The 72,089-nt window shown below is 39.2% G+C and overlaps 2 protein-coding genes across 2 annotated transcripts; both read left to right on the plus strand.

Annotated features, from left to right (window-relative positions):
• Positions 1-9,460: 9,460 nt before the first annotated feature.
• On the plus strand, positions 9,461-38,701 carry LOC309799472 (calcium-activated chloride channel regulator 4-like; the record flags this gene model as incomplete). The annotated part of the gene is made up of 14 exons (XM_082612675.1): positions 9,461-9,668; positions 12,365-12,505; positions 12,646-12,793; positions 16,413-16,521; positions 21,858-22,035; positions 22,385-22,603; positions 24,663-24,890; positions 28,194-28,371; positions 29,641-29,747; positions 32,272-32,487; positions 33,073-33,340; positions 36,548-36,718; positions 37,663-37,899; positions 38,265-38,701. The coding sequence occupies exons 1-14, from the start codon at positions 9,510-9,512 to the stop codon at positions 38,699-38,701; spliced, it is 2,796 nt and encodes a 931-aa protein (XP_082468801.1). The 5' UTR covers positions 9,461-9,509.
• Positions 17,916-20,940, plus strand: LOC309799473 (F-box-like/WD repeat-containing protein TBL1XR1). The gene has a single exon (XM_082612676.1). The coding sequence runs from the start codon at positions 18,377-18,379 to the stop codon at positions 19,919-19,921; it is 1,545 nt and encodes a 514-aa protein (XP_082468802.1). The 5' UTR covers positions 17,916-18,376; the 3' UTR covers positions 19,922-20,940.
• Positions 38,702-72,089: the final 33,388 nt, after the last annotated feature.

Below are 72,089 nucleotides of genomic sequence, written 5' to 3' on the forward strand. Positions count from 1 at the left end.
CTCAGTGTTGGTGAGCAGGAAGCCATGAGAAGAGGTCACACTGGGCAAAAATCAGATGTTCTGGTTGGAGTTTTGTCACTAAGTCACTTACCTTCCTAGGACATGTATTGTCATCCATAATATCAGTGGTTGAATTAGATGGTGTCTCAGGTACCTTCCAGCACTAAAATTCCATTATGAGGATATTCAAAACCTCAACCCCTAAATTCTGAAATTTGAAGGATCTCCTGTGTAGGAAACCGTGTTATTATTCAAAGCATACAGAAGTTCAGAGAAGGGAAATGACAGGAGGGATTGGTCAGGGAAACCTTCACAGGAAGCAGAATTTGAGCTAGATATTGAATAATTCGAAAAATGAATGTGGTCAAGGATATCATAATAGAAAGTAAAAGTAATTTTTCACAAAATATGAGTAGACCTTATTGATTAGAGGGAAAGATTTATTCTAGGCAGTACTGGAAGATAAAATGGAAACTATTGATATAAATTGACCAGATTGTGATGCATTCTAAATAGCAAGTGAAGGATCGTGCCAACCTGAAGGTAATGATACTCTCTTGAAGAATTAGAGAAGGGAAAGATGGCATTGTACATGAGATAATTTGGTGATGTGCAAGAGGAATTGGAGCTGGAAAATCTGGTGGCTAAGAATTCTGTAAGAAGGCTGCCAAACTGCTTATTATGAGATGAAAAATTTTGAAAATTGAGGGCTTTATACTATATGGTTAGCACTGTAAAGAGATTAGTTGAACAGGGCATAGTTCCTCTCACAGTGAGAGAAAATGAAATCATCTCTGACTGTCCATCCCCACGTGGAGAACCTGTAGCAAGGCAGACTTCCTTTTGTTTATGTAAGACTACACAGCTCTTTATAACCATAAATATCTCTCTTTAACAGGTTTAAATGTACAAGTTTGGGAGCAGGAGCAGGAGAGAGCTAATATACTACTTTGTAGAATAGAGAAAAAGTATTTGGAGTTCCAGGAATTTATAATCCTGAAAGGAATGAGTGAGAGAAGCGGAGAGTGAGGGAAGAAAGGGGAAAGCTAGTCACTAAGTAGGAGGAAGGGCCAATGAGAACCCCTTAATGGCGGGATGTTCCAAGAACATATAAAAATATGTGATTTTATATTGTTTCCTATTTAATTAATGTTTGGGGCTTTAAAATCACACACACACACACACGCACATGCAAAAACCCAGCCATTTCATTTTCAGAGGTTGGAACTAATTTGGAAACAGATAGGAGTCAGACAGATAATCAAAATATTGGCTAGATCAGTGGTGAAACTGGACTAAGAAATATGACTTGACCTGAAGCCACAGCTGCGATTTCTAATACTAATCTCCAAGTCTGAACTCAGAAGGATATATCCTCCACTATCCCCAAAACACTGTCTGCAAAGCAGATACTTACCTAACTAGGTACAGAGGGAACCACAACCTCACATAAATTGGGCACTAGTAGTGGGGAAAGAGAGACTGGTTTCCAGATATGGCTCTAGAGGGCAGGAAAGGATTCTGACCAATGTGTGCTTAGCACAAGGAACCTAGAACAGAATACACACACTGTGGAAAGGGAGATCCAAAAAAGGAGGAAGAAACAGTATCAAAGGAGGAATTCCAACCTATTTATACCCTAAGTTCTGTGTTAATAGTGGATAACTCATATTAATAGAAATACAATTTTGGGAGCTTCCGGGTAAGATGGCGGAAGAGTAAGACGCGGAGATCACCTTCCTCCCCACGGATACACCAGAAATACAGCTACACGTGGAACAACTCCTACAGAACACCTACTGAACGCTGGCAGAAGACCCCAGACCTCCCAAAAGGCAAGAAACTCCCCACATACCTGGGTAGGGCAAAGTGGAGAGATCCCCACACAGAGGATCGGTGCCGAGCGGCACTCACCAGCCCGAGAGGCTTGTCTGCTCGCCCACCTGGGCGGGCGGCACTGGAAGCTGAGGCTCGGGCTTCGGTCAGAGCGCAGGGAGAGGACTGGGGCTGGCAGCGAGAACTCAGCCTTAAGGGGGCTAATGTGCCACAGCTAGCCGGCAGGGAGTCTGGGAAAACTCTGGAGCTGCTGAAGAGGCAAGAGACTTTTTCCTCCCTCTTGGTTTCCTGGTGCGCGAGGAGAGGGGATTAAGAGCGCTGCTTGGAGGGGCTCCACAGACGGGCGCGAGTCGCGACAGAAGGCGCGGAGCCCAGTGACGGGTGTGGGACGCTGGGGCTGCTGCTGCCACCGCCAAGAAGCCTGTGTGCGAGCACAGGTCACTGTCCACACCGCCCTTCCGGGAGCCCGTGCAGCCCGCCACTGCCGGGGTCCCGGGATCCAGGGGCGGCTTCCCTAGGAGAACGCACGGCGCGCCTCGGGCTGGTGCAACGTCACACCAACATCTGCCACTGCAGGCTCGCCCCGCACTCCGTGCCCCTCCCTCCCGCCCGGCCTGGGTGAGCCAGAGTCCCCGAAGAGGCTGTTCCTTTAACCCTGTCGTGTCTGAGCGAAGAACAGACGCCCTCCGGCGACCTACATGCAGAGGCGGGGCCAAATCCAAAGCTGAGACCCAGGAGCTGTGAGAACAAAGAAGAGAAAGGGAAACCTCTCCCAGCAGCCTCAGAAGCAGTGGATTAAAGCTCCACAATCAACTTGATGTACCCTGCATCTGTGGAATACATGAATAGACAACAAATCATCCCAAATTGAGGAGCCAGGAGTCAGTGCTGGGCCTCTGAGGTGGGAGAGCCAACTTCAGGACACTGGTCCACAAGAGACCTCCCAGCTCCACATAATATCAAACGGCGAAAATCTTCCAGAGGTCTCCATCTCAACACCAGAACCCAGCTTCAGTCAACGACCAGCAAGCTACAGTGCTGGACACCCTATGCCAAACAACTAGCAAGACAGGAACACAACGCCACCCATTAGCAGAGAGGTGGCCTAAAATCAAAAAAGTCCGCAGACACCCCAAAACACACCTACAGACGTGGACCTGCACACCAGAAAGACAAGGTCCAGCCTCATCCACCAGAACACAGGCACTAGTCCCCTCCACCAGGAAGCCTACACAACCCACTAAACCAACCTTAGCCCCTGGGGACAGACATCAAAAACAACGCGAACTACGAACCTGCAGCCTGCAAAAAGGAGACCCCAAACACAGTAAGATAAGCAAAATGAGAAGACAGAAAAACACACAGCAGGAGAAGGAGCAAGATAAAAACCCACCAGACCTAACAAATGAAGAGGTAATAGGCAGTCTACCTGAAAAAGAATTCAGAATAATGATGGTAAAGATGATCCAAGATTCTATTTCCCAGATCCAAAATCTTGGAAATAGAATAGACAAAATGCAAGAAACAGTTAACAAGGACCTAGAAGAACTAAAGATGAATCAAGCATCGATTAAAAACACAATAAATGAAATAAAAAATACTCTAGATGGGATCAATAGCAGAATAACTGAGGCAGAAGAACGGATAAGTGAGGTGGAAGATAAAATAGTGGAAATAACTGCTGCAGAGCAAAATAAAGAAAAAAGAATGAAAAGAACAGAGGACATTCTCAGAGACCTCTGGGACAACATTAAACGCACCAACATTCGAATTATAGGGGTTCCAGAAGAAGAAGAGAAAAAGAAAGGGACTGAGAAAATATTTGAAGAGATTATAGTTGAAAACTTCCCCAATATGGGAAAGGAAATAGTTAATCAAGTCCAGGAGGCACAGAGAGTCCCATACAGGATAAATCCAAGGAGAAATATGCCAAGACACATATTAATCAAACTGTCAAAAATTAAACACAAAGAAATCATATTACAAGCAGCAAGGCAAAAACAACAAATAACACACAAGGGAATCCCCATCAGGATAACAGCTGATGTCTCAGCAGAAACTCTACAAGCCAGAAGGGAGTGGCAGGACATAATTAAAGTGATGAAGGAGAAAAACCTGCAACCAAGATTACTCGACCCAGCAAGGATCTCATTCAGATTTGATGGAGAAATTAAAATGTTTACAGAGAAGCAAAAGCTGAGAGAGTTCAGCACCACCAAGCCAGCTTTACAACAAATGCTAAAGGAACTTCTCTAGGCAAGAAACACAACAGAAGTAAAAGACCTACAATAACGAACCCAAAACAATTAAGAAAATGGGAATAGGAACATACATATCGATAATTACCTTAAATGTAAATGGACTAAATGCTCCCACCAAACGACACAGATTGGCTGAATGGATACAAAAACAAGACCCATATATATGCTGTCTACAAGAGACCCACTTCAGACCTAGAGACACACACAGAATGAAAGTAAGGGGATGGAAAAAGATATTCCATGCAAATGGAAATCAAAAGAAAGCTGGAGTAGCAATTCTCATATCAGACAAAATAGACTTTAAAATAAAGACTACGAGAAGAGACAAAGAAGGACACTACATAATGATCAAGGGATCGATCCAAAAAGAAGATATAACAATTGTAAATATTTATGCACCCAACATAGGAGCACCTCAATACATAAGGCAAATACTAACAGCTATAAAAGGAGAAATCAACAGTAACACAATCATAGTAGGGGACTTTAACACCCCACTGTCACCAATGGACAGATCATCCAAAATGAAAATAAATAAGGAAACACAAGCTTTAAATGATACATTAAACAAGATGGACTTAATTGATATTTATAGGACATTCCATCCAAAAACAACAGAATACACATTTTTCTCAAGTGCTCATGGAACATTCTCCAGGATAGATCATATCTTGGGTCACAAGTTAAGCCTTGGTAAATTTAAGAAAATTGAAATTGTATCAAGTATCTTTTCCGACCACAATGCTATGAGACTAGATATCAATTACAGGAAAAGAGCTGTAAAAAATACAAACACATGGAGGCTAAACAATACACTACTTAACAATGAAGTGATCACTGAAAAAATCAAAGAGGAAATTAAAAAATACTTAGAAAAAAATGACAATGGAGACACGACGACCCAAAACCTGTGGGATGCAGCAACAGCAGTTCTAAGAGGGAAGTTTAGAGCAATACAATCCCACCTTAAGAAACAGGAAACTTCTCGAATAAACAACCTAAACTTGCACCTAAAGCAATTAGAGAAAGAAGAACAAAAACATCCCAAAGTTAGCAGAAGGAAAGAAATCATAAAAATCAGATCAGAAAGAAATGAAGGAAACGATAGCAAAGATCAATAAAACTAAAAGCTGGTTCTTTGAGAAGATAAACAAAATTGATAAACCATTAGCCAGACTCATCAAGAAAAAAAGGGAGAAGACTCAAATCAATAGAATTAGAAATGAAAAAGGAGAAGTAACAACTGACACTGTAGAAATACAAAAGATCATGAGAGATTACTAGAAGCAACTCTATGTCAATAAAATGGACAACCTGGAAGAAATGGACAAATTCTTAGAAAAGCACAACCTGCCAAGACTGAATCAGGAAGAAATAGAAAATATGAACAGACCAATCACAAGCACTGAAATTGAAACTGTGATAAAAAATCTTCCAACAAACAAAAGCCCAGGACCAGATGGCTTCACAGGCGAATTCTATCAAGCATTTAGAGAAGAGCTAATACCTATCCTTCTCAAACTCTTCCAAAATATAGCAGAGGGAGGAACACTCCCAAACTCATTCTACGAGGCCACCATCACCTTGATACCAAAACCAGACAAGGATGTCACAAAGAAAGAAAACTACAGGCCAATATCACTGATGAACATAGATGCAAAAATCCTCAACAAAATACTAGCAAACCGAATCCAACAGCACATTAAAAGGATCATACACCATGATCAAGTGGGGTTTATTCCAGGAATGCAAGGATTCTTCAATATACGCAAATCAATCAATGTGATACACCATATTAAAAAATTGAAGGAGAAAAACCATATGATCATCTCAATAGATGCAGAGAAAGCTTTCGACAAAATTCAACACCCATTTATGATAAAAACCCTGCAGAAAGTAGGCATAGAGGGAACTTTCCTCAACATAATAAAGGCCATATATGACAAACCCACAGCCAGCATCGTCCTCAATGGTGAAAAACTGAAACCATTTCCACTAAGATCAGGAACAAGACAAGGTTGCCCACTCTCAACACTCTTATTCAACATAGTTTTGGTAGTTTTAGCCACAGCAATCAGAGAAGAAAAGGAAATAAAAGGAATCCAAATCGGAAAAGAAGAAGTGAAGCTGTCACTGTTTGCAGATGACATGATACTATACATAGAGAATCCTAAAGATGCTACCAGAAAACTACTAGAGTTAATCAATGAATTTGGTAAAGTTGCAGGATACAAAATTAATGCACAGAAATCTCTGGCATTCCTATACACTAATGATGAAAAACCTGAAAGTGAAATCAAGGAAACACTCCCATTTACCACTGCAACAAAAAGAATAAAATATCTAGGAATAAACCTACCTAAAGAGACAAAAGACCTGTATGCAGAAAATTATAAGACACTGATGATAGAAATTAAAGATGATACAAATAGATGGAGAGATGTACCATGTTCTTGGATTGGAAGAATCAACATTGTGAAAATGACTCTACTACCCAAAGCAATCTACAGATTCAATGCAATCCCTATCAAACTACCACTGGCATTTTTCACAGAACTAGAGCAAAAAATTTCACAATTTGTATGGAAACACAAAAGACCCCGAATAGCCAAAGCAATCTTGAGAACGAAAAACAGAGCTGGAGGAATCAGGCTCCCTGACTTCAGACTATACTACAAAGCTACAGTAATCAAGCCAGTATGGTACTGGCACAAAAACAGAAAGATAGATCAATGGAACAGGATAGAAAGCCCAGAGATAAACCCACGGACATATGGTCACCTTATCTTTGATAAAGGAGGCAGGAATGTACAGTGGAGAAAGGACAGTCTCTTCAATAAGTGGTGCTGGGAAAACTGGATAGGGACATGTAAAAGTATGAGATTAGATCACTCCCTAACACCATACACAAAAATAAGCTCAAAATGGATTAAAGACCTAAATGTAAGGCCAGACACTATCAACCTCTTAGAGGAAAACATAGGCAGAACACTCTATGACATAAATCACAGCAAGATCCTTTTTGACCCACCTCCTAGAGAAATGGAAATAAAGACAAAAATAAACACATGGGACCTAATGAAACTTCAAAGCTTTTGCACAGCAAAGGAAACCATAAACAAGACCAAAAAAGACAACCCTCAGAATGGGAGAAAATATTTGCAAATGAAGCAACTGACAAAGGATTAATCTCCAAAATTTATAAGCAGCTCATGCAGCTCAATAACAAAAAAAACAACCCAATCCAAAAATGGGCAGAAGACCTAAATAGACATTTCTCCACAGAAGATACACAGACTGCCAACAAACACATGAAAGGATGCTCAACATCTTTACTCATTAGAGAAATGCAAATCAAAACTACAATGAGATATCATCTCACACCAGTCAGAATGGCCATCATCAAAAAATCTAGAAACAATAAATGCTGGAGAGGGTGTGGAAAAAAGGGAACACTCTTGCACTGCTGGTGGGAATGTGAATTGGTACAGCCACTATGGAGAACGGTATGGAGGTTCCTTAAAAAACTACAAGTAAAACTACCATATGACCCAGCAATCCCACTACTGGGCATATACCCTGAGAAAACCATAATTCAAAAAGAGACATGTACCAAAATGTTCATAGCAGCCCTATTTACAATAGCCCGGAGATGGAAACAACCTAAGTGTCCATCATCGGATGAATGGGTAAAGAAGATGTGGCACATATATACAATGGAATATTACTCAGCCATAAAAAGAAATGAAATTGAGCTATTTGTAATGAGGTGGATGGACCTAGAGTCTGTCATACAGAGTGAAGTAAGTCAGAAAGAGAAAGACAAATACTGTATGCTGACACATATATATGGAATTTAAGAAAAAAAAATGTCATGAAGAACATAGGGGTAAAACAGGAATAAAGACACAGACCTACTAGAGAATGGACTTGAGGATATGGGGAGGGGGAAGGGTAAGCTGTGACAAAGTGAAAGAGCAGCATGGACATATATACACTACCAAACGTAAGGTAGATAGCTAGTGGGAAGCAGCCGCATAGCACAGGGAGATCAGCTCGGTACTTTGTGACCGCCTGGAGGGGTGGGATAGGGAGGGTGGGAGGGAGACGCAAAAGGGAGGGGATATGGGAACATATGTATATGTATAACTGATTAGATTTGTTATAAAGCAAAAAATAAATAAATTAAAAAAAAAAGAAATACAATTTTGCCTTCAGGACATTACATAAGGGTAAGTAACTCAGCTTTACAACTCAGAAAGAAGTTCTTTTCATTTATTTTTTAATGAAGATATTACAAATATCATTCCTTCCAGGAAATCAAAAGTGAAATCACAGACTATATGCCTGCCTCAATAATAACAATCCAAATCCTCTTCTCTTAAGGAAAAAACCTGGCTGTTACTGTCTTACCATGTGATTGACCCATGATTTAAAAGTCCCATGACAGGAGACCTCTGTGTCACCATGGTAATCAGAAGTCTGACTCTCCCTGGGGAATTCAGCATTGTTCACCTGAATTCCCAGAGTAAGAATATTGGGTTCAAATACTGACTCTGCCATTTACTGGCTATGTAATCTTGGCGAGTTACTGAAAATGTGTGCCTCAGTTTCCCCAAGTATAAAATGAAGATAATATTCGTACTTATGTTACAGAGTTGCAGTGAGGATTAAGTGAGAGAATCTCTGCCCTGGTAAGTACCGAATAAATATTAACTATTAATATGATTCACTCTGCCTCAATAATAACCAACACATACCATTTTTTTTATATACCTGATTAAAAACAAATTCTATTCATTCTTTACTGGACAGGATTTTTGAAGATTTATTCTAATAACTTTACCGAATCTGCCTTAATTTATCAGTCTTAAAAATATTTAATTTAGGTTTCAAAGCTGTCTTACCTAATTTGGCATTATTTACATTTAGTAATCTTACATTCTCTTCCATTATTTATACTGTTAGTAAATAATAATTAAATCACTCTGTAAAACTGAATAACAAAATTAGCAGTATTGTTTCTATTAATATCATTATGAAATTTTATTTATTTTCACATTGAACTCTTCAGAAAATACAAAATATATGTCTATACAGAGGAAATTAGCTAGAATTAGAAAGTATGGAAAATATATCCACAAAGGAATATGTGCAATGTATTTTATTAAAAGATCTGAACTCTTTTATGATTCAGATCATTTTTACAATAATATACAATAAAACGATTGTGTAAACTGAAGCCAAATATTTTCCCACATATGTAACACTGACCTTTAAACAGTTAATGTCCCATAATCAGCCAATGTCGACAGTGTTTAGGAGTATATATATATAGAGAGAGAGAGAGATTAAAGGTGAAAGAAAAGCTTCTTGAACAAGACTGGGGCCGGGAACAACTCAAGAGGAACAATGGGGTCATTCAGAAGTTTTGTCTTCCTCTTGGCCCTGTACCTGCTGCAGGAGTCCAATACTTCCCTTGTTCGGCTGGATAACAGTGGCTACGAGGGCATTATCATTGCTATAGAGCCTGCTGTGCCAGAAGATGAAACACTAATTGAACAGATAAAGGTAAGAAAGAAATGGGATTTCTATTGTTTGAATTGATGAGAAAAAAATATATAGTAGTTAATAATTGCAATGGAAACTTCTCAGCACTCTAGGAAGTTTAAAAGAAGCATGGTGAAGTAAAAAACAATGTTGCAATGGGCAGTGGAAATTGAAGGTTCTAGACAGCATTCTACCCTGTCTCACCATAAGACCAAAGACAAGGCATGGGGTCTCCCTGATCCTCAGTTTCTTAATCTGTAAATTAGCAACTGGACTTATCTGTTCTTTTTTTTGGATGAAGGTTTACTTTTATTTTAGATATACTATAATGTTTTCTGAATATTTAGCATATTTCCAGGCCTACATGCAACTCATTAATGTCTCTCAAACACAGTTTGCAGGGTGGTCCTCAGCACACAGCTTCACTGCAGTACATCTTTACTGCTTAAATTCAGCCTCAGAAAATGTCTGGAGTACAGGGAATGTTTATAGTCCCCGTGCCATTTATTTTGACAAACACAATCTCTTTTCACACTGCAGGAGGGAAAGAAAAAGAATCTTTGTTTTAAGTCCATTGCTATCAAATGTTACAAACCGAAAAGGGGAAATTATCTCCCATCCTTCTGGTGAGAAGCAGCAGCAGGGTGAACTGAACTGGGAAGACAATCGCTTGGACTTGTCTGTTCTTTAAACAGTTATTTATTGAATACTTGCTTCTGGCATGCCAGGAGAGAGAGCAGTGAAATTTTTTAAAGCTCCCGATCTCCTGCAGTATATATTCTTTTCAGATGATATAGACAATAAAAACATGTCAGCGTAGAGCAGGCCAACGGTAGTAAGTTGCTATGCAGTAAAATAAATCAGCAAAGGGGGATAGGCAGTGTTGGTGGGACTGAGGTAGGGAGAGAATGTGGGTTACTGTTTCATGCAGGGTGGTCAGGGAAGTTCTCACTGTTGATGTGACATCTGGGCAGAGGCCTGGAAGAGCCAGCTGAAAACCTGGGGGAGGGAACAGCAGGTGCAGTGGCTTGGAGGTGACAGCATGTCTGATGTGACCAAGGAAACAACTGTGAATGAGCAGGAAGAAGGGTGGGGGAGAGCTGAAGGTGGAGATGTAGCAGGGCCCAGACCATCGGAAAGATTTAGGCTTTTACTCTGAGTGAAATCAGAATCCGTAGAAGAGGAGAGGCATGTTCTCTTGTGCTTGTTCTGGAGTCACTCTGTCAGCAGTTTGAGGAAACACTGTAGAGGGCTTTACTTTGTCCCTTCAACCTGTATAAGCTCTGTTGAAGCATAGGGGTACAGAGGGACACTGGGTCGGGAGCTGTTGCAAGTGAGAAGTGCTGCTGACTTGGAACAGGGATATTGTGGTAGAGATCATTACTGTGGTGTGATTCTGGACAAATTCTAAGAGTGTCATAGAGAAATTTGTTGATAGGTGTGTGGAGTAGAGGAGGGTTGGAGGGAAAGTAGGAGTCATGAAAAAAACTTCAGGAGTTTTGGCCTGAACACTTGGAAAAATATAATTATCATCAATTGAGAAGTAACCTCCAGCCTATTTTGGGAGCTCTCTAAAACCCTTTTCCTAACAAGAGCCAGTCATCCGGGTCTCAGTTCTCTGCACTCTGGCTTCTGGATGATCCCTGCCCTGAGCCTCATCAGTTTAATGATCTCTTCAATACACTAAGAGCACACTAGACCATCTTCCAGAGAACAGGAAAGAATGTCCTGAAATTCCTGAATAAGAATAACTGTATTGTGGTCTTATGTTAGGTCAGGAAGAATTGAGAGGAGGATCTACTTTGACATAAACAATACTGTAGACTGTGGTGTTGTCAGCAACATGAAGAGGTTGACATCGTCATCCAGCACCCAGTATTCCTCAGTTATTCAGTGGATTTGATCATGCAGAATAGATTACCAATGAACCTTTCATCCAGCTGTTTCCTCCACTAGATAATAAGGAGGAACAATTTCTCTCATTAATCATAACATTTTGGGGTTCGGGATACTAAACAATATAAGGTGATATTATTTTCAGCTTGATGGCAGAGCAAGAAGCTCTGCCTATGATCAAAAAGCTCTGCCTCTCCTATGAATTTTTCCACTACTCCACTCGCTGTGCTCCCAACCCAGCTGCCTCTGCTGGGAGGTGGGAATATAGTGAAAATCTCTTCTATGGGCCATCGCCATAAACTGTTTTCCTCAGCTTGCATCAGGTAAGGCTGTTCCCTACTAGGAATTATAATAGTAATGATATCAGTGAGTTTTATGACTGCCTATGTGTGCTTTATAACATATTTCATGTTTGTGGCAACCTTAAAGATAGGTTGTAATAGTATATTAAGGAGACAAGGAGACTGAGATTCAAAGCAGTCATATAAACCAGCCAAGGTCTAAGCCAGAGTATTAAGCTAGTATTGGAACCAAGTCTAGATGCTTCCTTTATCATATTAAACAATTCCTTGTAATGCCAAACGTAAGTATTTGACTTTTGATGTAGGATTATAGAAGACTGAAAGCTGTTAAATGTGCAGAATTAAGCCACAGTTTTGGATTGACAGGTGACAGATTTCAAATTTTGAATAAGAAACCCTACTCACCAGTGAGTTGCTCTTTGTATTAGGGACTAAAAGTGAGAATTGCCTGTGTTGAACACCTGTTCATTTAGTCTACTCTCCCTTGGCCATCCTCACTTCTCTTTTTTCCTATAATAGGTCATGGTGACTGCTGCATCTACTTATCTGTTTGAAGCCACAGAAAAAAGATTTTTTTTCAGAAACGTATCAATATTAATTCCAGAGAATTGGAAGAACATCACTCAGCACAAGAGGCCAAAGCATGAAAGTTACAAACATGTAAGAGTCAAAAAGTGTCTCTCAAAAATATTTTCTCTGCTGCTTGTCAATTTTGACCTAAATTAATCATTTCAGAGTTTTTCACACAAATGTTATCATTCCTATTCTGATGTTTTAAACACCTTTTTAAACATTTTCAGGTTGATGTTTTAGTCTCACCACCTACCCTCCCAGGTAGAGATGAGCCATATACCAAGCAGTTCACTGCCTGTGAAGAAAAAGGAGAATACATTCACTTCACCCCTGACTTTGTACTTGGAAAAAAACAAAATGAATTTGGACCATCAGGTAGGAATTTTGGTTAAAACAAATATTTTGCCATGATTCCAACATGTAGCTTTATATCCATGTTCAGTGTACAAGCCTTGGAGCCAGAGTCCCTAGGGTCAAATTCTGACTCCCCTACAGCTATGGGTGACCATGGACAAGCGACCCAGCCTCTCTGTGCTTATTTCCTAAAAAATGGTGAATAGAGGAGCTCCTACCTTATAGAAATGTTGGGAATATTCAACTAGATCATCCTTTTCATTGTACTCAGTATGGTCTCTACAGAAATTTGAACATGGGATGGCCATAGTAAATGTTTTGCTTTAGGAACACTTTTTAGATTTTAATTTTTCTGTTCTCCACTGCTGGATATTAATCAATCACATGCCACCTCCATGGAAGCAGATGCGTGGCAAGGTGAAAAGGGCCAAGATGACAGTTCCTGGCCAAGAGAAAACGCTCTTAGGCTGTTAGTTGCTGATACTATTATTCAATCCATTCTTTGAATCAGATGAACTTGTCTATAAGTGATCATTTTTACCTATGAAAATGGCAATTTCATCTGGTTCAATCTAAGAGTTAAGATCATTGTTTCAAATGAACTAAAGCACGATATTTTTCAGACGGAAATGAAAATTATTGTCAAAGGAGAGTCCAACTCATACATCATTAATCAAGAAAGCCTTCCTGAGTCTGCACACCCCAGAACCACTTCTTCCTCTTCCATGTCCCCTTCAGTGAACATTCATTAAGTCTCTTATCTCTGTAAAACAATCAGCTAGACATGGTCCTCAACATTGCCTGGACCCAATACTAAAAGCTCCATCGTCCTATCCCATCCCAATCTTACCTCTCCCCCATACGTTGGTCTGACCATGCTTGTTGTACTTGGCACCTCTAACCCTTTGTGCCCTTCTAGATATACTTTCTTTTCTACATGACATATCCAGCAAAGTCAGTCATGTCAGCTACAAGTATAAATAGCACAACTCCCTCACCATTCTTATCCTTATGTTTTATTCAACTTGCCAATTCTCTGTACTGAATTTCCAGTCTTTTTTTTTTACTCTTGTTAATATGTTTCCAAGATTGTGAAAGAAAATTATAAACCTAACTGGTATCTTTTAAGAAAAACACGTTTTCCAAGCTCAGTGAAGTCCTCAAATCTACTCAACAATGATTGGACTTGCCTTCTCTCCTCTCCCTTTCTCATTCCTGATAGCAGCTGTTCTAAACTTCTACCACTTTTCTTAAGATCACTAGCCAGTGTATTCCACCTCATAAGTTAACGGATGCCTTGATTGAGAAAATAGAGGTCCCTCCCTTCTTCCTCTCTACTTCCAAACTCATGTCCACCTTCATTTCCCTCCACTTCCACCTGTCTTAGAAGGGGAAGATTTTCTTCAGTTTCTAAAGCCAATGCCCCTACCAGAGTTCTTATTCTTTTCCCATACCCCTCACCTCAGCTCTTATCCCATAACTCACAGTTTCCCCCCTTCCTTCTTAGACAGGTGTTTCTGCCATAATGTGATACATGTGTTTGTGGGAAAATTCACATTCTGCAAAACAATGCCTTAAAAGCAACAAGGCTTTTGGGGGAAATAAGATTAAGAAGAAACTCCTCAAAATCTATGGAATTTGTAATAAAAATGATAACAAAAACAATAGGTCCCTGGAAAGATCTTTTGGACCATCCAAACAGCAGTTCAGTGTGGCTGCAAGCTGCCTCCACAGCAGATATTAAAAGTATACACACACACACACACACACACACACACACACACACAGAAATGCTGTTGGAAGTGAGAAAAGGGCTAGTAGGAACTGAGACAATGATTGAGATAGGAATGGAATTCTAAGTCAGAGGTGTTGCTTTTTTAATAAAAATTATATATAATTAAGATGTACAACATGATGATTTGCTATACATGTACATAGTGAAATTATTACTACAGTTGAGCTAATTAACACATCATCTCCTCATATAGTTACCTTTTTGTATGTGTGATCAGAGCACCTGAATTCTCTTCTTTCAGCAAACTGAGGAGGGCATGGGAGCCAGGCAACCAGTCATGAGCTGAAAAGAAAGCCAGTCTGAGAGTGGACTCTTCTAAAAAAAAGGAACCGCAGGTGCAGGCAGATTTAAATTTTCTTAAAATTCACCAAATTCCTATCACTGTAGCTGATAGGAGAGCTTTTTCTTCCCACACTGAAGGATGTATATAATTCATGTTCACTCACCTGGCCCCACTTGCCTAGGAACCTAAAAATAGTGTTTTTAAACTTTAATGTGCAGAGCAATAATTTAGAGATCCTGTTAGTAAGCAGATTCTGAGTCAATAGGTCTAGAGTAGACGCAAGATTCTGTGTTTCTTGTCAGCTCCCATGTGATACTGACACTGCTAGTGCAAGGAACACATTTTGAGTAGCAAGGACTTAAAGAAGAAACGTGACTTCATCATTATACTGACACTGTCCTCCAATTTTCAGATTTCACGAGGTAATCTGAGTTGGAGAAACACACATTGTAGTGGACCAGACTGTACTTCCAACTTCTACTTCTCCATACCTATTTCCGCTGAAGTTTTTCCTAACATTGCTAAAACAAAAAAATGTACTTATTTTTTCATCCTGCATTTCAAGGATGAAATTATTTATTCTTCTATTCACCCTGAAATTCTTAGGGAAGAAAAATTTTAATTGTGACCCCCTCTCTCTAACCTTATCCTAGTCAAGGATTATATCTTACTCATATGTATATTTCCTAGAATCTAGTATAGTGCTGAATATATATAATTAAAAATAATTGTTTTCATTTCATTAATGCTTATATGTGCTAAGTACTATAAATTAATCACCTCATTTAGACACCCGCCCAAATTATATTTTGTCGATAGCAGTGTTTTTCAATCTTTTTCTTTCTTTATCAATCCCCTATGGAGCATATATAGACATTTTTAAACTAATTGTACCTTCATGAAATTTTAGTACCACAGATGTGTTATACATATGTTTATGTTGTTGGTAGGAGTGAGTTTTGTAGAGCCAAAAATGACTGTAATATCTAAAACTTTTTGCCCCCCAAGAACCAAAACTCAAAGTTCAATCTGTTCTGCCCATGGCATACACATAATAAATGTTTCGTTGACTTAACAAATGTGGAATAAAAAATAATATGCTAAAAACTATATAATTAATAAAATGAAATGTAATTCAGTATGCTTTTTGTTTTGTTTTGTTTTCGTTTTTGTTTTTTTTTGTTTTGTTTTGTTTTCGTTTTTTTTTTTTTTTTTTTTTTTTGCGGTATGCAGGCCTCTCACTGTTGTGGCCTCTCCCGTTGTGGAGCACAGGCTCCGGACGCGCAGGCTCAGCAGCCATGGCTCACGGGCCCAGCTGCTCCGCGGCATGTGGGATCTTCCCGGACCGGGGCATGAACCCGTGTCCCCTGCATCAGCAGGCGGACACTCAACCACTGCGCCACCAGGGAAGCCCCAGTATGCTTTTTTATAAACAAAAAAATAAATGTTAGCAGTTATTTAAAGCCTAAACATTCTGGATATTTAAATTTTTTCTTAAAATATGTAAGGGATGGATTATGTCACTTGAAATATAATCATGTATTTGAAATATTTTCCAACAGGTAGACTGTTTGTCCATGAGTGGGCCCATCTCCGCTGGGGAGTGTTTGATGAGTACAATGATGATGAGCCTTTCTACAGCGCTAAGTCAAAGAAAATTGAAGCAACGAGGTATGACTATTTAAACTGTCTTAAATTACTGCAGACAGTAACTTCTCATTTTCCTTAGACTGATTTCTTTCAAAAGCCTTTCTTTCATTTTTGTCCCAATGCAGGTAACAGATGCTATATCACGAAACAGTGCTTTTTGGTTTTTTAAGAAAATGTATCTCAAAGAAGCTGGTTGTCCATTTATTTATTTATTCATTTAAAAATCTTATTTATTTGGTTGTGCTGAGTCTTAGTTGCGGCAGGCGGGCTCCTTAGCTGCATCTTGCTGGCTCCTTATTTGTGGCATGCAAACTCTTAGGTGCGGCATGCATGTGGGATCTAGTTACCTGACAAGGGTTGGAACCCAGGGCCCCTGCATTAGGAGCACTGAGTGTTAACCATTGTGCCACCAGGGAAGCCTGAAGCTGGTTGTTCATTTAAAATACACATAACTTCAAGAGCATTTGGTAGTCAAGTTGACATATTTTTATACCTCTCTACCATAGCTGCCAGAACTCATTTTTGCTGAAGTTAGTGCTCTCTGTAAAGGGTTGTACTATGTGCTAGGAGGTCAAAATTATTTACCCTACAAAAGAATGAAAAAAATAAGTAGTGGTAAATGCAGCTGAGTAGGAAATCAACCAGCTTCAGAGAGCCAAACAGGAATTTCCTGGGATTTATAACATTCATGTTAAAATACAAATCTAACATCACAGTTAATAATAGACAATCCTCTTGATTCTGAGATCAAGAGAGCAGAATGGGTGAGGTAATCAATGTAAAATTGGGCATCAGCAGCTTAATCAATCTTAGATGCCCTGCTGGGGGTGGGGACTTGTCAAAAATGTACAAATTTCAATGAAGGTCCTTCCTCAGCACCATAGCACCAAGTTTTAGGATGAGTATTTTAAAGACTATTGCATGATTACATTTGTTTATATCATATTCCCCTAAATGTCTAAGTCTATGCATAATATTCATCATGGTTGTTAACATAGATAACACCATTATGTTTGCTGAGTTTTGGGGCAATAGAGGCACAGACATATTTAGAAGACTCCTTAAATTACTAAATAAGATCTAGTCTTTGCTTCTTTAATTTGAACTGGAATATACTGAAAAGATGAGCTACATTCACATTCCAGCATATTTGTTACAATCACTACCACTTATGGCAAATTCCATGCAATAAAACATATGTCTAAAATCCCTCTACTATTCTTTACTGTCCTTGGCAGTATCCCAGTCTTTCCTTCTAGTCACATTTCACTTTGGATAAAAATATTCCTTGGGCTGCGCGGCCGCCGCCGCCGCCGCGGGCCTCGCGAGCTCATTTGTGCCTGGCTGGTCCCCATTCCTCTCTCCCCAGTGTTGAGTGTCTGAGCCGTTGGCTGCTCCGAACCGTTTGGCTCTTTCCCTTAGTACAGCTTTTACCTTCTGCCTCAATTCCTCTCCCCGCTCGCGCCCTTCCCCCGCGCGCCGCCTCCCCCCGCCGCCGGCCGCGTGCGCCCCCGCCCCTCCCCCCGCGGCGGGAGCACCTCCGCTCGCCACCTGGGGACCCGCGCCGCGCTCCCCGCCCCCGCCCGCCCGGCGCCCATCCCCCGCGCCCTCCGCTCGCCGGGGTTATAATTGCCTCTCACCCCCCGGAGGGGTTATTTTGGGGGTGGTTGGAGGTGGCGGCGGCGGCGAGGAGGGGAATTTCCTTGTGTCTCCATTCCCGGGAGGGGGGAGCGGCGTCGGAGGCCACGGTTTCCAGCATCAGCAACAGCAATTTGTGATTGGCAGTACCAGACATTCAGTTGTACATCCCCACATCAATGCACTGCCAATGGGTTATATCCTGTGTTGTGACCTCATGGTTTAAGTGGGAATAAAGATGAGTATAAGCAGTGATGAGGTCAACTTCTTGTTATATAGATACTTGCAAGAGTCAGGATTTTCTCATTCAGCGTTCACCTTTGGTATAGAAAGCCATATCAGTCAGTCTAACATAAATGGTGCCCTCGTCCCGCCTGCTGCATTGATTTCTATCATCCAGAAAGGTCTACAGTATGTAGAAGCAGAAGTTAGTATTAATGAGGATGGTACCTTGTTTGATGGTCGACCAATAGAGTCTCTGTCACTGATAGATGCCGTAATGCCTGATGTAGTACAAACAAGACAACAAGCTTACAGAGATAAACTTGCACAGCAACAAGCAGCAGCTGCTGCAGCTGCCGCAGCTGCAACAAACCAACAAGGATCTGCAAAAAATGGAGAAAACACGGCAAATGGGGAGGAGAATGGAGCACATACTATAGCAAATAATCATACTGATATGATGGAAGTGGATGGGGATGTTGAAATCCCTCCTAATAAAGCAGTTGTGTTACGGGGCCATGAATCTGAAGTTTTCATCTGTGCCTGGAACCCCGTTAGTGATCTCTTGGCATCAGGGTCTGGAGACTCAACAGCAAGAATATGGAATCTTAGTGAAAATAGCACGAGTGGCTCCACACAGCTAGTACTTAGACATTGTATACGAGAAGGAGGGCAAGATGTCCCAAGCAACAAGGATGTGACATCTCTAGATTGGAATAGTGAAGGTACACTTCTAGCAACTGGTTCCTATGATGGGTTTGCCAGAATATGGACTAAAGATGGTAACCTTGCTAGCACCTTGGGGCAGCATAAAGGCCCTATATTTGCATTAAAATGGAATAAGAAAGGAAATTTCATCCTAAGTGCTGGAGTAGACAAGACTACAATTATTTGGGATGCACATACTGGTGAAGCCAAACAACAATTTCCTTTTCATTCAGCGCCAGCATTGGATGTTGATTGGCAGAGTAACAACACCTTTGCTTCTTGTAGTACAGATATGTGCATTCATGTCTGTAAGTTAGGACAAGACAGACCTATTAAAACATTCCAGGGACACACGAATGAAGTAAATGCTATCAAATGGGACCCAACTGGCAATCTCCTGGCATCCTGTTCTGATGACATGACTTTAAAGATATGGAGTATGAAACAAGACAACTGTGTCCATGATTTGCAAGCACATAATAAAGAAATTTATACTATCAAGTGGAGTCCAACAGGGCCAGGGACAAATAATCCAAATGCCAACCTCATGTTAGCAAGTGCATCCTTTGATTCTACTGTTAGATTATGGGATGTAGACCGAGGAATTTGCATCCATACTCTGACAAAACACCAAGAGCCTGTGTACAGTGTAGCTTTCAGTCCTGATGGCAGGTATCTGGCGAGTGGTTCTTTTGACAAATGTGTGCACATCTGGAACACACAGACAGGTGCTCTAGTTCACAGCTATAGGGGAACAGGTGGAATTTTTGAAGTTTGTTGGAATGCAGCAGGAGACAAGGTTGGAGCCAGTGCATCAGATGGTTCAGTTTGTGTATTAGACCTTCGGAAATAGCGCTACTAGTTGGAAGCCATGGACCGACTATGAATGTGTATATAGCCAAAATGACTGTCCCTGACCCAAGTACTGCTATAGTCCCACTTGAACCATGGCCAGTCCACTACAGCCAAATCTAAGAGAAATATATACATATAGTGTATATAAACAAAATTGCACCCTGAAGATGACAGAATTTTGTCACAGCTTGTGAATTCTGTTCACCAAGTGCTGGAATCTAATCTGCTGTGCCCCTAAAATAGCATTTAGAAGTTTTGGATATGAAAAACAGAAGAGAGAAAAAAATAAGCGTTATAAAAGCAGCCCATACATGTACGAGTTTTTGGATACTAATGACAGCCTTGTTTCTCCCCTTTGAATCAGCAGACACCATGGATTATATTCTTTTTTCCCTTCAGTAGTTTAGCAGTTTGTATGTACAGAGAAAACGGACTTACAAAAACTTGCAGCAGTAGTTTGTTCTTGCTTTTAAACTTTGTTTTTGGTTTAGTTTATGGATGCATGAAGTAAGGGAGTGAATCAGTTTCTTGTTTATATTTTTTTCACCTTTTAAACAAAAAATTCTTAAAAATATTTTACTGCATTCTTTTGAAGAGATAGATGTTTGGTACATTTATGGCTCCCAGAGCATATATTCGATTGGTGCATGTTGTAGAAGGGGGAATTGGAAATTAAATGGAACTATATGACTTTGGTCATGTCAATCTGTAAGACACATCAGTAAAAGGGTATTATGCTCTGTTTTTTTGTTTTTGCTTTTGCTTTGTTTTTTTGTTGTGAGGGGTTTTTTGTTTTGTTTTCTCCTTGGTTTTTTTGTTTTGTTTTTTGGTGATGTGGCTTAAATGCAATAGTTTCTTTTTTGGGACATATTTCTGCCAATTAAAGACTAGAAGGGCACAAACATTTTTTTAATACCATAGAGAAGATGCATAAAAAAAAATCTTCTGATGTCTTGTAGCCATAACTAAATTATGGTTAAAATGTGCACTATTGTGAAAAGGAGCAAAGTAGGTTTGAGTTTTTGTTGTTGTTTGTTTATTTGTTTCTTTTGCTTTGTTTTTTAAGAGATTAAAATGTTTCTGGATAAGGAAAAAAAAATATTCCTTGAATAATCAAAATACTTGTAGCTATGCAACATTTCATTCTCTTGAAGATAATTTCTTTGAACAAGAAATATACAAACAGGGCTTCCCTGGTGGCGCAGTGGTTGAGAATCTGCCTGCTAATGCAGGGGACACAGGTTCGAGCCCTGGTCTGGGAGGATCCCACATGCCGCGGAGCAACTAGGCCCATGAGCCACGACTACTGAGCCTGCGCGTCTGGAGCCTGTGCTCCGCAAAAAGAGGCCGCGATAGTAAGAGGCCCGCACACCGCGATGAAGAGTGGCCCCCGCTTGCCACAACTAGAGAAAGCCCTTGCACAGAAATGAAGACGCAACACAGCAAAAATAAACAAATTAATTAATAAAAACTCCTACCCCCAACATCTTCTTTAAAAAAAAAAAAAAGAAATATACAAACGGTCTTAGGCTAAAGTGGTACCAAGAGTAAATGATTTCATAAGATGCCTTTTCCAGATGCCTGCAGTGCATTTACCATCACAAGGCTACCAGGAGAGATGTTTGGAAAAGGGGAGCCTACAGCCACTAGTATAAGCAGGACAGCAGGAGATTTAATTCCAGAAGAGAACTCACCCTTTGCATAGACTGGAGATCCTACTTAAATTTCCCTCAAAAATTTCTTGAAAAACAGATAAGTGCTCTGGTAGGAACCCTGAAACTTTGCTGTCAAAATAGGATGTATGTGGTATTCAAATAAGAATAAAAAGCTTGATAAAGATCATTATTGAAAACCTTGATAAGAAGACCACTTAAGGTTTTATAAAAATTTTAATGATTAGGTTGCCTCAGAGACTAACTGTCACACAATTTCAGGTGTTCCACAGGCATTACTGGTATAAACAGAGTGTATAAATGTCAAGGAAACAGCTGTGTAACGAATAGATGCAAAACTGTTTCCAAGACAAAACTGTATCAAAAAGATTGTCAGTTCTTCCCTGATAAATATCAAACTGAAAAGACATCCATAATGTTTATGCAAGGTATTGATTCTGTAAGTATACCAATCATTACTTCAGACTGTATATTTATAATCAGAGGACTTGTTACCATGTTTATAAAATATCTGTTCAGGGATTAGATATATTATTATAGAGTTCTTTGAACATTGGCTGGCACATAGTAAGTACTCATCTAGTGTCACCTACTATTATTATTATTATTGAAAATCTGCCTTACTATTATATGTTTCCTCCCTGAATCATATTTCATTCAATAAACAACATTTTTAGAGAAGAGGTTTTTAATACTTTTCAGATTTGTAGTTGAGTTTTTAAATGCATCATATAAAAAATATAAATGCATCATATATAAAATTTCTTTTCATTTTGTTAACCTTTTAGGTCACTGAATTCTGTAAGAAAAAAAACCATAACCATGAAGCTCCAAGCCTACAAAACAAAAAGTGCAATTTCAGAAGCACATGGGAGGTAATCAGCAATTCTGAGGATTTTAGAAAAACAGAGGTTATGGTGGCACCACCCCCTTCGCCTGTCTTCTCATTGCTAAAGATCAGTGAAAGAACTGTGTGCTTAGTCCTTGATAAGTCTGGAAGCATGGCGGTAAGTTCATTAACCCATTTTTCCTGGTTGTAGGGACAGGGCAGTGACTGAACGCTTAAGAACACTCTGATTGCTACCTGCACCTGGATTCTTCTAAACTGCACGGTTGGCATAAGTACCATCACTTCCTGTGATCTTGACCTCAAGAGGGGCAATGAACATTATAATGAAAGAAGGATGGCAATAGAGTTAGAAGGACCTAATCCAAGAATCTCTGTTTTTTTCCAGAAAATGGAGAGTTTATGGAGGAGGACTTTTAGGTCCTTTAGTAAAGCTTTTGTTAGAAGATCAGAACTAGAGACTGAAATATGTAAAAGTTTCCTAACCTTGCTCCCTCTATCTATTGTAAATACTTGACAGGCATGAGGAGAGAGTGAAAGATCAATCAGGAGAATTCTTAACATGGCTTTATCTTATTTGTATCACCTATATGAATGACCCCCTTATGCTCAAAGACACAGACAAAAAGCATCACCATAAAGAAGATAGGACCAGATTCAGCCATTCATTCCTTCTACCCTCATTAAGTGAATGGTACTAGGCATTGTACTAGGCTTTAGGATTAGAGATCCATATCCCTGAACAGTTCATAGTTGAAGAGACAAAATTCTCTCTCTTCTGCATAATGAGTTAACTCATACTTACCTTATCCTTCAAAATATGATGTAGGTACCCACTTTGTCCAGGACATGGGCTGGTCTTCCAGGCTGGGCTAAGGGTCCTTCAGCAGATCTTCCACAATGACCTGTACAAACCTCTTTTACTATATATTATATTGAAATTACACATTTCTCTCCTACTATACTGTGCACTCCTCTAGGACTTGAAACCATGTTCTCTAGGAACCAGCTCCCCTAGGACTTGAAGCAGTCTTATTCATCTTTATATCCCTTTTGTCTAAAATAAGGTTTATCACATGTAGGCACTCAATAAATAATTGTTGAAATCAATGGACTACAAATGAGCAGATGTAATGTGATAAGGTACCCAGCAGGATGGCACATTTGAGGCAGAACAGAGCATGCTGAAGATCAGGAATAATGTATTCAACAAATGGGGGCTGGGTGGTAGTGGAAAGGGCAGAGGATGATACAGCTGGGTGAAATAATCCACAATAGCACAGGGTTTCCAAAAGAGCATCAGAGTGGTAGATACCAGCACACAGAACTGTTCTAGGAAGTGTCGCTGGGGAGAGATGAGGTTCTTAATTGGAAGAAGATGAGCAACCTCCCCTAGACAGGGTGCAGGCAGAGCCACGTTTAAAGGTAAAGCAAAGTGGTAGAGAAAACCTGCTAAGATGGGGATGTAGAAAAAGTTCTTCACCATGATTTGGTTCCGGGGAGTTCAGAGGGAAATTTGGGCATGTGTTAGGAAGAAGTACCACAGGTCAATTGGTATTGAGGGACTGAAAAAAGACAAACGCGTGGAATGGTATATATCCTGGGTATTCACCTAGGAAATAAGGATATGAGTCCTAATGGGTTACCAAAGAACCAATTCCAGTTAATCTCTAGTGGAAATGTGGTGAGGAGAGGTTAGGAGCAGAAGAGGAAATGGGTGGGGAGGGAACGGGGTCTCTCAGAATTTAGAATAAGTTTCATCTTTTGGGTAGTCTGGTGGCCAGTGGATGGAGAGATTTCAGTTTCTAGCTGGAGTTCATGATAGTCTGGTTTGAAACTGTGGGACCTGGGGAGTAGTTTCATCTTGAGACAACTGGAACAGAGGATCCCAGGAGTAATTAAGCAGTCTCTAAGATGTCATCACCCCCCCAGTTCCAGCCCAGCACCCACCCTACTCTACACCTCTAATTTAGGTTCTTAGAAGCCAAGAATCAGCTCTGGTTAAAAGTCTGGGTTCCTTACTATACTATACATATGTATTACATAATAAAACTGTATTTTTAAATTTTATCAACTGAAAAAATTGTTTTCTTTAATAACGTCAACTACTATTGACATAAAATCTTTAAAAACAAATTCTATTCACTCATTTTATGTGATCTGCTATTATTTTCCAGTCAAAAATTACTTGGTTTTTTTTCCTAACCTTTTTTATTCAGGGTTTTAATCGCCTAAATCGAATGAATCAAGCAGCAAAACATTTCCTGCTGCAGACTGTTGAAAATGGATCCTGGGTGGGGATGGTGCACTTTGATAGTAATGCCTACATCAAAAGTAATCTAATCCAAATAATAAGCAGCAATGAAAGAAGAAAGCTCTTGGAGAGTTTACCTACTGTTGCTAGTGGAGGAACTTCCATCTGCAGTGGAATTAAATCAGGATTTCAGGTGAAAATTGTACTTCAAATATAGTTTGTTTATTATTAGGACATTTTTATGTTAAGTGCTGCTTCACATATTTGCTCCCTAATTTTAACATAACTAATTCTAAGAAGCAGAGAACTAATCACATAGAAAAAATCACTTGTCCACATTTTAATGGATCAGTAAATCAATAAGTAATGGGTAAATAAATGACTATTAAAATTCCACTGGAGTATAAGCCCAATGAGGTCAGAGACTTTGTCTTATTACCATGCAGTAGTCAATGCTCAATTAATGTTAATTAAATAAATAAGAGTTCTTGAGCAGCAAGAGTCATCAAATTTTAAGGCAAAGAAGCAAGTCAGATGGTATGATTCCACTTCAGGCCAATCTTCATTTTAGTTTCTGTGACATTCAGTTAGGGAAACTAACGTTTATCTGTCAAAGTTCCAGATGTAGCAGGAACTGTTAGTCATATTTAGGGTAAGGAATACTGGTCAGAACATGAGTTTTGACATCAGAGTACTGGCTCTGCTACTTACAAGCCATGTGATCTAGGCAAAGTTTTCTGTCTCTTTGGATTCTCAATGCCTTATCTATAAAATATAGGAAAATAAGAATGCCTATCTCATAGGATTATTATGAGCAAAATGATACATGTTCATACTTAGAACAATATTTATTATATTACATAGTGAACATATAATTCACAATAATTATTATTATGAATCTTATTTTATACAAATGGTCATCTTGAACTCACAATTAATATCATTTGTGTCATTTTCCTGCTTAGAAATCCTGTCCCCTCACAGTCTATAAAATTAAGTCTGAATTTCTCAGTCTGATGTTATTTAAAAGCTTCTCAGCCTCTGATAAACCTGCCCTCTCCTCTCTTGCCAGTTTTTTCTCAGTTCTCCCTTCCCAATGCTCTATGCTCCAACCAACTTACTGTACGCATTGTTCTCCAAGCCCACTATGTACTAACAGCCTCCATATATTTGCCCATGTAACTCCTCTGCCTAAAATGCTTCTTTTCCATCTTTGCAAGTTAAAATTGTACCAATTCTTCAAAATCCTTGCTCCTTTATGTAGCTTTTCCTGCTACTCCCAACTCTATTGAATATCCCTCTTTTATAAATAGAATAGCATTTTAGCATAGCTTTCTAACATGAAGTCTGGGTTCAAACTCCAATAATCACTTATCAGCTTTCTGACCCTAAGCCTGACTCTTCACCTCACGAGCCTTCAATTACCTCATCAATAGGGTAATGAAAGCTAGCACGTAGGGTTGTTCATGTTTAATTTATTCAACACATTGTAGGGAGCAGGGAGTAAACATAACATATTTTAATTAATTCAACACATATTTATTTATGTAAGAAGCAAATCTTGCATGTTAATTCAGTGGGGAACAGATAATATATAGATAAATCAATCAATTAATTTTTTTTAAATAATTGAAGGTTGTGGAGATAGTGTTGTGAAGGGACCAAACAAAGGTAACGTGATTAAGTAACAGGGAAAAGAGGGGCACAGCCTACTTTAGGTAGAGAGGCCACTGAGGTGCTTTCTGAAGGGTGATGTTTAAGCTAAAAATTTGGAGGATGAGAAGGAGCCAGTGGTTCAGGCGGAAAGAAAAGGGCAAAGTCCCTTGGGAAAGAGGTGAAAAAAACTAAATTATTCTAAGAAATGATAGAAGCTATTGGCACTGGAATTTGGCAAATGAAGGGGTATGAAGTATGATTGCCAGGTAGACAATGGTTAGATCCTTCAAACACTCAAAAAATATAAGAGGTTTGTATTTTAAACACAACAGAAGGCTTTCAAGTATCAGAGACTGATAATTAATTCATGTTTTAGGAAGATGACTCTGGTTGCCCGATTTAAAATAAAATGTAGGGAGTAAGAGTGGTAGCAGGGTAGTAATCTAGGGACAGGTTGGGAGTTTTGAGTTGGATTAAATTACACAATGTGTAAAACACATTTAACACTTAGCAAATTTCAGTAAATGGTAGCACTATAATATTGTTTCTCTTTACTGAATATATTAGTTGTGTATTTGTCACTCTTCTCTATATTTCCTCAGCCTATCACCCAAATCTCAATAAATATCTTTAAATTTAATTCTTTCTATGAATGCAAAAACCATGTAGTTCCTGCTGAATCCCCAGGAACCAGTACAGTGAATAACACATTGCAAGTGTTCAGTGAATAAACTAATACAAGAAAGGGAGATGTGAAGGACAGAGAACTATGCTTAATGTCTGAATCTTCATTTGATCTTGAATGTGTAGGGGGAATGTGGTGGGGATGCTGTATAAATGCTATAATGTATCAACGCATTTCCTATATTTTAGTTTGGTTCCTGCACATCACACCATATTTCACATATATTATAAAATGTATATAATAGTCATTCTTTGCCTCAAAACATGCAAAATTTGAAATGAGACTGGTCAATTTGTCCCCTGCATTATTAAGAATTTCTACATTCTAACCCCTCCTTTGTAAATCTACACACACCTCCACTGCAAGTTCATGAAAGCCACTGATAACCTGTCATTTTTTCCCTCTTGGACTGGACTCAATTTCTCAAAATGGTGTGTCAAGAAGCCATTACCAATAAAGCTGTCAAAGATGAAATACGGTTGCTATCCTGGGATAAATTCTCTTTATCCTTTCTTACAGGTGTCTAGATTCAAAACTCTCAGTTGGTCCAAGCCACAAATAGAACACAATCTCAATAAGTCATGTATTCTCTTACACCAATATGCTTAGTTTTGTGCTTGTGACTATGAGAGGTAAAATCAAAATTATATAACAAGATCTCTAACTTTGACCTGCTTAGAACTTTCCATATCTTTTCTTTATAAGCATACTGAGGGTTCCCTAATTTGGAGTCATTAACTTTTTAAAGAATGTTGAGGTAAACTCAATGCATCTAGCTGCATATACAACAGACTTTATACACTGAAGGCCTGTCAGAGGACACGCTGGTCAAATAAAACAAAATATTTAATGCCACATTCTGCCATTATATTTTTGGTGTCTAGTTCACCTGAGTTCCCCAGACTGAGATGTCACAGTCATTTAACCCAAGTAGGATTTTCCACACCCCTGCTCCCACACAAACTTCATCTGAACAAACATTCCCTACAGCAGGTGGACAAAAAATAAAAAGTCATGTTTAAGTTCCCCTAGCAGTTGTTGACTGCAGATCCTATGATTTTAAAAAAGAAGCTATCTCCTCTTTTCTGCACACTTTATTTTCTATGTCCATTTGATCTAGAAACACCTGTAATAATGCTCTGATTATATTTGTAGGTAATTAGAAACGCTTACCCCCAACTAGATGGATCTGAAATAGTGCTGCTGACTGATGGGGAGGATAGCTCTTCAAACACTTGTATTGATGAAGTGAAACAAAGTGGGGCCATAATTCATTTTATTGCTCTGGGACTAAATGCCGATCAAGCAGTCATAGAGATGAGCAATGTAACAGGTAAAATATGACATACATTCTAGTCCTTTAATAACAATGCATAAAGGTAGAGGCTGACAATTCGCCAACTTCTTTTAAGCTCCTACTATGCAGGTGCTGTGCTAGGAGCCTGGGACCAGAGTTAAACCAGACCTGATCTCAAGGTGTTCACAGTCATGCTGGCTGGAGGGACAAATAAAACTAGTAATCAGATAGCATAATCGGATAACATTCTTCCATAATAGGAGACATACATAGGAGTCAAGCACTATGTGAGCAGAGGGAGCCATTGATTCTCCCAGGGTTGAACAGAGTCAGGGAAAGAAGGCATGAGAGACAAGGTGACATTGGAGCTGGACATTTATCAAGTTGTTTGCTTTCTCTGGAAGAAAAAGTGATGAGAGGGAAAAAAAATCATGTTGGGATGACAGTGCAAGCCACATTGAGGGACAGTGGGAAATACATGAGAGCAGAGTCTAGACTGGAGGTTAAGGAATGGCTCAGGCTGTATAAATATAATAACAAGGTTTCTGATTAAATATACAATAGCTATTATCTTAGATACAGAGACATGTAATGAAAATGGACTACATGTTTTCAGTGTCTTCTTAAACATAGTAGAGAAAACAATTTATAACATTATGAATATCAATTATTGCATTGAATTGACCTCTAATGTTACCAAACATATACTTGCTCTTTAATGCTTAATTGTACAAACTCCCATCATTTCAAAGGACTTTTAAGGCCATTGTAAAATATTTCTGTCCCAAGTATTCCCCCCAAAGTAGTGCCTTTTTTGGACTTGTCTCTATTGTTTACCTTTTTTTTACCTCCTCATTGCCAACTATTGTCAGAATATCTCAATATGAAAGCTCTTTAACTTTTCTAATTTTCTGATTCTGATCCACTCTGGCTGGAAAACTTGAAAGCTTACATTGTTAGAACTGTATCTTAAATGATAATTAAAGTGAATAATTCTCCTAAAAGGTTATGTGAACTCTGTGAGCTTTAGTACATGAAATTGTAACATTTTTCATATTCTTTGATTATTTCATGCATTCAAGCCAGGAAGATTTCTATAAGTGGGGTTTAAAGGTAGCTTACCTCCCAGTTATGACATTTTTAAGTTAACATTTCAGAGTTAAGCATTACACCTATCTGATTTTGGTCTATTTTAACAATACAAACTGAAACTATGGCTTTGTTTACCCGATATCTAATTAATCACTAAAATGTGAAAATATTTATTTTCTGGAAAGCAGCTGAGTTAATGTATTTACACCTTAGGAGGAAAACATTTTTATGCTTCAGATGAAGCCCAGAACAATGGCCTCATTGATGCTTTCACGGCCCTTGCATCAGGAAACACCGATGCCTCCCAGCAGTCTCTTCAGGTCAGAGTTCCCAGTCCTTGGGTTTTTATGTCTGCATTTAGCCATAACCAAGAAAAATAATTTGGTTGTTATAAGTTTTGAGTTCTATATCTTTCTCAAATAAAATTTTAATTAAAAAATCAATCTGCAATGGAAATTATCCTTTAGATATGACCAAATTAAGTATTGAAGTATTGAAATAGCCAGTGTATTTTTTTCCTTTTCTCATGGGGTTTGGTTAAGGCATAACATCAAAACCTAATGCTGTTAAATTTTCCACCAAAAATAGACTTTGTCTAATAGTATAACATCCATTTTTCTATGAATGCATTAAAAAACCTCATGCTTCCAAGATTTACCCAACCTTCACTGCTATGAAATATATTTAATTTAGATAAATGAACTCTAGAATGTGGTTTGGAAATGGAAGGATTATATCTTGGAAATAAATTTATCAGGAGAAAGAGAATGAATAATCAGAGCATATCTACAAGTCTAGGGCTTCTCTTACCTCTTAAAGCACTTTTTCACTGTCTTTTTATGTTATTCACCTCTCTTCTCTTTGTTTGCCTCAACTCCGTTTCTCTTCTGTGTTTCAATAACACCACAATTTTCTGTTACTTACATTTAAAAACTTGGAGTAAACTGATTCTTCTTTGTTCATGCCCCATGAAAAATGTTAACAGAGCCTGTTTCCTTCAAAATATAATTTACAAAATTCTGTTTCTCTCCACATCCATTCCCACTAAGTCTACATCATGTCACTTTATGCCAAGTCATCCATCTACCATCTTCCAATTCAGCTCATTGCCTACTTTAAAACTTGACATATTCATCTAAACCTATTTTCCTCTACTCTCCAACAATGAGGAGGACAGAAGTATAGGATGTAAGGTTAGGATAATATTGCAGATTGGTTTGGAGATCTGGTTTGCAGTTCAGCCTGAACCCAAATTAAAAACAGGTCTGATGTCTAGCTTGGCAGTGTACAAAGAATAAACTGAAGGAGAATAAAGCTCATTTCTGAGGGTTTCAGTTTTGTTGACAGAGAATGATGACACAATTGTCTAAAATTGACAAATAAGGTGAGAGAACTAATTTTGAGGATATCATTTTATGCTTGTTCTGTGTGGATGATGGTATATCAGAGTGGAATATACCAAAAGAACTTTAAAATATAAGAGCAGAAATTGGGAAATCAGCTGCAAATGAGACATTTGAGTGCAGGAGGTGCTCAAAGTTTTGGGGATGGACTTTTTATACAGTATGAAAGGGGGAGGAGTAAAGTTTTGTTCCCCTCACTTGAAATGCCTATAGGTTCTTAAATAGAGAAATAACAAAAAGAAAACAAATTTTTGAAAGGTTAATCTGGATTGACATACATGATGGGTAAATCTTGGGAGAAAATAGTGACAAGGTAGAGGTATGCTATCTGAGTGGATGGAAACTTGGATTTGGATGGTGGAGCTGGAATACAGAGAAAAGGTTGCATCACTCTCTTTAGTTATTTTGCCATAATACTACTATGTAGGCAAGGCCTTATAACTTTCCTAGACTTTCCTGATGGGGAGGCTTAAAAAGTTATTTACATTCAAATTTAACTCAATAATATTTTGTCCACTCAAAGACATGTCCATTTAACATAGGACTAAGATATTTGTCATGGCCATCGTGTTTCAATGGTAGAATTCATATCCTTCTATCAGCGTTGGTGTGAAGGTATCTGTGGTTTAGGACTGTGATGGAGTAGAAGTGAGCTTTCCCATCATTCCTGAAATGACACATCTGAAGGAAGTACCTTCTTGGTCGGTGGATAAAGTTGGCTCTCCTTGACTGAGAGTTGTCCACAAAGACTTGAAAAACTTTCCTTTAAGCCCCTCTTAGAGAAAGGTCCTTTCACTTCTTCTCTCCTCAGGATTTCATCCTTCATAGACATCAGTTTGCCCTCTTTCCACTCTTGTTGGGCATGATTACTGTCCAATGTTAATACTCTATAGTGTGTGAAAAATTATTTTAAGATTTCACATCAGAAAAATATCCGTTTGTCTCATTATTTGCTAGTTCTGATTTTCTCTCTTGAACTCCACCAATTATTGTGTCTCCTCTACTCAAACACTCTAGCCACCAGCATTATTTTATTTTACGTTATCAAGAAAATGGTAAACTGAGGGTAACACACACACACACACACACACACACAGCTAATCTTCTCAGAGGTAGGTGTACCCTTTAATGCTAAATCCTAGGGTGGGTGTTTGCCAAGACAACTGGGAAAATAATAACAGGGCCATATCTCCAACTGTAAGCCCCATTCTCCTGCTCTAATGCTTTTATTATACCCTGTGCTGTCCTCAGTCCCTATATTTCCACACTTTCTGACTGACAACAGTCACATCCCAATCAGCTTTCAGAGAGATCACAAGCCTAAGGTGGTATGCCATATTTAAGTTTGTTCTCAGGGCAGAAATTTTAAAATATGTAAAAAAGAAAAAAACATAAAATTACTCTCTTCTCCAGTCATTAATTTTTTGATATATTTAAACAGCTTGAAAGTAAGGGATTAAAACTCAACAGTAATGGCTGGATGAACGGCACTGTAATAATTGATAGCACTGTGGGAAAGGACACATTCTTTCTCATCACATGGAACCAACAGCTTCCCGTTATTTCTCTCTTGGATCCCACTGGAAAATCAGTGGGAAATTTCACAGTGGATTCAGCTTCCAAAATGGCCTATCTCAGTATTCCAGGAACTACAAAGGTAAACAATTAACTTTTGGACTTCCTCGCAAATTTATTTTAAGCTGAAAATACATTGTTTAATATCATAAATATGGGTGCCAATACTTGTATAATTTCAAAATTAAGATAAAATAGAATGTGCTTTCTATGCCTACCTGTATGGTCCTGAAATTTTGGTGATAGGAAAAAGAAAGAACTTACGCATTAGGAGGAAGGAAGAGAAGGGAAAAAATTAGGTAGGCTAAGAATAACTTTGAGGAGGCAATGTAGTAAGAGTCTGTGCAGCTTGCTGTGTAGATAACTACAGAGCCATTTCTTAGTACTGCCAGATCATAGAATCCGTGGACTTTGAGATCAAAGGATAAGGTCAAGGCAAACTTTCCAAAGCTTATTTTTACTGAGATTTCATAAATTTTGGACACCAGGCATTACAATAGTCGGGATGTCCTATCCAAACTGTCTCAACTCTCATCATTTTACCCTCAAAACTCTCAAAACCCTGTTCATTCTGCAACACACTTATACAATTTATTTAAGAGTTAGATAATGGAAACAGAAAATAACATGCTCTTGGACACTTACTCCATTTCCATTGAATTTTTAGGTGGGTGTTTGGACTTACAGTCTTCAAGCAAAAGCAAACCCAGAGACACTAACTATAACAGTACATTCTCGAGCAGCAAATTCTTCTGTGTCTCCAATCACGTTGAATGCTAAAATGAATAAAGACACAAACAGCTTCCCCAGCCCAATGATTGTTTATGCAGAAATTCTACAAGGGTATATACCCATTCTTGGAGCCAATGTGACTGCTTTCATTGAATCGAGTACTGGGAAAACAGAAGCTTTGGAACTTTTGGATAATGGTGCAGGTAATTCACAGGTTTCTCTGAACACGCCTATATTTTCATAACTCAGGATATGTTATGTCCCTGCGGCAGTGTGGGGCAGAGGGATAGGCAGCAGAAGAATTGATGCAGATTTTGGATGAACAGCTAGACCAGCATGAAATTCTATCCAGGTAACATCTACAAAGTGATTTGCAAGTGTCTTACACATGGTAAACACTCAATGAATTTTATTTACTGTCATTATTGTTTGTCATCTAGACAACCAATGTTCACCAACAGATAGGAAAGTCTCATTGGAGAGATTGAGGACTGAATCAAGAATTCTTAATAAGTGTTTCTTAGGGGCATATAATCAAGAAAGGCTGGTGAGAGACAGTGAAACTCAAGCAGTAGTATGAAATTAAGTAGAATTTGGGCCCTTGGCAGGGAGAGGGTGACAAGCAAGAGTAATTCCCAACAGCTAGATAAAAGTTCACATATACTCTTGGGAACTGAGGCACAAGGGAAGGCAGATCTGCCATAATAGAGGAGGGAACATCACTGGAGCATCATCAGATACCAGATCTGACTGGGAGAAAACAAAATAGAGTGTTGGTCATGCTCTATCTCCTTGGTCTATGTGGGTGAGTGGTACTTAAAGACCTTTTTCCCAGACTCTGAATTATTCTGGGAACTGAAACTTCTTTTGACAGGTCATTTAGTAAAGAAATTACTGCATCAGTAAACTTCTAAATTGTCAGAATTTTCTATCAACTTCTTTTCAGTGTAATTAAATCAGTCAATTTGTAATCCTACCATCAACTAGAGTTGGCCATGTGAAAAATCTAGAAGGCAAAGTTGTTCCTTGGTTCACCTCAGTGTCTTCATCTAATATGACAATATTTTCCTAAACTGTCTGGTGACTCTTTCCTTTTCCCCAACCCCTTCCATGCTACATTAAAACTCGTGTACCTTGTTTCATTTCTCAGATGAAACCCAATGACTACTTAACTAATTTGGGACACCTTTACCTAAGAAGGTATTGGTGATTAACAATGACTTAGAGCAGGGGTTCTCAAACTTCAGCATGAAAGGGAATCACCTGAAGGGATTGTTAAAACAGAATATGAATGTTGGAGCCTTCCCTAGGAGTATTTGCACTCCTAATATGATCCAGAGAAATGCAGATGCTGTTGATCCAAGGACCTCATTTTAAGAACCTCTCTCCTAGAGTCATAACCTCCCTGAGAAATGTGTTTGTAATTTAACAAATAACTCTAGTACCGGTGATATGAAGAAATATCCTAATGATACAGTATTCCTGAGCTCCCCCAAATGTTTATTCTAATAATAGATGGGTTTTCCACTGTTAGACCAGAAAGTTAATGGATCATAGTGTAAGAGGTAAGGATTAAAAATAAAAAGGAGAGCCTAGAGATAAACCCACGCACATATGGTCACCTTATCTTTGACAAAGGAGGCAAGAATATACAATGGAGAAAGGACAGCCTCTTCAATAAGTGGTGCTAGGAAAACTGGACAGCTACATGATAAAGAATGAAATTAGAATACTTCCTAACACCATATACAAAAATAAACTCAAAATGGATTAAAGACCTAAGTGTAAGGTCAGACACTATAAAATTCTTAGAGGAAAGATGCTGGTTGGAAGACCTAAATAGACATTTCTCCAAAGAAGATATACAGATTGCCAACAAACACATGAAAGTATACTCAACATCACTAACCGTTAGAGAAATGCAAATCAAAACCACAATGAGGTATCACCTCACACTGGTCAGAATGGCCATCAAAAAATCTACAAACAGGGCTTCCCTGGTGGCGCAGTGGTTGAGAGTCCACCTGCCGATGCGGGGGACGTGGGTTCGTGCCCCGGTCCAGGAGGATCCCACGTGCCATGGGGCGGCTGGGCTCGTGGGCCGTGGCCGCTGGGCCCGCACGTCCGGAGCCTGTGCTCCGCAACGGGAGAGGCCACAGCAGTGAGAGGCCCGCGTACCACAAAAAAAAAAAAAAAAAAAAAAATCCTACAAACAATAAATGCTGGAGAGAATGTGGAGAAAAAAGAACCCTCTTGCACTGTTGGTGGGAATGTAAATTGATACAACCACTATGGAGAACAGTATGGGGGTTCCTTAAAAAACTAAAAATAGAACTACCACATGACCCAGCAATCCCACTACTGGGCATATACCCTGAGAAAACCATAATTCAAAAAGAGTCATGCACCAAAAGTTCATTGCAGCACTATTTACAATAGCCAGGACATGGAAGCAACCTAAGTGTCCATCAACAGATGAATGGATAAAGAAGATGTGGCACATATATACAATGGAATATTACTCAGCCATAAAAAGAAACGAAATTGAGTTATTTGTAGTGAGGCGGATGGACCTAGAGTCTGTCATACAGAGTGAAGTAAGTCAGAAAGAGAAAAACAAATACCGTATGCTAACACACATATATGGAATCTAAAGGGAAAAAAATGGTTCTGAAAAACCTAGGGGCAGGAGAGGAATAAAGATGCAGATGTAGAGAATGGACTTGAGGGCACAGGCAGGGGGAAGGGTAAGCTGGGATGAAGTGAGAGAGTAGCATGGACATATATACACTACCAAATGTAAAATAGATAGCTAGTGGGAAGCAGTCGCATAGCACAGGGCGATCAACTCGGTGCTTTGTGACCACCTAGAGGGGTGGGATAGGGAGGGTGGGAGGGAGGCACAAGAGGGAAGGGATATGGGGTATACATATGCATATAGCGGATTCACTTTTTTATATAGCGGAAACTAACACAACATTGTAAAGCAATTATACTCCAATAAAGATGTAAAAAAAATCTTTTAAAATTAATAAATTAGCTAAGGAAATCTTGACATAAAAAAATAAAATAAAAATAAAAAGGAGTGTTTGAAGATAAGTCAAAATAGGTAATTTGTAGGTGACTGGAGTGATAATTAAATCTTATGCAAAGACAATTTTTCTTTAGTGGGGATCCTTGTGTGTATACACACACACACACACACACACACACAAAGTAACACAAGGATATCAATTCAACATGATACTAGTTGGCAGAGCAAAATGAAAATATTCCCCAAGGGGTCAATCACAGAATAGGGAGTCCAATCAAGGCAATATGCTTATAAAGGCCATATGCTTGGTTTAGAAAATGCATAAATTTCTCTTTTTCTTTACAATAGTAATTTATTCCTTCACTTCTATAATAAGGTGCTGATTCTTTTAAGAATGATGGAGTCTTCTCCAGATATTTTACAACTTATAAAGAAAATGGCAGATATAGCTTGAAAGTACGGGCTCATGGAGGAGAAAATGCTGTCGTGAGAAACTTACGGCATCCACTGAATAGAGCTGCATATATACCAGGCTGGGTAGTGGATGGTGAGTACCTCATAATATTATTCAAGCCATCACTGAAACCCAGTGACGGCTTGAATAATTGTGAGTGGATATGATTAAGGCTGCAAATATTTTACAACTTCAGAGTATAGCTTTTCCCATTTCTGGAATGAAGCTCTCAGTCATACCACAGTGTGCCTCCAAATTAACGTAACGTTTGGTACAGTGTCTGGCATCTTGATAAATGTCACCCATTATTATATTAGTTTGGAGCATCTTACCTATATCAACAAAAATACGCCATATTTTCAGTTCAGGATGAAGCAAACAGGCTAATAGGTTATGTACCTAAGTACAAACTAGTGGTAGAATTTATCCTTCCGATTACATATGCTGTTAAAAGATATGTGAGTAAACATTTATTTGGAAAGTTTTTACTGAGTCAAAAGGAAAAATGTGTAGAGGAAGGTGATGATAAGGATTAAAAATGCATTTTTGTTAGCTTTCCTTTGTTTTGTCGCTTGTGACTTTTAGAGGCTTTCTGTTGGCAATTGGAATATAACCCGAAGTATTATTCCCTAACACTTGTAACAGGGAGGAAGTAAGGAACCTGGCACAAGTGGTTGGGAGGGAACCAGTAGTAATTTCCCCAGGTTTATTCCCATCTTGAAGATAATTTGAGAAATAAAGCATTTCCTTTTTTTTTAAGGCATATGTTGAATTATATAACAATATTCCCATTCAGTGCAGACTTAATGCCAAAGCCATTTATTTATCCAGTTCTACCCTACAATAGTCTGGTCAGTATACTAATAAAAGAATTCTTCCACAAATTGCATGCTTATGACTTTGTCACCAAAATTAGTAAAATGTAACTGTGTATATGGGAAAAAAATGGAAAGATGTGGGATAGGAAATACAATTTGTTGAGTTCTGAAAATATTAGTGCAGATTTGCCCATTAAATACCAGGAATTTTTAATGCAGGGAACATTAAAGGGAATCCACCAAGACCTGAAAGTGATGAGAACACTCGGACAAACTTGGAGAGTTTCACCAGAACAGCATCTGGAGGTGCATTTGTGGTTACAAATGTTCCAAATCTTCCCTCCTTGACTGACGTCTTCCCACCAAGTCAAATCACAGACCTTGAGGCCACATCAGATGAGGATGAGATCAGTCTAACATGGACAGCACCAGGAGATGATTTTGATGTTGGAAAAGGTAAGGACGAAGTGTCATGCAGTGTTGATTAAGTTAAAGTTGCTAGTTGCAAAAGCAAGGGTGTAAGGTTGTGTGAGAGGAAAACAATTTATAATTAATAGCTCAGCAAAGTATTAATTTTATAATCTCATGTTTTGAATCATCAAATGTGACACATTTTAACCTGCTATCACTTTTCATAAAGAAGGTAGCATTTGGAAGAGTTTAAAAATCAGAATTCAGCTTTTATGGAAAAATAAATAAGGCTCTGGATCTGAGTATAAGCTTGGCATGACTAAATGACATCTTTGAGGAGAATTAATAAAAAGAAATTTAATATGGTATGCTCTAGTTTCTAAACTATATGTAACTTTTTTTTTTCTTAGTTCGAAAGTATATCATAAGAATAAGCGGAAGTATCCTGGATCTAAGGGATAATTTTGATAATGCTCTGCACGTAAACACTACTGATCTGTTACCAAGTGAGGCCAACTCCAAGGAAACCTTTACATTCAAACCAGGAAATATCTCAGAAGAAAATGCAACCCACATATTCATTGCCATTCAAAGTGTGGATAAAAGCAATTTGACATCAAAGGTATCTAACATTGCACAAGCAGCTTTGTTTGTTCCTCAAGATTACATACCTGATGAAATTCATCCAGATCCTAATCCTGATAAAAATCCCAAGTCCGGACTCAGCATTGCTATTTTGGTGGTGTTAGTGGTTGGCGCTGTGATAATTGTCAGTCTGATTATATGTATCACCATTTGTGTCTTAAGCAGGAAAAGAAACTCTAGCAGACCTAGAACAGGGTTTTAAAAAACATCAATGACAAAAGTAAAGGATGTTTCTCAATTTTTAAATTTATCATGTGTGATCATGAACTCATACAAATAATTTTAAGAGTTTTAGAAGGGATAGTTTGACTACATATAAACATGAAGAGGTGTCTGAAAAATTGTGAATCAGTATTAAATTAAATAATTTTATTTATTCATTGTTTTATCACAAAAGGTGATAAAGATCCTTTTTCATATTCATACCTGGTTGTATATTATCTGAGACAAAAAAGTTCTCTATAAAAATTCAAATTTCATCAAGAAGTTAAAACTGTCTATTGGAGTGGTCAAAATGCAAGTGTAAGAGGCAAATAAACAACATTTGAGAAAAATGAATTTGCTCTCAGTATTTTTCGGTATAAATTGATTTTATTGTATTCACTGAAGGTCTTCAATTATATACTACTATATACAATATAAATAAGGACATGTTTACTGCACTTCATTGATACGGAAGATATTATTAAAGAAGGTAAGGAAGAGGAAATAAGTGGGAAACACCTGATAAATGGGAATGTTGGTTTTACTCTCATAGCATTCATTGGAAAATGATCTGTGTAGTAGGGCATTTGGGGACTGTGCTACTGAGGCAGAAGGTTATTAGCACAATTAGTTCCTCTAGTGGGCTGGCACCTACTCAGGCATTGTTAAAAGCTATGCACGTACAGGTGAACATGGAGAAAGTGTAAGAAAGGGTAAGTGTAGGACAATAGGCCTTTTACTGGGAGGGGAATAAAAGCCTGAAATTCTATGATAGTGACAGAAATAACGGCCAGACTTTCCCTGTGTCCTTCCCACCCACCAATCCCATAACTCTGGAGGTAAAGCCTGCTAGTCTGGTTAGTACTGTCCCTGATGCTCTGGTGCAATAGATTTGCTCAAATGGGTCTCAGTTGAAGGCTCTCCCCTTCCAGGTCGGGCCTTGGTTTAGACTTATTTCCAGGACTGCATCAAATAGCTAATTGTGAATTAGTAAGAATCAGAAAAATAACTGAATGATTACCATTGTTGTAGTCTGAATAAGCTATAAAATTTATAGGACTCAGTAAAAAATGAAAATGAGGAGCCCCTGTTCAAAAGTTAATGAGGATTTCAAGATGGCAACAGCAAAGCATTAAACTAAGTACAGGGACCTTCTAAGCATGAAGCACCATGCAAATGTGCTTTTGCATGCCCACAAAGCTAGCCCTGGCTATAGTCCAGGATAAACTAGTGAGAACACCTGCAGTATAAAGGCTCTGCATGGGATTTCCAGTACAGTCCTATAGCATCATTCATGATCTAATAGTTGACCTAGTTATCAAACTTTGGGGCCATCACCTCTGGCAGGGAATCTAGCTACAGGAAAAAAAATCTAAGCTATCCCAGTAAAGGAAGAGAGGCAGCCCTAAGTGGGGAAGAACAGCCCCTTATCAACCCCCGAGATTCAAATGACTGCAGGATTCCTGAAGGGAAAATAAACCCCACACCAAGCTGATCTCCCTATGCTATGCAGCTGCTTCCCACTAGCTATCTATTTTACATTTGGTAGTGTGTATATGTCAATGCCACTCTCTCACTTCGTCCCAGCTTACCCTTCCCCCTCCTTGTGTCCACAAATCCATTCTCTATGTCGGTGTCTTTATTCCTGCCCTGCCCCTAGATTCAGCAGTGACCATCTAGAGGGGTGGGATAGGGAGGGTGGAAGGGAGACACAAGAGGGAGGGGATATGGGGATATATGTATACATACAGCTGATTCACTTTGTTATACAGCAGAAACTAACACAACATTATAAAGCAATTATACTCCAATAAAGTTGTTAAAAATAAATAAATAAAATAAAAACTTGCTAAAAAAAAAAAAAATCCACACCAGCAGTCATTCAACTAGTTGCTGCCTCTAGAGGTGGGCAGTTGGCAGTGTCCCGAACTAAACATCTGCCTGCAGGGGTCTATCCAAGCTTTAGGACTGAGGGGTGGTATACATTTACAATCTCAGCTGCTCAGCCAGGACTGAGGGTACCATTTTCCCATGCTCTTACTCATGCTCCTTGGTGGTGGCTGGTGTTGCAGGTCAGAGTGACCTAATAGAGCATGTGTAAATGGTGAGACCCAAACCACAGTGTCTGATGAACGTACACTATGACACTAGCATGAAATGGGACTCAGAAGAGCATAGCTCAAAGTAACTGTGAAATGAGCCAGGCCTGCTGCAGATCTAACAGTAAAGTATGGTAGCTAGTCTCCAGAAGGATTTCTAAAGATCCACAACTCCTATTGTTCATGGGCTTATGTAGTTGCCTCCCACATTAGGGTATGGGATGGCCCCATTGGCTTATTTAATTAATAGAAAGTAGCAGAAATGATGGGCATTTTTGTGTTCTTGGGAACTCTGAGATGTCATTTACAAAATTCAGCTACAGTGACAGAGAGACCTCTGCAGAGGTTCCAAGACTATACTGAGAATGAAAGAGGCCTAACTATCCCTGCTTCCCAGTCAAGCCTTAAGATGATCGTATTTGCAGTTATTAGGCTCCAAACATGACCAGCAAAAGAACCTCCCATTTAAGCCCAGTAAACCAATAGAATTATGGAGGACATAAGCTGGTGGTTGTTTTAAGCTGCCAAGTTTTAAAATGGTTTGGTCCATAGCTCCAGATTACTGAAACAACCAGTAACCGTATTAGTCAGTGTTCCATCTGGGAATCAGAACCACTGTGAACATTGCAGAATTGAGAATTTATTATAGGGGTTAACTGGGACAGTAAAGAACTGAAGAAAGAACCAGAGAATTAGAAAAAAGTTACTAACAAACCTCCCTGCAATACTGGAGTTAGCTTTTGTTGTTGGATGTTGGAAGCTAAGTAAGGCTAGGAACTAGAGTGGGACCATGAGGGGGCTGATGTAGAAGTCTATGGAAGATTGTTGCCTCTGTATATCTACAAGCTCTGTGAGATTGTTGCCAAGTATCTTGTTATGGGTCTAGGATCATGATAGGTCAGCAAAGCCAGCATTCAAGAAGAAGAGCTGGACATGGAGTAGGGAAGAGTAAGGACACCAGCCCATCTCCATGTTTCTTACTTCCTCCTATCACCCCTCCCTTCAGGCAGTTATGGCAGCTGTCTTACATCTGCCTTCCCAATTTAAATCAAATATCTCTTTTCACCAGCTCTAACCCAAAACCTCACAGTTTCTGTGAAATGTATTTCTATTTTTTCCAAGTTGCCTCAGCAAAGCCAATTCAAACATGGAAGCATGTAATGATGACTTGTTGCACAGCAAGGAATTTCCTTATGTCATAGTAAGTGGACCCTGTCCCTAACGTAATAATAAAAATGGAAGCAAACAGGAAGCTATGAGCTCCTGTGACCTGGTAGATTACTCCCTCCACATTGGCTGCATTGACTACAGAACTTCTAGCCCACTCTCATGAGGAACTGTGGAGGCATGTTAAACTGTGCCCATTTATCCACTTACATCCATATCTTGTAAGCCTTTTATACTGCTTATTTGCTGACTCAGTAATAAACCCAAGTGAAAACAATTTAAGAGACCTTACCAATTTCCAAATGATACAAATAGTTTTGATATTGAATAGAAGAGAAGGAACTGCCATAAAAAAAATAGAGACAGCTTATGACTACAAATGAGAAAACTCAAGTGTGTGAGATCAAGAAAAGAATGATTCAAGGAGGAAGGAGCAGTCAACCGTTTCTGGTTACTGCTGAAAAGTGGCCAATGAATATAGCAATACAGTTATTAGTGACCTTAATAAGAGAAATCTTGCTAAAGAAAAAATGGGTAGTGAATAAATAGAAAAACTCTGTGTACACAATTCTTTCAAGAATCTTAACTGTGAAGTAGAGTGTAGAGAAGGAGTAGAAATTGGGAAAAGTAGTATGTGGTCCAAAGAGATTTAATTTGTAGTACAATTGTAAAGTTTTTTTGGAAATGTTATAGAACTATTTTATATTTTAAACTCTATATACTGAACTGATGAAAATTAAAACTTTTAAACAATTCTTTGTAATTAGACATTGGTAAATAGCAACATTGGTAAATAACAGAAGTTATGCCTTAGTTTTCTCACCTGTAAAAATGGTATACTAATACCCAGTCCAAGTGTCTAAATCTCATTAGATAATGACAGATCCTTGGCCGCATTCCTGCTCATACTTAGTGTTCAATTCATAGCAGCTCTCATGCTGAGAAGCTTTGTACTGTTGTACCCCAAACTCAGAGATCTTAGCACTGAGTGCCAACTGTTCATAAGTCAGTCAGTCAGTCAGGATATTAAACTCCAACTATTTATCAACACTTTGCAGCTAAGTGCTGTGGATAGAATGGTGAATGAAAATATTGCTCTAAGTCCTCATGGAGGTTAGACTTTAGCAGAAAGACAGATATTAAACAAATCACAAGACATAAATATTTACAGGTTTTCAAAGTGGTCTGAAATTTCATTCAGTCATTCAAAACCTTGTGTTGTTCCTGATCTTAGAGGAAATGGTTTCAGTTTATCACCATTGAGAACAATGCTGGCTGTGGGTTTGTCATATAAGGCCTTTATTATGTTAAGGTAAATGCCCCCTATGCCTACTTTCTGGAGGGTTTTTATCATAAATCGGTGTTGAACTTGGTCAAAAACTTTTTCTGCATCTACTGAGATGATCATATGGTTTTTCTCCTTCAATTTGTTAATATGGTGTATCACATTGCTTGATACCACTTGATCATGGTGTATGATCCTTTTAACGTGCTGCTGGATTCTGTTTGCTAGTATTTTGTTGAGCATTTTTGCAGCTATGTTCATCAGTGATATTGGCCTGTAGTTTTCTTTCTTTGTGACATCTTTGTCTGGTTTTGGTATCAGGGTGATGGTTGCCTCGTAGAATGAGTTTGGGGTATTCCTCCCTCTGCTATATTTTGGAAGAGTTTGAGAAGTACAGGTGTTAGCTCTTCTCTAAATGTTTTATCAAATTCACCTGTGAAGCCATCTGGTCCTAGACTTTTGTTTTTCGGAAGATTTTTAATCACAGTCTCAATTTCAGTGCTTGAGACTGGTCTGTTTATAATTTCTATTTCTTCCTGGTTCAGTCTCGGAAGATTGGCTTTTCTAAGAATTTGTCCATTTCTTCCAGGTTGTCCATTTTATTGGCATATAATTGCTTGTAGTAATCTCTCATGATCCTTTGTATTTCTGCAGTGTCAGTTGTTATTTCTCCTTTTTCATTTCTACTTCTGTTGATTTGAGTCTTATCCCTTTTTTTCTTGATGAGTCTGGCTAATGGTTTATCAATTTTGTTTATCTTCTCAAAGAACCAGGTTTTAGTTTTATTGATCTTTGCTATCATTTCCTTCATTTCTTTTTCCTTTATTTCTGATCTGATCTTTATGATTTCTTTCCTTCTGCTAACTTTGGGGTTTTTTTGTTCTTCTTTCTATAATTGCTTTAGGTGTAAGGTTAAGTTGTTTATTTGAGATGTTTCTTGTTTCTTGACGTAGGAGTGTATTGCTATAAACTTCCCTCTTGGAACTGTTTTTGCTGCATCCCATAGGTTTTGGGTTGTCGTGTTTTCATTATCATTTGTTTCTAGGAATTTTTTGATTTCCCCTTTGATTTCCTCAATGGTCTCTTGGTTATTTAGTAGTGTATTGTTTATCCTCCAAGTGTTTGTATTTTTTACAGATTTTTTCCTGCAGTTGATATCTAGTCTCATAGCATTGTGGCCAGAAAAGATACTTGATATGATTTCAATATTCTTAAATTTGCCAAGGCTTAATTTGTGACCCAAGATATGATCTGTCCTGGAGAATATTCCATGAGCACAAGAGAAGAAAGTGTATTCTGTTGCTTTTGGATGGAATATCCTATAAATATCAATTAAGTCCACCTTGTTTAATGTATCATTTAAAGATTGTGTTACCTTATTCATTTTCATTTTGGATGATCTGTCCATTGGTGAAAGTGGGGTATTAGAGTCCCCTATTATGATTGTGTTACTGTCAATTTCCCTTTTATGGCTGTTAGCATTTGCCTTATGTATTGAGGTGCTCCTATGTTGAGTGCATAAATATTTACAATTGTTATATCTTCTTCTTGGATTGATCCCTTGATCATTATGTAGTGTCTTTCTTTGTCTCTTATAATAGTCTTTATTCTAAAGTCTAATTTGTTGGATATGAGTATTGCTACTCCAGCTTTCTTTTGATTTCCATTTGCATGGAATATCTTTTTCCATCCCCTCACTTTCAGTCTGTATGTGGCCCTAGGTCTGAAGTGGGTCTCTTGTAGACAGCATATATATGGGTCTTGTTTTTGTATCCATTCAGCCAGTCTGTGCATTTTGGCTGGAGCATTTAATCCTTTACTTTCAGGTAGTTATCCATATGTATGTTCCTATTACCATTTTCTTAATTGTTTTGGGTTCATTATTGTAGGTATATTCCTTCTGTTGTGTTTCTTGCCTAGAAAAGTTCCTTTAGCATTTGTTGTAAAGCCGGTTTGGTGGTGCCGAATTCTCTTAGCTTTTGCTTATCTGTAAAGGTTTTAATTTCTCTGTCAAATCTGAATGAGATCCTTGCTGGGTAGAGTAATCTTGGTTGTAGGATTTTCCCTTTAAATATGCCCTGCCACTCCCTTCTGGCTTGCAGAGTTTCTGCTGAAAAATCAGTTGTTAACCTTATGGGGATTTCCTTGTATGTTATTTTTTTTTCCCTTGGTACTTTTAATATTTTTTCTTTGTATTTAATTTTTGGTAGTTTGATTAATATGTGTCTTGGCATGTTTCTCCTTGGATTTATCCTGTATGGGACTCTCTGCGCTCCCTGGACTTGATTGACTATATCCTTTCCCATATTAGGGAAGTTTTCAACTATAATCTCTTCAAATACTTTCTCAGTCCCTTTCTTTTTCTCTTCTTCTTCTGGGACCCCTATAATCGAATGTTGGTGCATTTAATGTTGTCCCAGAGGTCTCTGAGACTGTCCTCAAGTCTTTTCATTCTTTTTTCTTTATTCTGCTCTGCCGTAGTTATGTCCACTATTTTATCTTCCAGGTCACTTATCCGTTCTTCTGCCTCGGTTATTCTGCTATTGATTCCTTCTAGAGAACTTTTCATTTCATTTACTGTGTTGTTCACCATTGTCTGTTTGCTCTTTAGTTCTTCTAGGTCCTTGTTAAATGTTTCTTGTATTTTCTCCATTCTATTTCCAAGATTTTGGATCATCTTTACTATCATACTCTGAATTCTTTTTCAGGTAGGCTGCCTATTTCCTCTTCATTTGTTTGGTCTGGTGGGTTTTTACCTTGCTCCTTCATCTGCTGTGTGTTTCTCTGTCTTCTCATTTTGTTTAACTTATTGTGTTTGGGGTCTCCTTTTCTCAGGCTGCAGGTTCATAGTGTCCATTGTTTTTGGTGTCTGCCCCTAGTGGCTAAGGTTGGTTCTGTGGGTTGTGTAGGCTTCCTGGTGGAAGGGACTGGTGCCTGTGCTCTGGTGGATGAAGCTGGATATTGTCTTTCTGGTGGGCAGGATGGCATCCTGTGGTGTGTTTTGGGGTGTCTGTGACCTTATTATGATTTTACGCAGCCTCTCTGCTAATGGGTGCGGTTGTGTTCCTGTTTTGCTACTTGTTTGGCATAGAGTTCCAGCACTGTAGCTTGCTGGTCGTTGAGTGGAGCTGGGTCTTAGCATTGAGATGGAGATCTCTGGGAGAACTTTTGCCATTTGATATTATGTGGAGCTGGGAGGTCTCTGGTGGACCAGTGTTCTGAACTCGGCTCTCCCACTTCAAAGGCACAGGCCTGACACCCGGCCAGAGCACCAAGACCCTGTCAGCCATATTGGCTCAGAAGAAAAGGGAGAAAAAAAGAAAGAAAGAAAAAAACATGAAATAAAATAAAGCTATTAAAAATTTTTTTTAATTATTAAAAAAAATTTTTTTAATAATAAAAAAAGAGAGAGCAAACCAAAAAACAAATCCACCAATGATAACAAGCACTAAAAACTATACAAAAATAAAAAACAAACAAAATACAAAGAAAAACGGATAGATAGAATCCTAGGACAAATGGTAAAAGCAAAGCTATACAGGCAAAATAATACAAAGAAGCATACACATACATACTCACAAAAAGAGAAAAAGGAAAATATATATATATCTATATATTAAAAAAAAGGAGAAAGAGAGCAACCAAATCAATAAACAAACCTACCAACGATAATAAACTCTAAATACTAAACTATGATAAACATAAAACCAGAAACAAAATTAGATGCAGAAAGCAAACCCCAAGTCTACAGTAGCTCCCAAAGTCTACCACCTCAATTTTGGGATGATCTGTTGTCTATTCAGGTATTCCAGAGATGCAGGATGCATCAAGTTGATTGTGGAGATTTGCTCTGTTGCTTCTGAGACTGCTGGGGGAAATTTACCTTTCTCTTCTCTGTTCGCACAGTTCCTGGGGGTCAGCTTTGGATTTGGCAACGCCTCTGCATGTAGGTCACCTGAGGCCATCTGTTCCCCGCCCAGACAGGACAGAGTTAAAGTAGTAGCTGATTTGGGGGCTCCAGCTCACTCAGGCCAGGGGAAGGGAGGGGTACGGAATGCAGGGCGAGCCTTCAGCGGCAGAGGCCCGTGTGACGTCGCAACAGTCTGAGGTGTGCCGTGTGTTCTCCCGGGGAAGTTGTCCCTGGATCACAGGGCCCTGGCAGTGGCGGGCTGCACAGGCTCCTGGGAAGGGAGGTGTGGATAGTGACCTGTGCTTGCGCACAGGCTTCTTGGTGGCTGCAGCAGCAGCCTTAGCATTTCAGGCCCGTCTCTGGTGTCCGCGCTGACAGCCGTGACTCGCGCCCGTCTCTGGAGCTCATTTGGGTGGTGCTTTGAATCTCCTCTCCTCGCACACCCCGAAGTGTCTCTTGCCTCTTAGGCAGGTCCAGACTTGCTCCCGGACTCCCTCCCAGCTAGCTGTGGTGCACTAGCCCCCTTCAGGCTGTGTTCACGCAGCCAACCCCAGGTCTCTCCCTAGGATCCGACCTCCGAAGCCTGAGCCTCAGCTCCCAGCCCCCACCTGCCCTGGCAGGTGAGCAGACAAGCTTCTTGGGCTGGTGAGTCCTGGATGGCACTGACCCTCTGTGTGGGAATCTCTCCGCTTTTCCCTCTGCACCCCTGTTGCTGTGCTTTCCTCTGTGGCTCTGAAGCTTCCCCACCACCACCCCCCACATCCACCTGTGAAGGGGCCTCCTAGTGTGTGGAAACTTTTCCTCCTTCACAGCTCCCTCCCAGAGGTGCAGGTCCTGTCCCTATTCTTTTGTCTCTGGTTTTTCTTTCTTTTGCCCTACCCAGGTACATGGGGAGTTTCTTGCCTTTTGGGAAGTCTGAGGTCTTCTGCCAGTGTTCAGTAGGTGTTCTGTAGGAGGTGTTCCACATGTAGATGTATTTCCAATGTATTTGTGGGGAGGAAGGTGATCTCCACATCTTACTCCTCCGCCATCTTGAAGGTCTACCCCATTCTGCCCATTTTTTAAATTGGGTTCTTTTTTGCTACTGAGCTGCATGAACTGTTGGTAAATTTTGGAATTAATTGATTGTCGGTTGCATCGTTTGCAAATATTTTCTCCCATTCTGTGGGTTGTCTTTTTTTTTTGTTTATGGTTTCCTTTACTGTGCAAAAGATTTTGAGTTTAATTAGGTCCCCCCTTTTTTTTAATTTCTATTACTCTAGGAGACAGCTCAAAAAAAGATATTGCTGCAATTTATGCCAAAGAATATTCTGCCTATGTTTTTCTCTAAGATTTTTGTAGTGTCTGGTTCTACTTTTAGGTCTTTAATCCATTTTGAGTTTGTTTTTGTGTATGGTGTTAACCTAAAACAAATATAGATCAGTGGAACAGGACAGAAAACCCAGAAATAAATCCACACACCTACAGTCAATCTATAATAAAGGAGGCAAGACTATACAATGGAGGAAAGACAGTCTCATCAATAAATGGTGGGAAAACTGGACAGCTACAAGTAAAAAAAAATGAAATTAGAACATTCTTTAACACTATACACAAAAATAAACTCTGTATCTTTATTCTACCCTCCCCAATATGTCTGCCACAACCCTCCCCAATATGTCTGCCACAATGCCCCCAAAGTAATGTGCAAAACCAAAATAGCTCTTAAACTATTTTAAAAATAAAAACTAATGCCACAAAGGTAGAGACTATGACTCTACATCACTTTTTCCAGGCACCAAGGACAAAAGGACCAAAGTATGTGTCAAATGAATGAGTGCCAGGCCTGCCACCATGCGGCCCTTGCCTCCACTTCCCTGTCTCTTACTGTACCATCTCACTGTTCTCACACATCTAATCAGTCAAGGACTTTCAGTTTTCCCAAAAGTAAACACTGTTTTATGTCTTTGGGTCTTTATCAGGAACACCATACCCCTTTCATCCTTCTCCATTTCTAATCCTACCATCTTCAGGCTCCCTTTTCTGCCTTCTGACCATATGTCCCCCTTTCAAAATCCCACCCCTACTGCCTTTCCTGACTGTCTCCCCCACTCTCAGGCAGAATAGAGCACTTTCTTTCATGTCCAACTCTCCACTCTTCATATAGAATCTAACTTCCAAATGCATTTACTTCTTTACATATCTGACATAAGCCTCCCTAACACCCTTCAACTGTTCAGTGAGTTCTTTGGAGACAGGACTGCATCCCAGGAAGAGAGAATAAAAGAGGAGAGAGGGAACAATGAAGTAATGAATATTTGAACACACATACACATACAGAAACTTTTCCATTCCCTTTATTTACCCTTTTACAAACAGTCATCAAATCCTGTCAAATCTGAGTATCTCAAAAATCCCTCCACCTGTCTCTATCCTTAGTTCATGCCCCCAGCATCTCTCACCTGGATTCCTACATAACCCTTTGCAAACAGAGCCACTGTGAACCACTGTACAGGTTGTGTCCTGCCTGAAAGCACCCAGCCTTGTCAGGGGCAAGGAGTGTAGGGGTAAAATACAGTCTAAACTCAGCTCCCAAGACTAAAGTCGAGGGGGCACTATTTGATCATTTCTCTGCCCAGAGGGAACACATTTTTCTAATTCACAAGTTGTTTTTCTAATTCACACAACATATGTGCTAGCAATGCATCCCTGTTTCAACCATTCTTCACCATACAGGCAGAGTGTTTCTAAAGTACCAATCTGATGCTTTTACTCTCCTATTTGAAACCTTCTAACGACTCTCCTTTGTACTCAGTGTGAAGTTCAAGCCCCATGATATGATTGATAATGTCTTTCATGTTCCACCTCTGGTTTACCACGCCAGTCACAGTTCTCACACCATCACACAGTGTATATTGTATATACTGGGCTCCATCCACTCTCTCTTAATATATCTCAGGATATATATCTCATCCCCAGGCTGCGAGCTGCTTTTCATTTCCAGGAAAGCCCCCTGCCACCACCCCACCACTTTTACATTCTCCAATCACATGGATGACTCATGATCATTCTTCCCTAACTCCTCCAGTCCCCCTTCTGACTGGGTTAAGTTCCTCTCACATCATCTCACTTCTAACCTCTGTGGTAACACTGAACTCTCTTTGTTTTAACTGACAATTTACTTGTTCCTATTTTCCTCTAGACGGTGAGCTTCTTAAGGGCAGGGGACAATCTCTTATCATCAGCATACCCCAATGTCTATCACTATGCTCAATAAATCAAAATTTGATCAAGGAAAACTTGAAATTTGTCATCTCCAGAGTATCAGTTGTAACGAATCAATCCCAGAGCTGACAAGGAGAGCACAAAAGGAACAAGTAAAATCTTACTGCATGGACTTACACTATAGGAAGACAATATTATACCTGTAGGTAAAAATACTGAGCCTCACTCCACCTAATTGAGGACAAAAACGTTAAACTATATCCTCATTGTTACTGCAATAACAAACTGATTTAAAGTTTGCTCTTTGTTAATCCTTCAACTAGCCTTCAAACTCTAGGTTGATTCAAATTTTTATGAACTTTTATATATTATTATTAGATAAGATAGCTAAAATGTTTTGCCAATTAATTCTCATGATTAAGTTTTAGTGTAGATACAGGTTCCAGCATTAGGAATTCTGACCTGACTAAATGTCAGAGTATTGAATAAAATTGTAGAGTTAAGGAAGGCCTTCCAGATCATCTAGACTAAGTATCTTAACCTCACACCTGCACATACCAACTTCAAGCTTGTTCCCATGTCTGTGTATCCCTGTTTTACTATTTTCTTATTAAGTCAACTCACTGAAAACAAAAACAAAAAAATCTTCGTGTCATTCTAACAATAACAATATGTGAAATTAGAAGTTTGATGTGTTGGATATGTTTTTTGTATGACACACTAAAATGATTACATATCAACTAAATTTTTCAAAAAGTTCCTCCTAGTTCCAGAGGCACTCTTGGTGACCCCAAGAGTCTAGGTCCTTGACCCTGTTTGCCTGAGTAGGATTCCATCTAGACTCACTGAGCACAGTCCTGTCTGATTAATGCAAGCCAGCCTCTGTCCAGAATCTCTAACTGAGTTTGGATTGATGGTGACAGTGGCCATTGTAGCTAGACCAGCCAACTGGGAATCTGTAAGAGGTGGACTAGTTATAAACAGGGATGGTTCTGAGGGCGCCAGAGCAGCTCCCTACTTCTCCTTCTACAAAGAGGGTTAGAAACTCAGCATGAAAGAGACATGAAAAATAAGTCAAGGGCATGCATTTATTTCTAGTTCGCTGAAGGTCCTTTTTCACACTCTATGAACCATCACACATTCTGTGCCACTATGAACAAGTAGAGGAGGAGTGTTACTAACATTTATCTATTTTTCCTGAAGTGCATGTACCCACTAGCTGAAGGGAAGCTATTCTTAACTTCTCTGACAAAAAGGAAGGATCTCCCTTTCCAGAAACAAGAGTATCCTGATTTTATTGAGGGAGTAATAACACCTCCTCAAAAATACCTAGGTACTCCCCCAAACACCAGAGGGGATCTGAGTCCCTCAGGTTTCTCCAACATTTCAAAGACCTTAAACAAGTTTCTGTTTAGGCATTGTGATATGTTGTTATTTGGGGTTAAAAAGATAATCATTCACTAATTCAGTCAGTCCATCAGTCAAAAGCAATTTCCTGAGCACTCACTCTATGGGATGAGTGCATGCTTGGTTTGTTTGAAGCCCCCAACCTGGAGTTCAGGGGGAGGTAGGGAACAGTAGGAAAGGAGGTCAGTGAGGGAACCAGAGAAGACTGCCTAGGATGTATTTGTCAATACCCAGTCCCCTTCCTCCTCTAGTTAATGACAATTTCCCTGGAAATTGTGGCCAGTACAACAGCTCCATCTTATAACTTGCACAACATTTTTTTTTTACTGTACAATTCCATTTAAATGAAATATTCAGAATAGGTAAATCCATAGAGACAGAATGTAGATTGGAGATTTGCACAACATATTAATTCTACTAATATACAATTATCCCATAATATTCTTGAAAGAATGGAAAGAAGATGTGGGATGCTGCCTAAGAGGGCAGAGTCTGGGCACATATAATAAAACCTCCTTCTTGGTGATGTTGCTTGATTAGAATTTAACATTGTATTATCCTATCTGAACTCCTAATTTAAAGGTATTTTCTGCTATTCTGTTTTCAGTTACCAGTTCTCTATTTTTAGTTCTCCTTTGGGCTTCTGTCAAGTCTTGGCTCCTTTTGCCTTAGTCAGACATTCTTGATTCATCATCACAATTCCTAACTTTGACCCCATTTCCCATTTTAAAAAAATTGTATTTACATTATTTTCATTATAAAACAACATTGCCTTAATGTGGAGTGATTAAAAATATATGGGCTCTGGGGTCAAAATGCTGAATGATCTTGGCAAGTTACTCAACCACTGTGTGCCTCACTTTCTCATATACAAAATTCATACTTACCTTAGAGAGTTGCTATAGGGAATAAAAGAAGCAGTCTATGCCCTGATAAGCACTGAATAAATGTTATCTAGTAACATTATTTATTCTCTGCCTCAGTGATAACCCGTAAGCTACTGGATTTTTTTATGTTTGTGTCAACACATAAAAATGTTATAGGTTTTCATAATGTTTATAAAACATAAAAATTAAAAAATAAATGTTCTATTTTTTTTTACTGGATAGGGTTTTTAAATTCATTCCGATAACTCAGTTCTATCAAATCTTCCTTAATTTACCAAAGTCTTTATAATCTTTTCACTTAGGAAGTTAAAAAAAATAGAAAAGATCAATGAAACAAAGAGCTAGTTTTTAAAAAAATATAACCCAAACTGATAAATCTTTAACCAGTCTCACAAAGAAGAAAAGAAAGAGGACTCAAATAAACAAAATAAGAAATGAAAGAGGAGAAATAACAACCAATACCACAGAGATACAAAAAATCATAAGATAATACTATGAAAGTTATATGCCAACATATTGGACAACCTAGAAAAAATGGTCAAATTTTTAGAAACATACAGCCTGTCAAGACTGAATGAAGAAGAAACAGACAATTTGAACAGACCAATCACTAGAAGTAAAATAGAATATGTAAAAATACAAACAAACAAAAACTCTCTACAAACAAAGGTCCAGGCCCAGATAGCTTCATGGGGAATTTTACCAACTATATAAAAAAGAAATTATATCTATCCTTCTCAAACTGCTGTTAAAAATTGAAGAGGAAGGAACACTCTCAAATGCATTTTACAAGGCAACCATTACCTTGATACCAAAACCAGGCAAAGATACTGCAAATAAGAAAATTATAGGCCAATATCTTTGTTAACTATAGATGCAAAAATCCTCAAAAAAATTAGCAAACCTAATTCAATAAAACATAAAAAGGATCATACACCAAGATGAAGTTAGATTTATTTCAGGGTCACAAGGATGGCTCAACACAGGTAAATAAATCAATGTGATACATTAATTTTTTAAAAAAACATAAAGCACATAATCTCAATAGCAGCAGAAAAAGCATTCGACAAATTCACCATTCATGATAAAAATTCTCATCAAAGTGGACATATAGGGAATATATCTCAACATATTAAAGGACATTTATGACAAATCCACAGCCAACATAATACTGAATGGCGAAAAGCTGAAAGCCTTCCTGTTAAATTCAGGAAAAAGACAAGGATCCCCTCTCTTGTTGCTTCTATGTAGCATAGTACTGGAAAACCTAATTGCAGCAATCAGACAAGAAAAAGAAATAAAAGGTATCCAAATTGGAGGGGAAGATGTAAAACTGTCACTATTTGTGGATGACATGATACTCTATATAGAGAACTCCATAGCCTCCACCCCAAAACTATTAGAATTAAATAAAAGAATTCAGCAAGGTAGCATGGTACAAGATTAATATTCAGAAATCTGTTGCTTTTCTATACACTAATAATGAAATATCAGAAACAGAAAGCAAGGGTACAATCCCATTTAAAATTGCATCATAAAGAATAAAATGCTTAGGAATAACCTTAACAAAGGAGGTGAAAGACCTATACTCTTTTGGTTTTTAAATTTTATTTATTTTTTATTTTATTTTATTTTTGGCCACTTTGGGTCTAGTTATGGGACCTTCGTTGTGGCACGCAGGCTTCTCTCTAGTTGTGGCATGCGGGGTTAGTTGCCCTGTGGTGTGTGGAATCTTAATCCCCTGACCAGGGATCGAACCCACGTCTCCTGCATTGGAAGGTGGATTCTTAACCACTGGACCACTAGGAAAGTCCCAAGACCTATACTCTTAAAAGTAAAAAAGTTTATAAAGGAAATTGAAGATGATTCAAAGAAATGGAAAGGTATCCCATGCTGTTGAATTGGAATAATTAATATTATTAAAATGGCCATACTATCCAAAGCAATCTACAGATTTAATGCAATCCCTGTCAGAATACCAAGTATACCTCTCCTGAACTAGAACACATAGTCCTAAAACTTAGATAGACCTACAAAAGACTTTGAATTGCCAGAGCAATCCTGAGAAAAAAGAGCAAAGCTGGAGATATAACTCTCTCAGATTTAAGACTATACTACAAAGCTACAGTAATCAAAACAGTGTGGTACTGGCACAAAAACACATATATAGATCAATGGAACAGAATAGAGAGCCCAGAAATAAACTCATGCACCTATGGTCAAATAAACTTCAACAAAGGAGGGAAGAATATACAATGGAAAAAAGACAATCTCTTCAACAAGCAGTGATGTGAAAACTGGATAGCTACATGTAAAACAATGAGGTTAGAACATTCCCTCACATGGACTTCCCTGGTGGTTCAGTGGGTAAGACTCTGCGCTCCCAGTGCCAGGAGCCTGGGTTCAATTCCTGGTCAGGGAGCTAGATCCCACATGCATGCTACAGCTAAGCGTTTGCATGCCGCAACTAAGAGTCCACATGCTGCAACTAAAATATCCCACATGCCGCAACTAAGACCCAGCACAGCAAAAATAAATAAATAAATAACCATTCCTTCACACTACATACAAAAATAAACTCTAAATGGATTAAAGATCTAAATGAAAGACCCAAAACCATAAAACTCCTGGAAGAGAACATAGGTGAAACACCCTTTGATATAAATCATAGCAATATTTCCTTGGATCAGTCTCCTAAGTCAAAGAAGTAAAAGTAAAAATAAACAAATGGGACCTAATTAAACTCAAAAGCTTTTGCACAGCAAAGGAAACCATCAACAAAATGAAAAGACAACCTACAGAATGGGGGAAAATATTGTCAAATAACGTGACCAACAAGGGGTTAATATCCAAAATATACAAACAGTTCATACACTCGATATCAAAAAAGGAAACAATGCAATAAAAAAATTGACAGAGGGGCTTCCCTGGTGGCGCAGTGGTTGAGTATCCGACTGCCGATGCAGGGGACATGGGTTCGTGCCCCAGTCCGGGAAGATCCCACATGCCACAGAGTGGCTGGGCCCATGAGTCATGGCCGCTGAGCCTGCACGTCCGGAGCCTGTGCTCTGCAACGGGAGAGGCCACAACAGTAAGAGGCCCGCGTACCGCAAAAAAAAAAAAAAAAAAAAAAAAAATTGACGGAGGACTTGAATAGACATTATTCCAAAGAAGACATCCAGATGGCTAACAGGCACATGAATGGATGCTCAACATCACTAATTATTAGAGAAATGCAAATCGAAACCACAATGCGGTATCATCTCTCACCTGTCAAAAAGTCTACAAAAAACAAATGTCAGAGAGGTTGTGGAGGAAAGGGAACTCTCATACACTGTTGGCAAAAATGTAAATTGGTGCAGCCACTAGGGAAAACAGTGTAGAACCTCCTTTAAAAAACTAAAACTAAAACTACTATATGATCCAGCAATTCCACTCCTGGGTAGATATCCAGAAAGATCAAAAACACTAGTTCAAATGATACATGCACTCATATGGTCACAGCAGCACTATTCACAATAGCCAAGACATGGAAGGAAACCAAGTGCCCATCAACAGAGAATTGGATCAAGAAGATGTTGTGTGTGTGTGTGTGTGTGTGTGTGTGTATAAAACCCAGCCATTAAAAAGAATGAAATACTGCCATTTGCATCAAAATGGATGGAAATAGAGAATATTACACTTTGTGAAATAAATCAGACAAAGACAAATATGATATGCTATCACTTATATGTGAAATCTAAAAAATAATACAAATGAATGTAAAACAAAACAGAAAAAGACTCACAGACATAGAAGAGAAACTTGTGGTTACCACAGGGGAGAAAGAAGAGGGGAGGGACAGACTAGGGGTATGGGATTAACAGATACAAACTACTATATATAAAATAGATAAGCAGCAAGGATACACTGTATAACACAGGGAGTTATACCCATTATACTGTAATAACCTATAATGGAATAGAATCTGCAAAAATACTGAATCACTATGTTGTACATGTGAAACTAACACAATATTGTAAATCAACTATGCTTCAATTAAAAAAAATTTTTTTTCACTTAGGTCTCTAAGCCAAATCACCCAATTTGGTATTATTTACATTTAAAAATCTTACATAATATTCCAATATTTATACTCTTGTTAAATAATTTAATAATAAAACCACTTCTAAAACTGAGAAACACCACTATCATTTCTGTTTCTATCAACTTTATTACAAATTTTATTAATTTTCAGATAACTTGCTATTGAAAGTAATAAGCATTTGTCTACACTTAAAAAATTAACAAGTATAAAGTATAGAAACTGTATCCCAAGAAGAAAATGTGCAAAGTATTTTATAAAAAGATCTGATTTCTAGTATGCTTCTTGATCACTTTTACAATAATATACAATAAAACAACTGTGTACCCAGAAGCCAAGTACATTCCCACTTTCCAAACACTGACCTTTATACAGTTAATATCCCATAATCAGCCAACACTGATAAAATATATACATATATACTCCTAAAAAGAGAGAGAGAGACAGAGAGGAACAAAGAGAGAAGGAGAGAGAACTGGAGAGGGTGAGAAAGAAAAGCCTCTTGAACAAACCAAAGTTGGGATCAGGACCAACTCAAGAGGAACAATGGGGTTATTCAGAAGTTTTGTCTTCCTCTTAGTCCTATAACTGCTTCAGGGGTCGAATACTCCTCTTGTTCGGCTGAATAACAACGGCTATGAGGGCATTGTCATTGCTATAGACCCTGCTGTGCCAGAACATTAAACACTAACTGAACAGATAAAGGTAAGGAAGAAATGGAATTTCTCTTGTTTGAATTGTAGAGAAGAAAAAAGTTAGTAGTTAATAATTGCAAAGGAAACTTCTCAGTACTCCAGGAAGTTTAAAAGCAGCATGGTACAGGGAAGACAATGCTGGAATGGGAAGTGGGAATTGAAGGTTCTATACAGCATTCTACCCTGTCTCACCATAAGACCAAAGACAAGGCATGGGGCATCCCTGATCCTCCGTTTTACAATCTGTAAATTAGCAATTGGACTCGTCTGTTCCTTAAACAATTATTTATTGAATGCTTGCTTATGGCATGCCAGGAGAGAGAGCAGTGAATTTTTTTAAAGCTCCTGATCTCCTGCAGTATATATCTTTTTCAGATGATATAGATAATAAAAACATGTCAACGTAGAGCAGGCCAACGGTAGTAAGTTGCTATGAAGTAAAATAAATCAGCAAAGGGGGATAGGCAGTGTTGGTGGGACTGAGGTAGGGAGAGAATGTGGGTTACTGTTTCATGCAGGGTGGTCAGGGAAGTTCTCACTGTTGATGTGACATCTGGGCAGAGGCCTGAGATGAGTGAGGGAAGAGCCCACTGAAAACCTGGGGAGGGGACACCAGGTACAGCAGCATGGAGGGGACAGCATGCTTGATATGACCAAGGAAACAGCTGTGAATGAGTAGGAGGAAGGCTGGGGAGAGCTGAAGTTGGAGAGAGAGCAGAGCCCAGACCATTGGAAAGATTTGGGCTTTTACTTTGAGTGAGATGAAATCCATAGAAGGATCTGAGCAGAGGTGAGGTGTGCTCTCTTCTGCTTATTCTGAGATCATTCTTATGGCAGTGTTGAGGAAACTCTGTACAGGGCTTCCACTTGCCCTTCATCCTGTATAAGCTCTGTTGCAGCACAGAGGTATAGAGGGACACTGGGTAGAAAGCTGCTGCAGATGAGAACTGATTGTGACTAGGAACAGGGATATTGTGGTAGAGATCATTACTGTGGTGTGATTCTGGACATATTCTGAGAGTATCATAGAGAAATGTGCTGATAGTTTAGATGTGTAGGGTAGAGGAGAGGTAGAGGGAAAGTAGGAATCACAGAAAACTTCACAGGTTTTGGCCTGAACACTTGGAAAAATATAATTATCATCAATTGAGAAGTAACCTCCAGCCTATTTTGGGAGCTCTCTGAAGTCCCTATTCTACCAACAGCCAGTCCTCTGGTTATCAGTTCTCTGCACTCTGGCTTCTAGCTGATCCCTGCCCTGAGCCCAATCAGTTTAATGGTCTCTTCAATACATCAGGAGCACATTAGAGCAACTTCCAGAGAAAAGGAAAGGATCCCTTGGAAATCTTGAAGAATAGTTCTATTGTGTCTTAGGTCAGGAAGAATTGAGAAGGAGGATCTACATTGACATAAACAATACTGTAGACTGTGGTGTTGCCAGCAACATGAAGAGGTTGACATCGTCATCCAGCACCCAGTATTCCTCAATTATTCAGTGGATTTGATCATGCAGAATAGATTACCAATGAACCTTTCATCCAGCTGTTTCCTCCACTAGATAATAAGGAGGAACAATTTCTCTCATTAATCATAACATTTTGGGGTTCGGGATACTAAACAATATAAGGTGATATTATTTTCAGCTTGATGGCAGAGCAAGAAGCTCTGCCTATGATCAAAAAGCTCTGCCTCTCCTATGAATTTTTCCACTACTCCACTCGCTGTGCTCCCAACCCAGCTGCCTCTGCTGGGAGGTGGGAATATAGTGAAAATCTCTTCTATGGGCCATCGCCATAAACTGTTTTCCTCAGCTTGCATCAGGTAAGGCTGTTCCCTACTAGGAATTATAATAGTAATGATATCAGTGAGTTTTATGACTGCCTATGTGTGCTTTATAACATATTTCATGTTTGTGGCAACCTTAAAGATAGGTTGTAATAGTATATTAAGGAGACAAGGAGACTGAGATTCAAAGCAGTCATATAAACCAGCCAAGGTTTAAGCCAGAATATTAAGCTAGTATTGGAACCAAGTCTAGATGCTTCCTTTATCATATTAAACAATTCCTTGTAATGCCAAGCATAAGTATTTGACTTTTGATGTAGGATTATAGAAGACTGAAAGCTGTTAAATGTGCAAAATTAAGCCACAATTTTGGACTGACAGGTGACAGATTTCAAATTCTGAATCAGAAACCCTACTCACCAGTCAGTTGTTTTTTCTATTAATGACTGAAAGTGAGAATTGCTTGTGATGAATGCCTCTTCATTTAGTCTACTCTCCCTTGGCCATCCTCACTTCTCTTTTTTTCCTATAATAATAGGACATGGTGACTACAACTTCTACTTATCTGCATGAAGCCACAGAAAAAAAGGTTTTTTTTCAAAAATGTATCAATATTAATTCCGGAGAACTGGAAGAAGAAAACTCAATACAAGAGGCCAAAACATGAAAGCTACAAACATGTAAGAGTCAAAAATCTTCTCTTAAAAATATCTTCTCTACTGCTTCTCAGTTTTGACCCAAATTACTCATTTCAGGGTTTTTTGGACAATGTTATCATTTCTATTCTGATGTTTTAGAAATCTTTTTAAATGTTCTCAGGTTAATGTTTTAGTCACACCACCTCCCCTCCCAGGTAGAGATAAGCTATATACCAAGAAGTTCACTGCCTGTGAAGAAAAAGGAGAATACATTCACTTCACCCTGACTTTGTACTTGGAAAAAATCAAAATGAATTTGGACCATCAGGGCTCTGATCAGGCTACGTCATTCACTAGCAGTGTCACCCTGGGCAAATTATTCACATCTCTTCGCCTCAGTTCTGTCCTCTGCCAGTAGGGGAGAACACGGGCATCAACCTTGTGAGATCGTCATAAGGTAGGAAGCTCTGAGAACACCACTGTCAGGGTTTCTTATTTCTTAGCAACTGCGGTAAAGCAGATGATATTTTAGTTAGGAATTATCCTTAGAGATGTGATTTCTACCAACAGAAGACTGTCACACATGTGGAGGTCATACGTTGTTGCCCTGTTATGTGAGAGTCTTTATAGACTTCTGAAAATCTCTGCTTGTCTTCCTAAAGATTTTGTGACTGCAACAATAATATTTAAATTGACATGGACAACTTTTTACAAAAGGTATAAAAATACATTAAGTTTCTTTTTAAACAGGAAGTACCCTTTTGACAATTATGCACAGAGGTAAAGAGAACTAATAAAAGCCAGGATTCTGCAACAACAGTAAAAAATAGTTTGACAGTCCATACCTAATTCAAATGAAAAAAAGACAGGAATCTGAATTGTAATTATATCATTATAAATATAGGAAAGTTTAAGAAATAAATGGGAGACTTCCCTGGTGGTGCAGTGGATAAGACTCCACATTCCCAATGCAGGGGGCCCGGGTTCGATCTAGTACAAAAGATGGCAATGATTCCACTCCCCAAAGCTTGGGAGAGAGATATCTTCACAACTTCTAACGACCTCCATTTTGACTCTACACTTGCTAGCTGTCTTCTGCTCAATTCAGGATTCTGAAAGGGGCCCTGACAGTTGACAATAATTAGTGGGGGAATAAAATCATTGGACTAAGTAGGCCTTTGGTGAATCCAGCTCACTTTTATCTGTGACATCCAGCAGGGTCAATTTCCTCGGCCTCAGTTTCCAGAAAAGACCCTCTCTTGAGCTTCTCGAATTTTCACGTGCATGTGAATTACTGCGGGATCTTGTTGGAACGCAGCCTCCTGGACCCCCTACGCAGAAATTATAAATCAGAAGGTCTCGAATGGGGCTCAAGGCTGGGCATTTCTATCCAAGTGATGCCAATGCCGCTGGTTTGTGGAACACAATTTGAGTAGCACTGCAGTGTAACTTCAGTCCCACAAAAAACAGCCTCCACTACACAGAAACATACACAAAGAGTAACCAGACAAAAAGGCACTAAAACATTAACAACTGTTATCTTTACATCCTAAAGTTACAGATAATTAAAATTTTTCTTTATGTATATATCTGCATTTTTCCATAATGATTATGCTACTTCTATGATATACATATTATTTGAAATAAAATAAATGACCCAGTTGAGAAAACTATCTTAAAAACTCATAAAATAGCCTAAACCTTGCTCTCAAGGTCCCCACAATTAAGTCCCAACTTCCTTTCATGATATGATTCTAGCCAGTACCCTATGCTCAAAGAGAATATACCAAAGGGATTAGCAAACTCAGCTGCTGGACTCAAACTGCCTGGGTCCCAACCCCAGCTCTGCCTCCTACCATCTGGGTGAGGATGGGCCAACAGGGTTGTGTTCCCTGCCCCCAGCTCCTCAGCCTTAAAGTAGAGAAAACAGCAGTACCAATTCACAGAGCCACCGCCTGATGGAAATGTGTTCATTTGCATAAAGCTTTTAGAATGGAAATTAGTGACCAAGGCTCAGTTATCATCATTACCCATGTCTCATACGTTCTACAATTTATAGGAATACCTTAAGTAGAAGAATGCCAAGTCCTACTCACGTGGGGCTCTGTGGCCTCTTCCTCCGTGCAGTGCTTTTTGAGAAGCCAGGGCTGGGGAAGGAAAGGAGACTGTGAAATACCAGGGCTGTGTTTCCATCCCCACTAATTCATACCGCACCCCCTTCCGCCCCCGTACCAGCTACAAGTCCTCTCCTCCCAAAACAGGCCAGGAGTCCAGGACAATTCAGCTTCCTGGGCTCACAGAATCCCGCTGCGAAATGGGTGCCTCCCGAATTAGCGTAGTATTAATACCAACAATGTATCAGGCAGTTGTAGACCTTTTACTTGTGCTATCTCGTTTCTTCTCACAACACTGTATTAACAAGGCATTCCTTTTTCCCCCCTTTTACCGAACAGCAATGGAGGCACAGGGGAGTTAAGCAACTCACCCAGTGTGACGCCGTATGAAGCGGTAGGGCTAGCTCATAGGTGGGGGACGGGGTCAGGTTAGGGGTGAAGAAAACCGGGGAGACCCTCAAACCCCAGGAGGCACGACCTGAGCCCACCCCATCCCGGGTACGTTACCAAACGCAAAGAAGCTCCGCCCGCGGGACGTACATCACCACTCCAGGCCCTCAAACCTCCGCTTTTAGCCGCTCCTCCTCTTTCTCCCCAAATGAAAGGTCTGCAAAGGGGAAGCTTGAATGGGTCGTGAAGAGCGGACCCGAAACACCGTCATCAGGCAAAACATGGCTGCTGCGTGTCCTCCTGGGGCGGAAGTGCCTGCGACTAACCCAGAACTCCTGGACCATATTTCCCAGAATTCCGCGGGTAAACCTTTACAGCGAGGAGTTACTGTAGCTGCAGTATATGGGACTCCACGAGTTTACGAGCTCTGGACTACATGTCCCAGAATGCAAGGGTGGGTGCGGGGGTGTCTACCGGCACGAGCTCTGGACTACATGTTTTCACTCTGGTTTTCACTTTCTGGAATCCCTGAGAAGGTCTCAGGCCGTCTTGCCGTTCTACTGTGTAGGCCTCAGAAGAGTGTAGATTCTGTTCATTGAAAGGCGTACAAACTCAGTAGAATTTTGGACGTCTTCAAGAGGCTAAGCGACATAAAAGCATTACCAGCCACGAAGGCTTCCTGGTAAACCCCAAAGAGTTGCACCATTGGAATAAGGGGAGAAGGAAACTGGGCTTTCTTTGGCAGGGACTGAAGCCAAACGCCAAAACACCTCATTCCCTGAAATTGTGTAAAGGTGAACGTGTTTTGTTAGCATCTTACAACCCGTGCAGAAGCAAGGGAAAATCCTTTCTAGAGACAGACATCAACATCCTAGGTCTCAAGTTATTTCTGTAATTATAAAATCTGTGACATTGCTATTTGACCAAGTGAACTTTAAGGGGAAGGAAAAAGCATTACTTGACATACGGAGGGACACTTCACAGTCATAAAAGTTTCAAATTCTCAGAAACTAATAACTTCAGCTGATACTTTATAAAGCAAACATTGACAGAACCATGAAGAGAAACATTCAAATTCATAATTGGATCTGGAGATTGGAACACATACATAGAGGGAAATGTTGAGCCTTAAAAGCATATATTAAAGTAGAAAGGGGGGCTTCCCTGGTGGCGCAGTGGTTGAGAGTCCGCCTGCCGATGCAGGGGACACGGGCTCGTGCCCTGGTCCGGGAAGATCCCACATACCACGGAGCGGCTGGGCCCGTGAGCCATGGCCGCTGAGCCTGGGCGTCTGGAGCCTGTGCTCCGCAACGGGAGAGGCCACAACAGTGAGAGGCCCGCGTACAGCAAGGAAAACAAAAACAAAACAAAACAAAACAAATAAAGTAGAAAGGAAGTTGAAAATTGATTCAGAAAACATCCATTTCAGGAAATTAATAAATGAATAATAAAACTGAAGAAGGCAGATGGAAAAATATAAGATCAGATGAATGAAATACAAAATAAAGTAGATCCCACACACACCCACAAAACAGAAATTAAAGAAACAAACAAAACAAACAAAAAAAGATCATCCATAGTATAAACAAAGATTTTTTCAAAAATGTGTTCCAAATTCTTTCAGGAAAATATCCTCCAAGAACTATTCCTGACTTAAGCCAACATAGCACACAGGATTTCTTTCCACTACAAGTAAAGTGAAATCTTGGATATAGCATGATGAAATACGGTAACATGATTAAGTTTTATTTATTCACCTCCTGTTCCCTATGGCACCCCCTCCACTCCCTTCTCTACCCCGTAAGCTACCATTCTAATTTGTTTGATGTGTTTTCTTTTGGGTGTGTTCTTGTGCAAAATGTGCACTTGTGTATATTTTCAATTCATATAAATAATATTGTGTCATAAAATTCATTCTGGTGTTTATTTCCTTCATTCAGGAGTATATTTTTAAGATTCACCCATCCAGGCTTCCCTGGTGGCACAGTGGTTGAGAGTCTGCCTGCCGATGCAGGGGACGCGGGTTCACGCCCCAGTCTGGGAAAATCCCACATGCCGTGGAGCGGCTGGGCCCGTGAGCCATGGCTGCTGAGCCTGCACGTCCGGAGCCTGTGCTCCGCAGCGGGAGAGGCCACAACAGCGAGAGGCCCACGTACCGCAGAAAAACAAACAAACAAAAAAAACATTCACCCATCTATCTAATTTGTTTCATAGAGTTCCATTTTCTGCACCCACATTTTACCTGTTTTACCTGTTACCACATTTTCCAACTGCCATGCCAATGATAATAAAATAAACATCTTCTTACATTTGTTTATAGACGTATCTGAGAATTTCTTTGGAATACATACCCGAGGGAAATTATTTCATAGCAAATATGTATACTTTAATAATATAGCCAGATTGACTTCCTGAACGGCAACACCAGTCCAGATTACCAAAGAGTTGCACGTCAGGTTTTTGTGCAACCACTTACCTTCATTTGGACGACTCATCACCATTTTGCTAGTGTATTAAATGTATAGTAGTATCTTGTTTTAGTTAAATTTCTCTGATTTCTAATAAGTTTGATCTTTTTTTCAAATGCTTGGTAGCTTCATCTATAAGTGTCTACTTAAAACTTTTGCCCCATTTTCTAATGTGGATGCTATCTTTTTCTTCCTCATTTCTATTACATATTCTGATTATTAATACCTTTTCAGTTTTACCAATTACAAGTATCCTTTCCTAATTGGGCACGTGTTTCTAAAATTTTTCTATTGTGTTCTTCATGGAATAGAAATCTTTAATTATAAGATAATAAACCAATAATTTCTTAATATCTGTGCTTCTGAAACTCCTCAGGTGAAAAAATATATTTCTACCTTTTAAAAATTAACTTTCTAGACTTATCTTTCACATGTAGGTCCTTTAAATATTTTGGAGTCTATTTATGTACATTTTATTACATGGGATCCACTTTTATTTTTCTCCAAGAGAAATTCTTAAAAATAGTGATATTCATGGCTTGAAGATTCAATATTACAAAGATATCAGTAATCCTCAAAATTATCTATAGGCTCAATCAAACCCCAATAAAAACATCAGCATTTTTTCCCTTGGAAATTGATGAGATGTTTACAAATATTATGTGGGAAAGCAAAGAGCTACAAGAAGAGCTGGGGGCTTCCCTGGTGGCACAGTGGTTGAGAATCTGCCTGCTAATGCAGGGGACACGGGTTTGAGCCCTGGTCTGGGAAGATCCCACATGCCACGGAGCAACTAGGCCCGTGAGCCACGTACTGAGCCTGCGCGTCTGGAGCCTGTGCTCCCCAACAAGAGGCCGTGATAGTGAGGCCCACGCACCACGATGAAGAGTGGCCCCCGCTTGCCACAACTAAAGAAAGCCCTCGCACAGAAACGAAGACCCAACACAGCAAAAATAAGTAAATAAACTCCTACCCCCAACATCTAAAAAAACATAAAAATAAAAAATAAAAGAAGAGCTGGGACAATCTGAAAGAAGAATGAAAAGAAAGATATTAGTCACATTAAATCTTACTATAAATCTACAATATAAGATAGTCTGGTGTTTGCTCAAGGATAGACAAGATAATAGACATCAAAATCCATGTTGAAACAGACATTATAACAACGTGTAAAAAGAAGACACTGCAGGGAGCTCCCTGGTGGTCTAGTGGTAAGGATTTGGCGCTTTCACTGTGGTGACCCTGGTTCAATCCCTGGTCAGGGAACTGAGATCCTGCAAGCCACGCAGCACGGCCAAAAGAAAAAAGAAAGAAAAGAAAACACTGCAGCAGAGAGGGGAAATAACTCTTGTTAATACAGTTGATCCTTGAACTAGGGTTCAAGGGGGTTAGGGGTGCCAACCCTCTGCTAAGTTGAAAATCCAAGTATAACTTATAGCCAGTCCTCTGTACGTACATGGTTCCTCCATAATCGGCAATTCTGCATCTGAGGATTGAACCAACCTTGGATCGTGTAGTAGTGCAGTATTTACTATTAAAAAAAATCCTCGTATAAGTGCACTTGTGTAGTTTAAACCCATGTTGTCCAAGGGTCAACTATTGGTTCTCAGTCAGCTGGATATCCATATGGGAAAAATATTAATCATTACTGCATAGGATATAAAAATATAAATTCCAGAAGATCTGCAGACTTAAATTTGAAAAGTAAACAATGATGCTTTAGGAAAGAAACGTAAGATAACAGCCTTTTTGCCTTGGAGTAGGAAGAATTTCTTAAGACCAAAAAAATCACCAACTGTGAAAGAAAAAATTGAAAAATTGGACTATTTCAAAGTTAAGAAACACCGTAAACCCAAACGCAGCACTCTTGGGCCAAAAGTGAGAGAGATTTTAAAAACATCTATGGAATAAAAGACTCAGATGCATCCCTCATGCCCATGCATTCTTCAAGGGTCAACTGTATCTACCAAAGTTGAACATATACCCTATAACCCTTTGGTTCCACCCATAGAAATATCCCTCAAACAAGTGCACAAGGCACATTCTAGATTACTCACATCACCACTAACTGTGATAGCCAAGAATGGGGAAGTACCCAATACCCACCAATAATGGGATTAATAAATAGATTTTGATATGTTTACACACTGCAATAATATCCACCAATGAAAATGAATCAACGGTATCCACTCCCATCAATATGGATAAATGTCATGGATATACTGTGGAGCAAATTAAGCCAACACAAAATAGCACCTATTACCTGACTCCATTTATATCAAGTACAAAATAGGCTAAGTGAATCTACACCATTACAAATTAGTGGCTACCATATGGTAAGGAAGGTTACTAGAAAGAGCCAAAAAGGGATGCTTCTAGGGTTTGGGGTTTGTCCTGGTCCTCCAAGAACTAGACGGCAAAGTGCTGAGAAAGACTTTAATGAACAAATATTTCATTAGGGGAAACATCGGAGAGAAAATGGCAGGGAGCTCTGGGAGGCTGGCAGAACTATCAGCGCATAGTGCAAGTCTGACCCTGAGTGAAGATTTGGAAGAAAGATTTGGTAAATCATCCGAGACTGCCTTGTCATCTACGTAAAATCCTTCAAGGCTGTCAGAGTCCTTGAAAAAAGGTCACTGAACAGAGGAATCCTGGTCTCCAAGAAATGGCCTGCCTTAGGATCCCTGCTGTGCTGGCTAGGAGCAATCAGGGGCAAGGCTGGCCTCCAGGCAAACGTGGTGATGGATTTAAGAGCAGCAGCTGGGACCTTTGGCCAGTTATGCTCCCTGTGGTCATAACTGTGAAACAGGAGACTCTCAACGTGGATGCTTCCTTGTGATAAGATCTGGTTGTTTATTTCTGTCAGAAATAATACTGAAGCAACGTTGCGTCCTTCTCAGTATATCATACCCCAGAGATCTAAAACGTTCGTTTGTTCTGTTATTGATAATGTTCACCTCTTGGCTAAGGTAGTGTTCACCAAATTTATACCTACTGTATTTCTTGTTGTGATCAATACTTTGTGGAGAGATATTTTGGGTTTTGTAGCATCCTGCTCCTTGTAAACTTTCAACCAGTAGTTTTATAATTCATTGATTACTCTCGCCAGAACCTATCATTACTATGATGGTTGTAAATAATGATTTTTACATTACGTCATTCCTTCTATATATTTATGGTTTGGCATTCTATTATGAGAGCCCTTCCTTCCCTCCCTTCCTCTTTTTTTATTCATATTCTGTATGATAATTATTTATTTTATGGTCAAATTGCTCAGATTTACCCAGTGTGAGTCTCTTCAAGCTGGATCTTTTTACACGTCCCACCACTCTTTCCTACTTTCTGGCACAGTAAATTTTCTCCAGGATCATTCTACACTTTCCTTGCTCCAGCCCTGAAACAGAAACGTGGATATACATGCTTATATACATCACATACACATGTGTGTGTTTGTATATCCTCGCACTTCCATATCTACTTCTGTAAATACCTAGCACGTGCACTCACTCCTTCTCTCTCTCTACAGATGGGTGGACGGATGGATGGATGGGTAGACAGATCTGTATAAATAACTTATGGTCAGACTTCCATATCCGTGGTTCCTCTGTATCTGCAATTCTGCAACCATGGGTTCAACCAACCACAGATCATGTAGTACTGTAGTAATTACTATTAAAAAAAAAAAACCTGCATATAAGTGGACCTGCCCAGTTCAAACCCATACTGTTCAAGGGTCAACTGTAACTTGCTAAATAAAGCCCTTTAACCAACTATATTAAAAATACCACCATTGGTCTGCGTATGGAATGCCATCCAAACCTGCTTTGTCCTTACTGGTTCCACATCCAGAGGGTCCTCTGCTATTATGCTCAGTTCTCTCCTCATGTGCATCTTTTCAACAAGAGAAACTTTTTTTTTAAAACCTCCTTTTGTTTCTAGCTCCAGGATTTTCCCTCTCCCTATTATGGATCTGTAGTTAAAGCACAGCATAAATAATAAAGCTTCAACTGTTGAAACTCATGAATTTTTCTGTGTATGCAAAATAATCTGAGAACTGTTTTGTTTTTGAAATTGGCTTCCAGAGTTCATACCATAATTTTGATCTTATATGCCTTATGACAATATAGAACAATCATATGAGGTCTTAACTGCAAGGGATAATTATTTAATACTTTTTCAAATTCTATTAAAATAAGTTCCTGCTTTGGCAATACCCACTATTCAATGAAAAAAATATAACATGAAGTTATAAAATGGAAAAAGATCACAAAATGCTCCTTGCCTAGGAAAACCACTCTGGAAGAGTATCCCTTTACACATGATCTTATGCATGTACACATACATGTGTGCACATGCACACATACACAAACACTAACAAAGATTTATGGTTGATTATACTATGAAGGCTACAATCTGTGACCTCTCAAAGCCCATATTGTGTATCTCCTGCGATTATGATATGTCATAAATTTTTAAAATAAATTTTTTATTTAATTAATTTATTTTTGGCTGCATTGGGTCTTCATTGTTGCGTGCGGGCTTTCTCTAGTTGCAGTGAGTGTGGGCTACTCTTCGTTGCGGTGTGTGGGCTTCTCATTGCAGTGGCTTCTCTTGTTGTGGAGCACAGGCTCTAAGCACGTAGGCTTCAGTTGTTGTGGCACACAGCCTCAGTAGTTGTGGCACACGGGCTTAGTTGCTCCACAGCATGTGGGATCTTCCTGGACCAGGGCTCGAACCCGTGTCCCCTGCATTGGCAGGCGAATTCTTAGCCACTGTACCACCAGGGAAGTCCCTGTCATCATTTCACCGGCTTCAGATTAATATAGGAATCTATCAAAACTCAAGTTCTTACAGCTGTACACTAATTTCCATTAAAAAAATTAGTGACATCATTGATGTGGTGTTCATCTTTTTGGTATTTTAATCTCATAATCCATAACTTCCAATTCTATGATTTCTAAATCAAAGAGATCTAATATATTCTGATATATATACTCCTTTCCTGAAACCATGCTTTACTGCAACCAATAGGGAAAAGCACATAAATGTCAGTCTTGTCTCAATAATACACTGGATAATTTTATCAAATTCCTACAAGTTTTCTGGGTATTTGCCTCATGGATGTGGGGGAAGAATATGGCATAGCCCCTACCTGAGAAGTTTAGAAGAAATGCTACAATAATTAGAAGGCAAACATTTCAAAGTCTGGATGAAAATGCAGAGAATTAGAAATCAGTAAGTTCAAGGTCAACTAAAAATTTTTTTTTCTAGGGACAAACAATTTTTGTGACACTTTCAAAGTGTTACAGTAAACCCTGCCTTAATATTGACAGACAAAAAAATCAATTGTATACCATGCAGTTACTGTTGTTGCAAAGTTAATCATGTTTTTTCACTCTGTACCATCAGAAAAAAAAATCACAAAATAGTTCAATTTCTACTGGACACAGTCCTTGGAAAACTAGATGGGGTCTCAAATAACCACCCAACTTGAGAACAGAGGCTGCGGGAGGCAAGGAGCCAGTTGCGATAGGCTAATAGCATATTAATATTGAAGACTGGGGGGCTTCCCTTCCCTGGTGGCATAGTGGTTAAGAATCTGCCTGCCAATGCAGGGGACACGGGTTTGAGCCCTGGTCCAGGAAGATCCCACATGCTGCACAGCAGCTCAGCCGCATGCCACAACTACTGAAGCCTGCACACCTAGAGCCCGTGCTCCACAAAGAGAAGCCACTGCAATGAGAAGCCCACACACTGCAATGAAAAGTAGCCCCCACTCACTGCAACTAGAGAAAGCCTGCATGCAGCAATAAAGACCCAAGGCAGCCAAAAATAAATTAAAAAAATATATATTGCAGATTGGTTTTCTGCAGTGGTTTTCAGTATTTCAACAAAAGTTCATGTCCTGAATTAATTTTATTTTGCAGGTTTCCCCATCTGGATACAACTTTCATATATTATACATTTCCCCCTTTTGGTTTATTTAAAACACAAGTACTGAGCACACCTAAAAGCACTAGTCAATGATAAGGTTGTGTAGATTCAGCAGCCAAGTCCCTGCCCTCATGGAGCGCACATTCTCATGGACATCAATTTTGACTAGCTCATCCTTACACTTTTGTTAAAGCCCAGACCAAACTCTTTTCCTTTCTAAGTGCTATCTCCTAAGTGACATCTGATAAATGTCAAAGTTCTGAATGCAGCCCTTACTGCACCACTCAGAAGGGATCTCTGCTGTGTGCTCTGCTGAACACTAGGATCTGTTTAGCTACTGCTTCAACACCAACTAATTTAAAATACTTTCTCTCCTATGAGACCTGACGCTTGCAAGAATTCACGTTGCACGTGAGTTTTTTGAAAACAACATTTTGTAGAACTTCTATCCTCTGACGGTTCCTTGATGTTCTTAACACTCTCGCTGCTTTCATAAAATGTATCCCCACTATGCATTTTGTGATGACTTATAAGATTGGAGTGCCAACTGAAGCTTTTACCACACGTCTCACACTGGTAAGGATTCTCCCCTGTATGAACTCGCCTGTGATACTGAAGCTGTGAACACCGACTAAAGACTTTACCACACACATCACATCTGTACGGCTTCTCTCCAGTGTGGATGCTCTGATGAAGCTGAAGACTTGAGGCCTGACTGAAGTGCTTACCACGCTCCCCACACTTATATGGTTTCTCTCCTGTGGGGACCTTCCGATGCATGTCGAGGTTCAGGCTCCACATGAAGCCCTTCCCAGTGTCTTGGGCAAGTCACTTGGCCTCTGTATTTATTTGTACTTATCTACACTTATCTGTCACTTGGGGGTTATAATTGTACCTGGTCCATGGGTACATTGTACAAAAGATCTGTAAAGTAGTTACAAGAAACTGACACAGAGTAAGCACTCCACAGACATTGGCTATTAGCTACTGGAAATATTTCTCCATGAAACAGATGACTTTATCAGTGGATGACTCGGTGGGAGACAGTGAATCACAGAATCACAGCATGTTGAAAGTGACCTAGTTCACACACTTATGTGAAAAAAAGAAAAGTGTGCATGGGTAGAAAATGTCTGCAAGTTTACACAACAAAGAGTTCATCATGTTAACTTTGAGGATTAGAATAAATCAGGAAAGGAGGAAAGAAAAACTTGAGTGTAATTCAATTTCTCTATCATTTGTGTTTCTACACTGAGACTCTGAATACACTGGAAGTGCAATTTTTTTTAATGTGGCGGGATAAAGGTTTTCAAGTTCTC

The sequence above is a fragment of the Mesoplodon mirus genome, assembly GCF_964341445.2.
Source record: "Mesoplodon mirus genome assembly, chromosome: 3".
Classification (NCBI taxonomy): domain Eukaryota; kingdom Metazoa; phylum Chordata; class Mammalia; order Artiodactyla; family Ziphiidae; genus Mesoplodon; species Mesoplodon mirus.

Bases quoted from the DNA above. Each gene is read 5' to 3' on its own strand.
- LOC309799473 (XM_082612676.1), top strand. From the start codon at position 18,377: ATGAGTATAAGCAGTGATGAGGTCAACTTCTTGTTATATAGATACTTG.